This window comes from Mus caroli, unplaced genomic scaffold, assembly GCF_978045245.1.
Source record: "Mus caroli unplaced genomic scaffold, Mus_caroli_1 scaffold_18, whole genome shotgun sequence".
NCBI lineage: Eukaryota > Metazoa > Chordata > Mammalia > Rodentia > Muridae > Mus > Mus caroli.
In genome coordinates, this window is record NW_028227273.1 from 75,323,623 (window position 1) to 75,395,711 (window position 72,089).

The 72,089-nt window shown below is 37.6% G+C and overlaps 1 protein-coding gene across 2 annotated transcripts; it reads left to right on the forward strand.

The window, feature by feature from the left end:
• The first annotated feature begins 232 nt into the window (after positions 1-232).
• LOC110288884 (vomeronasal type-2 receptor 116-like) lies at positions 233-42,633 on the forward strand. Of its 2 annotated transcripts, none has more exons than XM_085832844.1 (6): positions 233-581; positions 19,123-19,417; positions 19,938-20,729; positions 21,430-21,645; positions 24,215-24,338; positions 39,199-42,633. In XM_085832844.1, the coding sequence occupies exons 1-6, from the start codon at positions 304-306 to the stop codon at positions 40,125-40,127; spliced, it is 2,634 nt and encodes an 877-aa protein (XP_085688970.1). In that variant the 5' UTR covers positions 233-303; the 3' UTR covers positions 40,128-42,633. The 2 variants fall into 2 exon arrangements, with proteins under 2 accessions (XP_085688970.1, XP_085688971.1); XM_085832845.1 differs by lacking the exon at positions 233-581 and adding an exon at positions 17,182-17,483.
• Positions 42,634-72,089: the final 29,456 nt, after the last annotated feature.

Below are 72,089 nucleotides of genomic sequence, written 5' to 3' on the forward strand. Positions count from 1 at the left end.
ATATTAAAAGTTTCTTGTGTCATATGCTTAGGCAATTCATCCCAAAAGAAGATCAATCCAGAGTTCTTGCTGTTTGTAGACTTTGATGAAGTCATAGTGCCTTTGGCTAGTGAAGAATATGAACAATTATCTTTCTCAACTTGTTTTCACATGAATAGCAGGCATCAGCAGCAGAGTCTAAAGGAAAGAATAGTTTCAAAATTCCCAATGACATTTTTAATCCCTTAGAGTGACTTGTGTGACAGACTGAGTTATGAACAAATTCAAAACATACATGGTCACAAAAACGTGATCCCAGCATATATGTACTGGACATTTTGTGATCTACATCAAGCTGACCCATGTATTACTAGGATGTTCTCCTGGATTTTTTGGGGGTGGCTTTTGCAGAATCACAAAGTTTGCTCTGACTTAATTCCTGTCAGGAGAAATATTAGTAAATGTTACTACAAAATTCCTGAACAATTTCACCATGAAGGAGATATGATGATTGGTGCATTTTTCCCTCTTCATACTTTTTACACCGAAAAGAAAAGGCCACATTCAGCTAAACCATATCAATACTTGGACAATTATGTACAGTAAGTAAATTTTCTTTTGAGTTCAGAATTCTTATGATTTAGAGGGTGTAGTCATTAAAGTTTATTTATTGTTTTTATTTACTTTGACAAATTTTTTATTAGAGCTTCTAAGATTTTTTCATCATTTTATTTCCCTTTTAGATTATTTTCCTCACTCAAGTGGAAACTCTGACTACTTTCACTTTAATTTCCTTGTTGGATTGTTAACCATAAACTTTTATTTGACATTCTTGTTATGCCACAATGTCTGAATAGTTTTCAGTGATAAGATTTCAAGGAAGAATGATTTAGTCTAAGCCTGACCTTGTTGTTTTTAACATTTTGGAAGTCCTGTTTGTGCCTGCGATATTAGATGATGTCACTTTTCTGTGCTCCTTAGATGTTCCATCTAGCTCTTGTTTGTTTGATATTTTAATTTTTATTCTCAGACAGCTTGCCTGTATTTACCTGTTTACTCCATTGGTTTTGAGTATTTATTCATATTCTTATATATGTGTCTACCAAGACATAGTGACTATGAGAGTTTTACCTTGGTGCTATTTAGTACTTTGAGATAAATAATCCAGGTTAATGGATAATGTCAGACAGAAATTTCTGACTTAAACAGAAATATTCATATATGTTTCTTAATAAAGTAAATAAGATGTTTTATCCAAACCAGACCTTCCTTTCCCAGAATACCTTCTTATATCGGTATGCATATAGGTAGTATGTTATAGAAATAGAACTATAACACTAATAATTCCCTGTGAGTACATGAAGAAATGTGTTAGAAATAAACAAGTGGAAAAGGACCAGAAGAAATTCATGAAAGATTTTAGAACCTTTAAAAATGATTTTGTCACAGTAATAATTAAAAACAAACAAAGAAGTTGTTAAGGTGAATTATGCTAAGTGAGACAATATTTTGTGCTTGGCAAAATCTTTTGAGGTAGTACAACATTAAATCAAAGACAGTGAGGGTGAAAAAGGTTTAGATATAAATTAAAACTTAATGGTTTATTTCTTTGACAAATTGATTGAGAATTTTTAAAATATATCATGCATGGGTATATAAAATTTGTTATGTTGATAAATGTTTTCATGCTCCTCCATTTTTTTGTTTGTTTGTTTTAGGGAACCATGTGTTGACACAAACTAAATTATAATATTTTCTCATAGGCACAGTAGATGGGATAACTTTGGTTGTTAGGTGGGGCCTGTTCTACTTCATTTTAATTCATGCTCCTTATAAAATCACTTTTATGGTGCCTTTTTCTCTTCAGGTACTAATGTGTATGGGTATGTGTTTCTCTTTATTTTGTTTGCAGGAAACTATTCACTGCAAAGATCCTACTTCCACATATGTGAGCAATTAATGTCTGGTTTAGTCATTATAAATACAGGGATTGATTTCTGTGAAAAAAAAAAAAACATTGAACTTGAATAATATCATGGAAACATAAGCTAAATTAATGGCAAAATGCAGTGTCTTTTATTATCACGTATTAAAAGCATTTGTTGTATAGTGTTCCTTATGAGTATGGAAAAATTTTTAACAGAAAAGTGGCTTGTTTTATAGTCATATTCATGGCACAGTCTTTTCAAAGTTATCATATTCAATATTTGCATGTGTATAAATACTTTTGACATAGAATACAGGTGAAGGTAACTGTTCAAAAAAATGTTCTCATCCTACAATGTGTGTGTTAAGATCAAGATCAGGGATCTGGGTCCAGCACTAGGATTCTGCAATGCCTAAGTCATATTATCAGCCAATATGTTCAATCCTTTGCTTGGCATATCTTGAATATTTTCAATTCCAACTGAGAATTTTCTCCAGAAATTATTGAGAGTGAATTATTTTCCTTCACATCAAGTAAAATTTGTGTTTGAACATGTGTATCAAAATTAATTTCATCAAATATATATATTCCTTTTTACTGTTTATGACTTGATAAAATTGATGTATCACAAAAAATCAATTTTAGGCAATGTTGTTTTGAATAAACTTTATTATTTTACTGGAGTTATGCAACATTATGAAAAGTTCTACATATTAAAAGACAAGCCAATTTTCTAGACTATTTCTCATGTGGATAATGGCTATTCTGGATTCTTTCTACCTTGTTTTCCCTCATGTATATTAGTAGTGAATATGTCTCCATTCCTAACTATACTGTGATTATGGGTTGGCTTTATAACTGATCTCACTCTTTCTTTGAATTTCAGCAATGCAATTTTTCAGTACAAAACTGACTGGATTTTGAATACAAACACAATTCCTTGGTTGCCTTAATTTTTTATTATTAGATATTTTCTTTATTTATATTTCACATCCCCTTTCCTGGTTTCCCCACCAAAAATCCCCTGTCCCCCACTCCCCCTGTTCACCAACCTGCTCACTCCCACTTCCTGGCTCTGACATTACCCTACACTGAGGCATAGAGGCACAGGACCAAGGGCCTCTCATCCCCTTGATGACCAACTAGGCCATCCTCTGCTTCATATGCACCTGGAGTCATGAGTCCCTCCATGTCTATTCTTTGGTTGGTGGTTTAGACCCTGAGAGCTCTGGGGGTACTGGTTAGTTCATATTATTGTTCCTCCTATGGGGCTGAAAGTCCCTTCACCTCTTTGGGTACTTTCTCTAGCTCCTTCATTGGGGACCCTGTGTTCAGTCCAACAGATGACTGTGAGCATCCACTTCTTATTTAAATTAACTACAAAAGTTTTTCCATTGGTGCCTCCCCTGTTGTAACCATTGGCCTTCATTCATCCCATTGGCACTTTTCACTGGCTCAATGTCTTTTCAATAATCTTTCTTTTTCTCTGTGTTTATTCAAAGGAAGACATAATCTGTAGAGGTATTTGATCAAATGTAAAATACTAACAATAGCTGCCCATTGCATATACTGTAGGCTATGTGGCATACATTTGTTTCACAAGTTCTCACTGTGTTAACAACTGATGGCCATTTTTGTCAACCCTGTAAGGACTATTTTACAGTTCATCTTCTAGAGGTGGATGTGTGCATCCAACTAAAACATAAAACATTCACATTCTGTAACTAATAAGACAGGTATCAACTGCTTTTATGTAAAATTTTCCTGAGGAAAATTTTATCCTTTCCTATGGAAAAATATTATACCTGGTTAAACTATTTCATAACATTCCTTAGTTTCCTGCAATTGTGTGTGTGTGTGTGTGTGTGTGTGTGTGTGTGTGTGTGTGTGTGTGCTGTTCAAGTGTAAGTCCTCCTGGGCAATTAATCAAAGTTGAGTTCTTGAAATTAAAATGAGAAAGAAAGTGCATAAGAATTTGTTTAGAGAGAATGTAAGGGGGAAATGATACAATCATTGTATAGTCTCAAGAAAAAAGTGATAAAAATTGTTTTCATTTTCAAAATATATTTATTATAATTAATGTTCTTTAAAATATAGGTGTGCAAAAGAGAGTGATCAAGTCTGTTTTATTGAAGTTGCCTCTGATCATTGTTTTGTGACTGTAGATTTTGAGTTCCATTTTTCTTTTAGTAGTGATTATTATTTAATTACTCACATGTGTGGAATTCTAAAAATATGTATCTTTAAATTTTATATGTATCTGTTTGAATATATAATATTTATACATGAAAAAATGTCATTGACCTTACTTCTCAAATTAAAATTAGTATTTATCAATTCTTTTTCTTTGGACAATATTACTTCATTTCTATTTTAATCTTTCTGCTTTCATTTAAAATTAATATATGAAAATTTTTTGTCATTTCTATTTGTGATATCAAAGATCTTTATTAACCATTCATGCAAAAAATGATATTAATATTAGAACACATGTATGTATTCCCAAAAGAACATTATATTTATTTTTATAGATACACTCAAGTATGTACATCAAGCAATTTTCCCATACAGAGGCTACTAGGTTATTGATCTTGCTTTTTATGTTTCAACACTTCTATTGCTTGCAATCATGTTGGTACTATTATGACAACCTTATTTCTTTTTTTTTTAATCTGTGTTTGTGTCTGTGTTTATGTGTGAATATATGAGCCTTTCATGTTTGTACACATTGAGTCCTGTACTTGTACTGGATCCTCAAGATTTGGATGTTTGTAAGGTGCCTAATATTATTTTCAGGAATCAAACTTGGATTCTCTAGAAAAATCAGACCCTTAATTGCTGAGCAAGTCCTCCTACACACCATAAAATATTTCCTTTAAAATCTTAATAATGATAATATATTTACACTTATTAGCAATTTAGTGAACTGATCATATTCTCAAATGCCTACAACTAATCCAGAATCCACCCTTTCTGCCCATATATTTCATCCCAAATTTTTGTTTTCTCATGAGCCATCAGAGAACAAGCTAATAACTAGCAGGTCATCTTCCGGAAATGACTTTACTTAAGATTATATCTATAACTAAGCTCCAAAAGGCAAGGCTCAGGAATAAATTATTTTAGGAGAGATTCCTGCTGTAAGTAAGCTTTTCATATATATATATATATATATATATATATATATATAATCATAAGGTATTGGCCCACAGCTTTGAGCAGATCTTTATAGATCCAGAGATCCAGGAAAATGTACTGTCTTATAGGGGTGCTATAGAGAAAAATAAATGACTTTTTAACTCTTTTTTTTTAATTAGATACTTTCATCATTTACACTTTCAATGTTATCCCCTTTCCTAGTTTCCTCTCCGAAAATCTCCTATCTTCCCCCTGCTTCCCCTGCTCCCCAACCCACCCACTCCTGCTTTCTGGCCCAGGAATTCCCAGGTTAGTTCATATTGTTGTTTCTCCTAGGGGGGCTGCAAACCCCTTCAGCTCCTTGGGGACTTTCTCTAGCTCCTTCATTGGGGACCTGTGCTTCATAAAGTGGATGACTGTGATCATCCACTTCTGTATTAGTAAGGCACTGGTAGAGCCTCTCAGGAGACAACTATATCAGTTCCCTGTCAGCAAGTTCTTGTTTGTATCTGCAATAGTATGTGGGTTTGCAGGTTGTTAATGGGATGGATACCCAGTTGGGGTAGTCTCTGGATGGTCATGCCTTCAGTCTCTACTCTAAATTTGTTTCTGTAAATACTTCCATAGGTATTTTGTTCCCCCTTCTGAGAAGGATTGAAGTGTCCACACTTTGGTCTTCTTTCTTCTTGGGTTTCATGTGTTTTGCAAATTGTATCATGGGTACTGAGCTTCTGGGCTAATATCCACTTATTAGTAAGTGCATATCACATGTATTCTTTTATGATTGGGTTACCACCCTTAAAATGATATCCTCCAGATCCATCCATTTGTCTAAGAATTTCAGGAATTCATTGTTTTTAATTGCTGAGTAGAATTAAACTGAGTAAATGTACACTTTCTGTATCCATTCCTCTGTTGAGGGATATCTGAATTCTTTCCAGCTTCTTGCTACTATAAACAAGGCTGCTATGAACATAGTAGAACATGCATCCTTAATACAAGTTGGAACATCTTCTGAGTATAGGCCCATGAGTGGTATTGCTGGATCTTTCAGTAGAACTATATCTAATTTTCTGAGGAACCACCAAAATGACTTCCAGAGTGGTTGTACCAGCTTGCAATCCCATCAGCAATGGAGGAGTGTTCCTATTTCTAAACAAACTCGCTAGCATCTGATGTTACCTGAGTTTATGATCTTAGCTATTCTGACTGGTGTGAGGTAGAATCACAGTGTTGTTTTGATTTGCATTTCCTTAATGATTAAGAATGTTAAACATTTTTTTAGGTGCTTCTCAGTATTCCTCAGTTAAGATTTCTTTGTTTAGCACTATACCCCATTTTTAATAGGGTTATTGGTTCTCTGGAGTCCAACTTGTTGATTTCTTTTTATATACATTGGATATTAACCACCTATCAGGTTCAGGATTGGTAAAGATCATTTCCCAATCTTTTGGTTACCTTTTTGTCTTATTGACATTTTCCTTTGCTTTACAGAAGCTTTGCAAATTTATGAGGTCCCATTTGTCAATTCTTGATCTTACACAACAAGCCATGGCTCTTCTGTTCAGGAATTTTTGCCTGTGCCCATATATTCGAGGCTCTTCCCTACTTTCTTAGTGTCTCTGGTTTTATGTGGAATTCCTTGTTCCACTTAGACTTGAGCATGTACAATAAGACAAGAATGAATCAATTCTTTTTTTTTTTTAACACGCTAACAACCAGTTGAGCCAGCACCAATTGTTGAAAATGCTGTCTTCTTTCCACTGAATGGTTTTAGCTCCTTTGTCAAAGATCAAGTCACCAGAGGTGTATGGATTCATTTCTGGTTCTTCGATTCTATTCCATTGACTTACCTGTCTGTCACTGTTCCATTATCATGCACTTTTTATCAAAATTTCTCTGTATTACATCTTGAGGTCAGGCATTGTGATTCCACCAAAGGTTCTTTTATTAATGAGAATAGTTTTTGCTATCCTAGGTTTTTGTTATTCTAAATGAATTTGCAAATTGTCCCTTCTAACTTTGTTAGGATTGAGTTGGAATTTTGATGGGGATTGCATTGAATCTGTGCATTGCTTTCTGCAAGATAGACTTTTTTACAATAATAATCCTACCAATCCATGAGCAGGGGAGATCTTTCCATCTTCTGAGATCTTTGATTTCTTTCTTCAGAGACTTGAAGTTCTTATGATACAGACATTTCACTTCCTTAGGTAGAGTCACACCAAGGTATTTTATAGTACTTTTGACTATTATAAAGGATGTTGCTTCCCTAATTTCTTTCTCAGCCTATTTATCCTTTGTATAGAGAAAGGCCAATGATTTGTTTGAGTTAATTTTATATCCAGCTACTTCACTGAAGTTTATTATCAGGTTTAGGAGTTCTCTTTTGGAGTTTTGGGGGGCACTTATATATACTATCAGGTCATCTGCAAATAGTGATATTTTGACTTCTTCTTTTGCAGTTTGTATTCCTTTGATCTCCTTTTGTTGTCTAATTGCTCTGGCTAGGAATTCAAGTACTATATTGATTAGGTAGGGAGTGAGTGGGCAGCCTTGTCTAGTCCCTGACTTTAGAGGAATTGCTTAACGTTTCTCTCCATTGAGGTTGATATTGGCTACTGGTTTGCTGTATATTGCCTTTACTATGTTTAGCTATGGGCTTTGAATTCCTAATCTTTCCAAGACTTTTATCATTAACAGGTTTTGGATTTTGTCAAATGATTTCTCAGCATCTAATGAGATGATAATTTTGTTTTTGAGTTTGTTTATAATGGATTATGTTGATGAATATCTGTATATTGAACCATTCCCTCATACCTGGGATGAAGCCTACTTGGTCATGATGGATGATCGTTTTGATGTGTCCTTGGATTCGGTTTGTGAGGACTTTATTGAGTATTTTTGCATCAATACTCATAAAGAAAATTGGTGTGAAGTTCTATTTCTTTGTTGGGTCGTTGTGTTGCTTAGGTATCAGAGTAATTGTGGCTTAATAGAATGAATTGTGTAGAGTACCTTCTGTTTTTACTTTTTGGAATAGTTTGAGGAGAATTTGAATTAGGTCCTCTTTAATGGTATGAAAAAACTCTGCACTAAACCCATCAGGTCCTGGGATTTTTTTTGGTTGGGAGACTATGAATGACTGATTCTAATTCTTTAGGGGAAATGGGGTTGTTTAGATTGTTAATCTGATCCTGATGTAACTTTGGTACCTGGTATCAGTCTAGAAAATTGTCCATTTTATCCACGTTTTCCAATTGTTGAATATAGGTTTTTGAAGTAGGATCTGATGACTTTTTGGATTTCCTCTGTTTCTGTTGTTATCTCTCCCTTTTCATTTATGATTTTGTTAATTAGGATGCTGTCCCTGTGCCCTCTAGTTCATCTGGCTAAGGGTTTATCTATCATGTTGTTTTTCTCAAAGAACCAGATCTTGGTTTGTTTGATTCTTTGTATAGTTCTTTTTGCTTCTATTTAGCTAATTTCAGCCCTGAGTTTGATTGTTTACTGCCATCTACCCTTCTTGAGCTAATTTGTTTGCTTTTCTTCTATGTGTGCTGCCAAGCTGCTCAGGTATGCTCTCTCCAGATTCTTTTTGGAGGCACTCATATCTATGAGTTTCCTCTTAGGACTGCTTTCATTGTGTCCCATAAGTTTGGATATGTTGTGGATTCATGTTCATTAAACTCTAAATAGTCTTTAATTTCCTTCTTTCTTTCTTCCTTGACTGAGTTTTCATTGAGTAGATTGTTGTTCAGCTTCCATGTTTATGTGGGTTTTCTATTACTTATGTTGTTATTGAAAATCAGCCTTAGTCACTGGTGATCTGAGAGGATGCATGGGATTATTTCAATATTTTTATATCTGTTGTGGCCTGTTTTGTGAGCTATTATTTGGTCAATTTTGGAGATGTTGCCATGAGGTGCTGAGAAAAAGGTACATTCTTTTGTTTTAAGATAAAATGTTCTATAGATATCAGTCAAATCCTTTTGTTCTATAACTTCAGTTAGTTTCAGTATATCTCTGTTTATTTTCTGTTTCCAGGATCTGTCCGTTGATGAGAGTGGAGTGTTTAGGTTTCCCACTATTATTGTGTGTGGTACAAGGTGTGCTTTGAGCTTTAGTAAAGTTTCTTTAATGAATATGGATGCCCTTGCACTTGGAGCATAGATGTTTAGAATTGAGAGTTCATCTTGGTAAATTTTATCTTTGATGAGTAGGAAGTGTCCCTCCTTATCTTTTTTGATAACTTTTGGTTGAAAGTCGATTTTATTCGATATTAGAATGGCTACTCCAGCTAGATTCTTGGGACCATTTGCTTGGAAAACTGTTTTCCTGCCTTTTACTCTGAAGTAGTGTCTATCTTTGTGACTCACCTAAGTCACCTAAGTCCTGTATGCAGCAAAATGTTGGGTCTTGTTTATATAACCAGTATGTTAGTCTATGTCTTTATATTGTGGAATTGAGTCCATTGATATTAAGAGATATTAAGGAAAAGTAATTTATTAAGAGATACTAAGGAAAAGTTGTTGTTGCTTCCTGTTATTTTTGTTGTTAGAGTTGGAATTTTGTTCATGTGGCTATCTTCTTTTGGGCTTGTTGAAAGATTATTTTCTTGATTTCTCTTGGGCATAGTTTCCCTCCTTGTGTTAGAGCTTTCCTTTTGTTATCCTTTAAAGGGCTGGATTTATGGAAAGATGTTGTATAGATTTGGTTTTCTCATGGAATACCTTGGTTTCTCTGTCTATGGTAATTGAGAGTTTTGCTGGGAAGTATGCTGGGCTGACATTTGTGCTACCTTAGGGTCTGTATGACATCTGCTCAAGATCTAAGGGCTTTCATAGTCTCTGGGGGAGAAGTCAGGTGTAATTCTGATAGGTCAGGCTGTATATATTATTTGACCTTTTTCCCTTACTGCTTTTAGTATTCTTTCTTTGTTTTATGCATTTGGTGATTTAATTATCATGTGACAGGAAGAATTTTTTTTCTGATCCAAACTATTTGGAGTTCTGTAGGCTTCTTTTATGTTGATGGGCATCTCTTTCTTTAGGTTGGGGAAGTTTTCTTCTATAATTTTGTTCAAGATATTTACTGGCCCTTTAAGTTGGAAATCTTCCTTCTTGTCTAGACTTATTATCCTTAGATTTGTTTTTGGGTTTTTGTTTGTTTGTTTGTTTTTATTTTGTCATGGTACAGGTTTTATTTTTTTTATTAGATATCTTCTTTATTCACATTTCAAATGCTATCCCGAAAGTTCCCTGTACCATCTCCCCGCCCTGCTCCCCTTCCCACCCACTTCCACTTCTTGGCCTTGGCATTCCCCTGTACTGGGGCATATAAAATTTGCAAGACCAAGGGGCCTCTCTTCCCAATGATGCCCAACTAGGCCATCTTCTGCTACATATGCAGCTAGAGACATTTCCTCTGGGGGTACTGGTTAGTTCATATTTTTGTTCTACCTATTGGGTTGCAGACCCCTTCATCTCCTTGGTTACTTTAGCTCCTACATTGGGGGCCCTGTGTTCCATTCAATAGATGACTGTGAGCATCCACTTCTGTATTTGCCAGCCACTGGCATAGCCTCACATGAGACAGCAATATCAGGGTCCTTTCCTCGAAATCTTGCTGGCATATGCAATAGTGTCTTCTTATTGTGTGCTGGAATTCCTAGATGTTTTGGATTAGTATCTTTTTGTATTTCACATTTTCTTTGATTGTTGTGTCAATGTTTTCTGTAGTATCTTCTGCATCTGAGATTCTCTTTTCTATCTCTTGCATTCTGTTGATGAACCTTGTATCTATGTTTCCTGACTTCTTCCCTAGGTTTTCTATTTCCAGAGTTTTCACCCTTTGTCATTTCTTTATTGTTTCTACTTCCATTTTTAGTTCCTGGATTGTTTCATTTAATTCTTTTTTTTTGGGGGGGGTGTGTTCTCCTGTATTTCTTTAAGGGAGTTATTTATGTCCTTCTTATAATCCTCCATCATCAACATTATAAGTGACTTTATATCCATATTTTGCTTTTCTGGTGTAATGGTGTATCCAGGACATGTTATATTGGGAGAGTTGGGTTCTGATGATGCCAAGTAATCTTGGTTTCTGTGGCTTCTTTTCTTTTCTCTTCTTTCTTCCTTTCTTTCTTCCTTTCTTTCTTTCTTTCTTTCTTTCTTTCTTTCTTTCTTTCTTTCTTTTTTGATTTTTCAAGACAGGGTTTCTCTGTGTAGCCATGGCTGTCCTGGAAATCCGCCTGCCTCTGCCTCCAGAGTGCTGGGATTAAAGGTGTGCGCCACCATGCCCAGCTGCGGCTTCTGTTCTTATGCTTGTCTCCTGCTATCTGATTACTCGGGAGGCAGAGGCAGGCGGATTTCTGAGTTCGAGGCCCGCCTGGTCTACAAAGTGAGTTCCAGGACAGCCAGGGCTATAAAGAGAAACCCTGTCTCGAAAAACCAAAAAAAAAAAAAAAAGTATTTGATTATCTCAAGTGATCCCTTCCCTCAATATATCTGATTGGACCCTGTACTTCCTGTAAAGCCAGTTGAGTCAGAACTTCTCAGAGTCCAGCTCTCTTTGTGATCCTGTGATTCTGGCATTCTCTGTTGCTGAGATTCTAGGTGTTTTAGAGTTCTTGGCAGTCAAGCTTGGAAAACCCTTAGATCCTAGTGTGATCAAGCTCCTGTGATCCTAGGATCCTGGACATGTTAGAGCATCTGAAAGTGGTACCTCCTCTGATGACTGTGAGGCTGTCAAAATGATTTTGAAACCAAAGTGGACCAGCTCCAACCAGAAGGAATCTAAGACACTGACTGGGTGGTGTTCCTGTGTCTGTCCTATAGCTGTCCCCCGGTGCCCCCCAGTTCTGTTGGAACAGATGTTGTGTTCCACTCACCAGTGGTCCTAACATTCTGGGCATGCTAGGGTGGCTGTGGCATGGAGAGTCCTCTGGAGACTGTGAGACTGTCCAAGTTCGGGCCCAAGGTGCCCCGGCACTGATGCTGACTGGAAGGAAGCAACTTTTTAATTCTTAATGATGAGCCTATAAGAATGCCTTACATTATATTTGTGTTCATTAATTTTTTTAATAGTGAGACTTCAACTATGTCTTTCTCCGTTAGTCAAAACTGCCATGAGAACTCTGAAAGTCTCCCATATATCACCAGTTAATTGCTTTTAGATAGTAATCAGATTTTCTAGTACTCAGAGCACATTCTAAGAGATTGTAAAACAATTAAACAAAGGTCATAAATAGGTAAGTATGATTTATTATAGGTGCTAGGACAGAAGATAAAATATTGACTAAATTTGTCTATGCAAAACTTCACTAGTAACTTAGTTTTGGTTTTTAACTTTCAATGAGCCTGAGGAGCTATAAGAGGTGATGAATATTTAGGCAGATAGTTACTCCTGATTGATATGCATGCAAACATTCTCTGTTATAAACCTCTATGTGAATTTATGATTTGATTTTATGTGTGAAATTGTGATGAACTTTTTACCATGTATTCATGTACCTTGACAGATGTATAAGTGCTGAGGACAAAGAGAAGAATCAGAGAAACTGAGCTGAGGAGAATTTTTTTGGAAAGAAGACTTCTTCCACAAAGAGGAGGAGATGGATTTTTTTTCAATTACCTGAATTAGGATCTTTCTGCTTTTCTGTATTTTCTTAGATAACTTTTATCACAAACTTTTTATAACTTAGAAATAAACTCTATACTTACATTTCAAAATGTCCCTTTTTCTTCCTGAGCCATCCATCCTGCATATTGAATGTTAGAGTATCCCAGTTCCTGCTGAGATAGATCAAAGTCATATTAGTTAATCCCTAGTTGCCAGGCTATAGATGTCAATCTCCCAAACCAGCAGCTTTTTATCCACAGAAAGACCATGAAAGTTCTTAGATCTTTTTTAAAAGTTATCAGCATTTCAGTACAGTTGGAAAGCTAGAATATCCAGAGACCTTCATGCTTTAAAGCCACACTAGACTCCTACTCTATATGCTGTCTCTACCTCTCTAGGGCAGAAGGCTCCCAGCATCTTAATTGGCACTTTTGGAACTTTGAAGAAGGTACATCAACATATATAGGAGTCTCAACTGGACCCTTTAAACTCCTTGACCAAGGAGTACATGGTTATGGAGGGTGAGAAATAGGACTTGATATTGGCTACTGCCATCAGCAGCACAGGCTGATAGTGGGTATAATCAGCACCTGGGTTACATCAGGAGCCATAGGCTCTGGCTTACACCATCAACTTTGGATCAGGAGTCATCAGCTCTATATTGTGTGCATTTTGTGTATCTCTTATGATGGGACACAGTGATTCTAATGACAGAGAGTTCTTTCCAGATGTTATTAAGCATACTCTTAAAGAAAAATGCATTAAGGTTAGCACTAGCCAGCTTACTGACTTTCTTCAGTTTATATAAATGTTCATTCCTTGGTTTCCAGAAAGGAGTACTTTAGATATGGGTGCATGAGAGAAAACAGTATTAGATATTAACCACTTGATTACAGAGATTGGAAGATTAGGCATACCCCTTACACTGTTAACTATTTGGACTGTGCTTAAGAAGGCATTGGCAGATGATAAAAAAGCCACATGTGCTCAGGAGACATTCGATTCAGCTTCTTGTGAGGGGAACCGATTACTACTGTCACAATCAGGCTCTAAGAACAATATTTATTCCTCTACATAAAAGTCTGAAAAAAGTAGCTCAGGAGATAGTAGTCATAAATCAAAAAAAAAAAAAAAAAAAAGGAAAAATCAATCTCAACATAAAACTGTCTCAGAAAGGAACCTAACAAAATATAATAAACTTAAGTAACCTTTAAATATAAGGAATTCAATAAGACTCCGTGAATAATATAAAAATAAACAAAAGAGGGCCTTGGATCTGCTGCTGGTATCCTCCAAGCTCTGCAACAGGGTAAATTGTTAGGCCTTTTCCCAGTGAGTATGGAGAATAACAAAGAGAATAAGAATCACTTACGAATAATGATCACTGACATTTAAATTGCTTATGATTCCTCATGACTATTTAAAATAGCCATAGCCCTTCTCACTAAAAATAGATTTTTACTGTGAATATATATATATATATATATATACACACACACACACACACACACACACACACACACATATATATATATATAAACTTGGCTCAAAAAGAGTTATCTAAGATGTCTGTAAAACAGAGGAGAATGAAAGAGTTAAAATATTAAATGTTTATGAAAATGGGGGAATAGTTTGAAAAAAACAACTCACTAAAAATGTCAAAGTAGGTTCTAGTAAAAATAGCCGCTGCAAGTCTAAAAGCATAGAGATGCTTGCCAGGTAGAAAGACAAATACCAAAAGGTTTGCTAATATAATTCAGAAAGCAGAAAAATATATTACACCCACTAGTCAATCTCTTCTAATGGCAATTAAAAAATCTGAAAATTTATTTGAAGCTTGTGCTGAGGTTGATACTTCTTATTTTCAATGTGTACCCATTACAACAACTTCACAAGGGCAGAACACTATCCAAAATCTTATTAATCAAGGACAGAAACAAAAGTAATAATGTAGGCTAGGCTAACAATATTGTTCAAGTACAAGTCTGGGCATATCAGCAGACAATGTTCCATTAAGGCAGGAGGTGCCATAAATATCCTTCTGGTCAAAAAGGGTACCACTGGCATAAACAGTGCCATACTACCTTTCACAAAAATGTAACTGCCTTCTCTGGTGCTTCTGTAATCCCTAAAAATACAAGAATCTTTTCAAACCAAGGAAACTGTGTGAGGAACCTACCTCAGACCCCTCAAACTATAGAGGTAATTCAATAGCCTCAGATAACCAATCCACTTGTCAATGGAGAACTACACAACAGCTGCTGCAGTCAACCCTTGTAACACAGGACTTAACCTCCACAAAAAATATTTATGCATAACTCCTTCTTAAGCAGATCACTGTAATTATTTTAAACTTTAAACAATTTTCTTCATACAAGAAAGCTTTGTGCAACAAATGGAGCTAATGACAATTGCTATTGACTTTTGTTTTTGTTTTTGTTTTTTGCTATTGACTTTTAAATACTAAACACCAACCCCCTTTTAAAAAATCTGTATCATTGTTTTATAGCTATTTTACAATTTTAGTCCCAATTTTCAGAATTACGAATCTTGCCCCAATTTAGAAATTACCCTATCTCTATTGGACATGTTCAAGTTCATTCTATTCTTTCTGGTCCTATTCATGAAGGTAAGGTTAAATGTAATTCATTGTCAAAAATGTGTTGCTTTTTTGAGGAATGTAATATAGCAAAATCTAAAAATATCATCAAATCACCTCTGCACTCAGAGAAACTGCTCCTGACAAAGTTAATACAATTTTCAATCAAGTTCACTTTGTGTTGCTTTAGTACCTTTGAGAGTGAGGCCATCCCAGAATATGACGTTTCTAGAAAAAAAATCACATTATTGAAGAAAACTGACTCTACTTCCACGAGTTTTCAGATAGCAATATTTTTGTTGTTTTAGTAGGAAAGGGTCCCATAGACTCCTGTGAGTGAAAACCTGAGTCATACTTAGTGGCCTTGTTAGTGTTAGTGTGTCCCTAAGCAAGGGTGATTTAGAATTCTAAGAAGCTCAATTTTACCCAGGGTCTTCAATTCTGCTGCTTGTGGATAAAAATGTATAACTCTTAGTTCCTTGTCCAAGGCCATGACTGCCTGCACCCTGCAATGCTTACCATCATGATGACATGGACAAGATCTCTGAAATTGTAAGTTTTCCTTCATCAGACTTGTTATAGTCATTGTGAGTTTTCACATCCACCAAACACAAAGAAGACAGAAGATGATATAAGAAAAAATATTATTGCTTTGAAGGGCAATGTTTTTTTATGTTCGGAGGAATATTGATCTTGGGACTTTATTTTTTAGGATATCCATGAAATCCTTTAAGTGCTGCTTAATAAGCCCACCAAGAAAGAATGTGTAAAATAAGTGTTGCTGATTGTAATTTGAGGTTGGCAATCCTGGAAAATTGAACACAGAGAAGATGAATATCAGTGTTTGCTAGAGATTGCACTTTAGAAAATTTAGAAATCTGCTGCATTTGGACCTAATTCAAAAAGTAACCTTGAAGCTAAAGTGTAGAGTTATAGATTTATACCATTTTCAAAGGAAATCTCAATACAGCCTCTTATTCATACTGGCATGTGGTCATTAGTATGAAAACATGTGAAGATATATAAAGAAAAATGAAAATCTGAGAAACAGAAATAAACAATGTACATATTGAGGAGAAAGGGGTACTAATATCTGGCATTGAGCTAATTCCTGTGTTCAAACGAGTACAGATATTAAAGGAAAGCTAGATGCTAACTGGAATAAAGAGAGTTAAGATCTCTGGGCAAAATTCTACCCAGCTATCCTTCCAATTTGTGAAAACAAGTTTAAACCTACCAGCCTTATCTACAGATTTAGTTTCAGAATACACAAATTTAGAAAGTAAAGGGAAGCAAAATGAATAGAACACTGGTAAAATTTAATTTTACATGTTTCAGACATATCATGGAACATATCTTGGCAGATTCAGCCATATAGTTCTGGCATTAAGAGTCAAGTATTGAAGAAAGGGCTTATATCATCTTTCTCTGTGACTAAGGACATCTGTTACAGCCAATATTATATCAGGGATGTCTGTGCAAGGAGACCTAGAGGAGCCATGATATCAAACTACAAAGGAGAAGCCTGGATTTCCTCAGGATGTTAAAGAAGCCAGACCTGTGGTATAACTTCCCAGGAGCACTGCTAACTAGGAATGAATAAAGCCCAAGAGAAAGAAGTGTTTTGATGTCAATAGAGATGAAAGGAATTGGAGATGACATTTTGAAATCTGTCTTGGAATTGCAGAGTATGGAGTTTGCTCAGCTTGTTTTTGATTTTGCTTTGGTTCAGTATTTTCTGACTATGTTCCTTTATCTCAAATTTGAAATGGTACTGTAGATTCTGTACCATTATATGTTGGAAGTATGTGATATGCATTTTTTGTATCTTTTAGCAGATTACCTTGCATGGTGGTATGAATTTCAGAAAAAAAAACATTGAAATTTAGACTTCAAACAAACTTGAGGCTATTTTAGAGTATAGGAAAATAAATTGGACCAAATGCACTTTGTAATATTTTATGGATACAATCATATCAAGGTCAAGAAACAGAATGTAGTGGTTGGTACAGAAATGGCCCCATAGACTACTCTGTTCAGATGTTTTGACCATACTGTGTGTCACAATTAGTATATGTGTCCTTGTTGGAGTAGGCATGGACTAATTAGAGAAAGTGTGTCATTCTGCTGGTGGTGCTACAAGTCTAAGAAGAACAACTCTAGCCAGTGTGTTTCAGTTTTTACCTTTGCTGCCTATGGATTAAGTTGTAAAATCCTGAGGTAAATTTTGAAGACCATTTCTATAGGTATACTTTCATGGTTCTCATCATGACAAAAATAGACTAAAACTCTGATATTGTAAGTTAGCCCCAGTTAAATGATTTCCTTTATGAGATTAGCCATGCTCATTGTGTCTCCTCACAACAATAAAACCCTAAGAAGAATTCCCTCTTAGATAGGGTTTGGACTTCAGGCTGAACATCATTTTCCTTCCTGTTTTGATTCACATGAACATTCCCAGTTCATTGCATGGTATTATTTAATGTGAGATTATAAATATAACTTCCTTCTTGTCTTGAAAATTCATTGTATTCCTGAGGTTTTTGTTAACCACTAGTTCTTAGTTTTTTTCCACTGCTTTTGACCTAAATTGTTAAGCAGTGGTGGAGAAGAAAAATATATACAATGAAACTGTAATGAAGTCTTCTTTCATGATCAACTCACTTTGACAAAGCAATTAGGTGCTAGATTTTTGTCAGAACGGATTTGGTACCTTCAGAGTAAAATATATATTTTTCCACAAAAGATATCATTAAGCAGATGAAGAGATGTTTTAGAGAGTAAAACAAGCCAAGTATGAGGATCTGTTTTCATACCTCCCAAAAGATTATGAGTACATGCCTGTAATCCAGTGATCATATATAGGAGAGAGAAATGGGAGAATTTCTATAGGTTTGCTGTGGATAGATCTAGGCATATGTGATAAGAAAATAAAGAAATCCTGCAGGTAGATATGCTGGTGCAAGACTTTATTCTCAGTAGTCTAGAAAAGAGACAGATGGGTATTTCTGACTTCAAGATCTGCCTTTTATACAGAACAATTCACAGTCAAGTCATAAACACTCTGTTATTGAGTAAACCAAGGAAGCAACTAAGCACCAAATGAATGAAATGCATGAATGCATAAATACATAAAATATAAATAAAATATTATATAAATAATCTGTATATCTAGAAATCACCCTGGGGTTTTCTTGACTTCAAATCATTCTTTCTGAACTTCATAGAACTGTACATACTAAATCATGCATGCACACAGTCACATATAAAATCACCATAAATAGACAATGATAAAAATTCAAAGGGAATGGTGCTGCCTTCATTTAATCTCATCTATTCATATACAGAGGCAGGTGTTTCTATCGTTGTTCTATGACACTAGCAATTCCATGCTGCCATACTCAAAAAATTACACCAGAGAAATAGCCACAATGGCCACATGCAAAGAAACTTCACAATATCATTTAATTAAGATACTGTATTTAGAATGACATTGGGCTAATAGTAAAATAGTGGGTTTTCATATGTGGAGATCTCAGAAAGCCAAAGATCTACATTCTAACAGATATGCTATTTCTGTTAAAATGATTCCTGACTTGTAAACAGAATGTGTAAAGAATCCACCTATGAAATATAGATAACATATGCTTGAGGATTCATAAATAATTAGTAGTAATGGTAAACGATTTTTCCTAAACCTAACATATTTACCTAATCTAGTTCATGTATTCATGGTGAAGAAATTAAATTACATGTTTTATATAATCAAGGTTGAAATATAAAGTTTATTGCACTAAATATGTAGATATTTTTGGTATATATGATCATCCACTTATGTGTTTCTATGTGATTTACACAGGTATAATTTTAAGAACTACCAGTATATTCTGGCTATGCTATTTGCCATTGAGGAGATCAATGGGAACCCCTATATTTTACCCAACATATCTCTTGGATTTGATTTCTACAATACCAAATACACTGAAAAGGACACTCTTGTGTTTACTTGTCTTTGGCTCACAGCCCATGTAGAGAGAAAGGTTTTACCTAATTACAATTGTAAAAAGAGAAACTTCACTGCTGCACTCACAGGAACATCATGGATAACATCTGCCCAAATTGGGACATTGCTTCAACTCTTTAAATTTCCACAGGTGAGAAAATTTGGACTGTGGGAACTGACAGTCCGTTCTCTTTGTTCATATTATAGGAATCTTTAAATTGAAAGTGTGATTGATCAATTATCCAAACATTGAAGTAAGACACAGACACATGGAGATCAATCTAGATATCTCTTGCTTATAAGAGAAAGGTTGGTGTAGTAAATAAAACTGAGCAAGTCCTTGAAACTTACAAGCTTAACAGAAATTTCTGCAAAAGACTGTAAATGTAATATTCCTTTAAAATGTTCTCATGTAGCCGGGCGTGGTGGTGCACGCCTTTAATCCCAGCACTCGGGAGGCAGAGGCAGGTGGATTTCTGAGTTCGAGGCCAGCCTGGTCTACAAAGTGAGTTCCAGGACAGCCAGGGCTATACAGAGAAACCCTGTCTCAAAAAAACCAAAAAAAAAAAAAAAAAAGTTCTCATGTTATCATTTATTGATTCAGGAATGATTTAATATTGATTCAGGCCTTTGATATTAATATTCTTCCTCTTCTTTTCAATTTGCTTCAGATTAGTTTTGGACCTTATGATACAATCTTGAGTGACCATGGCCAGTATTCTTCTCTCTACCAGATGGCCTCCAAAGACACATCTCTTACACTTGCCATTGTTTCTTTGATGGTTCATTTTAGGTGGTCATGGGTTGGTCTCATCCTCCCCGATAACCACAAAGGAAATAAAATTCTATCAGATTTTAGGGAGAAGATGGAGAGAAACAGAATCTGCGTAGCTTTTGTAAAAATGATTCCAGCCACATGGACTGCATATTTTATCAGATTCTGGGAAAATATGGAAGATACAAATGTAATAATTATTTATGGTGACATTGATTCTCTAGAAGGTCTAATGAGAAATATTGGGCAAAGGATATTGACATGGATTGTCTGGATCATGAACATTGAACATACTATTACTTATGATAATGATTATTTCATGTTAGACTCATTCCATGGAAGCCTAATTTTTAGGCAAAATTATAGAGAGAATTTTGAATTTACCAAATTTATTCAAACAGTTAATCCTAATAAATACCCAGAAGACATTTATCTTCCTAAGATGTGGAATTTCTTCTTCAAGTGCTCATTTTCTGACACTAGTTGTCATGTTTTGGACAAATGTCAAACCAATGCTTCTTTGGATCTATTACCTAGACACATATTTGATGTTGTCATGAGTGAAGAGAGCACAAATATTTACAATGGTGTATATGCTCTGGCTCACAGCCTCCATCAGATGAGACTTCAGCTACTTCAAATGCAACCATTTGAAAATGGAGAGGGAATGGTGTTCTTTCCATGGCAGGTAATAATTTTTCTACTGTATTTTATTGTCAGCACTCAGACATATGAAATTAGCAACAATACCAATTAAGTATTGTAAAATTTAGTTTATCTTGTCTACGATCAAAGGATTGTTTGTGTTTCGAAGCTTACCTAGAAGTCAAGATAGTTTCAAGTGTATGATGTTGTGATACCAGGAGTAAATATGCTTAGTCAAAATCAAGCTTATGTCATCAATATCTAGCTGTACAATCTTTTCATGTTAACAGTTGCAATTAAAAATTCATTGCTTTATATATTTAGTAATATAGATATTAAAATTGTGACACTTAAGTGAATCAATGATGGTTGGTTTATAGAGAATTGAAGACCTTTAACTAATTTCTAGACATCAGGATACTCACTTTATACACTGGAGTTCTGAATAGATTCTAAAACCCACTGGATCTTGCTAGGTTTCAGAAATGTTGATCTTTTCATAGAACAGTAGTAACTGATTGATTACTTGAACTTGTTTCAAAGATTTCACTTGAAGATCAATAATAATTTAGAAGCAGAATGGTATTCTGAACACTCAGGTTTTCACTTAGACATCAATAATTGAATCTTCATTAATGTTAATGTTCACAAAAGAAATTAAGAACAATAAGACACATTTCAAAACCTCCATTTTATTCTGTATCTTGGGCACAATGTAGTATAATATTATGTTTCTCTTTCAGCTTAACACTTTCCTGAAGGACATTGAAATGAGAGACAAAAGGAATTTAGAATGGAGACAGACAAAAGATTCAGGATATGACATTCTTAACATTTGGAATTTACCAAAGGGTCTTGGACTAAAAGTGAAAATAGGATCCTTTTCTGCAAATGCTCCCCAGGGTCAACAGTTGTCTTTATCTGAACAGATGATTCAATGGCCAGAAATATTTTCAGAGGTGGGTTATGTATTATCTATAAGTTTTGTACTATTACTAACACAATTATATTTTCTGATATAATGATTGAGTCAAGTTCCATTACACTTGGACTACCAGTATAAAATACAATAAAGCAGTACTAGTATACTGGCTTTTGATTTACTTGACTCAGATCAATGGAAGTATATAATGTTCAATAAGTCCCCCATTATTAATTTCTATGAGGATTAGGTTTCCTCCATTTGTTACAAATTATGGATGGGGCACATCGTAAGAGAAAATTTTCATCTCCAAATGACTCATGTGTTAATGTATTGGAGAAAAATCTGTCACTTGGCACTAATATAATTAAAAAATCAAATTTAGTTTTTATTGTATGTTCAAAAACCATGACCAAAAATGACTTTAGTCATTTTCTTATAGTCTTATAAGAAAGAATATATTTTATTTTATGGTTCTAGATTTATCAGATTCTCCCAAGGATAGAAGCATGACAACAGGTGTTCATACTGGAGACAGACAAAGGAAGCAGAAAGAAAATTTTTTATCCATATGAATTAACAGTAAATAAAATTAGAAATCCGGAATTGAAATAATAATTTAATTTTTCAATTCCCAACAATTTTGCCATAATTTTATCAGCAAGTCTGAATCCCCTACAATTTAAATAATTTCTCATACAATGTCACCAAAAAGGACATAAGTACTCAAATGCTTTAGCCTTTATGGAAATTTTTTTCTTTCAAATTACAGTATAATAACACCCTTAACATCCCTTAATTGTCCTTTGGTTCTCAATATATCCTATGGCATCCAGTGTTTAATAATAGCTTGAAAGAATGTACAGAACTATTTGAGGGTATATTTGAAAATGCATGATTTTCACAGGTAAGAGGTGCTGATGATATAATATCCTCTGAATGCAGGAAGCAATGAATACGGTTGCTCTCTTCTATCTTGTCTGCAATTATGACATTTGCAATAAATAATGACATTTAAAATTTACCTGGGCTGGGCTTGGTGGTGCACCCCTTTAATCCCAGCACTCGGGAGGCAGAGGCAGGCAGATTTCTGAGTTGGAGGCCAGCCTGGTCTACAAAGTGAGTTCCAGGACAGCCAGGGCCAGAAACCCTGTCTCAAAAAAACCAAAAACCCAAAAAACCAAAAAACAAAACAAAACAAAAAAACAAAAACAAAAACAAAACAAAACAAAAAAACCAACAAACAAACAAAAAACAAAAAAAAGCAAAAAAAATAATAAAATTTAACTGAACCTTTTCACCTTACCTGAATGTTTTACGGTATATTGCTTCCTACAAATATATGCTTATTTGCTTCCATGATAATTATAAATCCTCTCACGTTGACGTTCATGATTCATAATAATGGTGGATGTTGAGATGTTCAATACAGGTATCAGAAAGTAAAAAGATAATGTTAGACTAAATGGACTCCATGTTTCTAATCACTAATGTTTCACAAACTTGTCCTTAACTCATTGATTCCAATTTTTTTTAACACTATGATAATTCTCAGACTAAAATTTGAACACATTTGCCTTCTCAAGAACATGATCTTTCTTTTTTAAAAAAAAAAATTCTTTTTAAAATTTCTTATTGATTATTTTATTTATTTACATTTCAAATGTTATCCCCCTTCCCTGTTTCCCATCCACAACCCTCTTATCCCATACCCTACCTTGGCTTCTATGCTGCACTCTACCCTGTCCCACTCCTGCCTCATTGTCCTAGCTAGCATTCCCCTATTCTGGGCATCAACCCATCAGAGGACCAATGTCCTCCCCTCCCATTGAGGCCAAATATGGCCATCCTCTGCTACATATGCTGCTGGAGCCATGGATCACTCCATGTGCATTCTTTGGTTAGTGGTTTAGTCCCTGGGAGATCTGGGATTTCTAGTTGCTTAATAATTTTTTTTTTTTTTTACTATGGGGTTGCTAAACCCTTCGGCTCCTTCAGTCCTTCACATAACTACTCCACTGTGGTCCCTGTGCTCAGTCAGATGGTTGGCTGTAAGCATCATCATCTGTATTGGTAAGACACTGACAGATTCTTTCAGGAGACAGCTATATCTGGCTCATGTCAGCAAGCATTTCTTGGCATCCACAATAGTGTCTCTATGTGGTGACTGTATATGGGATAGATCCCCAGGTAAAGGAGTCTCTGGATGTCCTTTAGTCTCTGCTCCATTCTTTGTCCCTTCCTTTTCTTTAGATAGTATCAATTCAGGGTCAATATTTTTGAAATTGGTGATCGGCCCCATACCCCAAGCAGGGGCCATGCCCAACCCATGAATATGGTCTCTACAGCTTCTCTTTCCCATTTGTGCATATTTCAGCTAATGTATTTGTGATGGATCCTGGGAAACTCTTGCTTTTCTGACATCAGGGACTTTCTGGTGGCTACCCCCAGTTCCCCATAACCCATTACAAACAAAAAAATTGTTTAAATAACTCTTGGTGTTATAAACAGTGCTTCACCCTTCAGTTTTAAGAACTTAAAGAACTCTGTTTTTATGATTTTTCATAAAACCCTAAGCATTAAATAACATTATTCATTCTTCACAGATCCCTCAGTCTGTGTGCAGTGAGAGTTGTAGGCCTGGATTCAGAACAGTAACCCAGCAAGGCAAGGCCATCTGCTGCTACAAGTGCACTCCTTGTGCAGACAATGAGATTTCTAATGAGACAGGTAAATGCAGTTTTATGGAAAACTTTCTATTTCTCCACTGGATTCCACAATGTGCTAGCAAATGGAAAAGATTTGCCTAGAATTCTCATATAAACATTTTATTTTGTTTTTAAAGGAATTTAAATGTCATAGTTCATCACCATCCTCTTGAAACACAGCCATTACAAAATCATTCTTGATTTTTATCTTTAATCCCATGACAATATTATTAATGGAAGATAAAATATATTCCCCTGTACTTTTCAATGCTTTTCATTTCACAGTGCCTTTTAACATGTATTAATACAGTATCAAAGATAGCTTTTCGAAATGTATTTCATTGATTTTTAAGAAGCATATAAGACTCAGTTCTATTGCATGTTCATAGGGATTGTTAACAGCTCATTTCTCATTTTTAGTTGTTTGATAATTTCATACAATGTGTTTTCATCACATTCATCAATCTCACTCCTCCCAGATTTATTTCCCTCTTCCCTCACTCCCAATATATTTAATTAAACTATCTAATGCAGTTCATGATACTCATGTCTACTTACATGTGTGCATGTCACTTAGAGGTTGTCAACCAACCAGGTGTTGCACACTGAAACATAAGACAGATTCTCCTTCCAGTAAGTATAAATTGCTAATACCTCATTTACTAGAAAAGGGAGTGTCTTCATCACTACTTTCAATATCTATGCTGAAATTTGTCTGAGTTAAGTTGGACTGCATCTATCACATTTTGTCATGTGTTGTGAATTATGGGAACAATTTCTCAGTGTTCAGAAATCAGTATTATTTTGCAGTCTTAGCTACACTGAAGGTCTTACTAAATTTCTGGCTTCTCTTGTATTAGAGTTTTACAAAACATTTATTTTATTACTAGACCCATTAGTAAAGCTTAGAGGCTTTGGCCTTTTAGGGGGAGGTGTAGTGCTAGGGGCTAGCTTTAGGTTTAAAAAGTCCCTAAGACATCTGGTCTCTATTTTTTTTTTCCTGCTTCTGCCTTCAAATCAGGATTTAAGCATTTAACTTGTGTTCCAGTGTGATCTATCCTTGATTATTTTTATGCTTCCTACTACTATAGAAATGAATAAATACTCTAAATCTATAAGCACACACAACATTTAATGAATTCATCTATTTATTTACAATCCAGTCATGATCCACACTTTTTAGCTACCATCCCACAGTTCCTTATCCCATTACTTCACAAGCCCCTGTCTTGGCCCTTATGCTTCTTAAAGTTCTTAAACTCTGTGGGAGAGGTCATAGGTACTCTGATTTTTGGCTATTATCAACTTATTAGTTACTACCAACAATGTATGTCCTTTTGGGTTTGTGTTACCTCACTCAGGATGATATTTTATAGTTTTATTCATTTCCCTTCAAAAGCAATATTGCCCTTGATCTTAATAACCTAGTAATATTTTATTGTGTAAATATGCTACATATTCTGTATCCATTCTTCTGTTGTAGGATATTTGGGCTGCTTTCAGGTTTTGCTCTTACAAATGAGACCACTGTGAACATATTCTAGCATGTTTTCCTATGATATGATGGGGCATTTTTTGGGATATATGCCCAAAAGTTGTATAGCTGCATCTTCAAATAGGTCTATTTTCAATTTTCTGAGGAACTGCCAGAATGATTTTAAGAGTGGTTGTACCACTTTGCAACCCCAAAAGCAATAGAGGATTATTTCACTTTCGTTTCATCCTTGACAGCATGTGCTCTCATCTAAGTTTGGACCTCAGCCATTCTAATTGGTGTAAGGTGGAATCTCTAGGTCATTTTGATTTCCATTTCACTGATCACTAAGGACTTTAGTTTTTTTTAATTTTTAATATTTTTATTACGTATTTTCCTCAATTACATTTCCAATGCTTTTCCAAAAGTCCCGCATACCCCCACACACACTTCCCTACACACACATTCCCATTTTTTGGCCCTGGCGTTCCCCTGTACTGGGGCATATAAAGTTTGCATTTCCAATGGGCCTCTCTTTCCAGTGATGGCCAATAAGGCCATCTTTTGATACATTTGAAACTAGAGACAAGAGATCCAGGGTACTGGTTAGTTCATAATGTTGTTCCACTTATAGGGTTGCAGATCCCTTTAGCTCCTTGAGTATTTTCTCTAGCTCCTCCATTGGGAGCCCTGTGATCCATCCAATAGTTGTCTGTGAGCATCCACTTCTGTGTTTGCTAGGCCCCAGCATAGTCTCACAAGAGACAGCTATATCTGGGTCCTTTCAGAAAAATCTTGCTAGTGTATGCAATGGTGTCAGCATTAGGAAGCTGATAATGGGGTGGATCCCTGGATATGGCAGTCTCTAGATGGTCCATCCTTTCATCACAGCTCCAAACTTTATCTCTGTAACTCCTTCAATGGGTGTTTTGTTCCCACTTCAAAGAAGGGGCACAGTGTCCACACTTTGGTCTTCATTCTTCTTGAGATTCATGGGTTTAGCAAATTGTATCTTATATCTTGGGTATCCTAAGTTTTGGGCTAATATCCACTTATCAATGAGTACATAGTGTGTGAGTTCCTTTGTGATTGGGTTACCTCACTCAGGATAATGCCGTCCATGTCCATCCATTTGCCTAGAAATTTCATAATTCATTCTTATTAATAGCTGAATAGTACTCCATTGTGTAAATGTACCACATTTTCTGTATCCATACCTCTGTTGAGGGGCATCTGGGTTCTTTCCAGCTTCTGGCTATTATAAATAAGGTTGCTATGAAAATAGTGGAGCATGTGTCCTTCTTACCGGTTGGAACATTTTCTGGATATATGCCCAGGAGAGGTATTGCTGGATCCTCCAGTAGTATTATGTCTAATTTTCTAAGGAACCGCCAGACTGATTTCCAGAGTGGTTGTACAAGCTTGCAATCCCACCAACAATGGAGGAGTGTTCCTCTTTCTCCACATCCTCGCCAGCATCTGCTGTCACCTGAATTTTTGATCTTAGCCATTCTGAATGGTGTGAGGTGACATCGCAGGATTGTTTTGATTTGCATTTCCCTGATAATTAAGGATGTTGAACATTTTTTCAGGTGCTTCTCTGCCATTCGGTATTCCTCAGGTGAGAATTCTTTGTTCAGTTCTGAGCCCCATTTTTAATGGTGTTATTTGATTTTCTGGAGTCCACCTTCGTGAGTTCTTTATATATATTGGATATTAGTCCCCTGTCTGATTTAGGATAGGTAAAGATCCTTTCCCAATCTGTTGGTGGTCTTTTTCTCTTATTGACGGTGTCTTTTGCCTTGCAGAAGCTTTGTAGTTTCATGAGGTCCCATTTGTCAATTCTTGATCTTACAACACAAGCCATTGCTGTTCTATTCAGGAATTTTTCCCCTGTGCCCATATCTTCAAGGCTTTTTCCCATTTTTCCTCTATAAGTTTCAGTGTCTCTGGTATTATATGAAGTTCCTTGATCCACTTAGATTTGACCTTAGTACAAGGAGATTGGAATAGATGGATTCGCATTCTTCTACATGATAACAACCAGTTGTGCCAGCACCATTTGTTGAAAATGCTGTCTTTCTTCCACTGCATGGTTTTAGCTCCTTTTTCCAAGATCAAGTGACCATAGGTGTGTGGGTTCATTTCTGGGTCTTCAATTCTATTCCATTGGTCTACTTGTCTGTCACTATACCAGTACCATGCAGTTTTTATCACAATTGCTCTGTAGTAAAGCTTTAGGTCAGGCATGGTGATTCTACCAGAGGTTCTTTTATCCTTGAGAAGAGTTTTTGCTATCCTAGGTTTTATTGTTATTCCAGATGAATTTGGAGATAACTCTTTCTAATTGGTTGAAGAATTGAGTTCGAATTTTGATGGGGATTGCATTGAATCTGTAGATTGCTTTTGGCAAGATACCCATTTTTACAAAGTTGATCCTGCCAATCCATGAGCATGGGAGATCTTTCCATCTTCTGAGATCTTCTTTAATTTCTTTCTTCAGAGTCTTGAAATTTTTATCATACAGTTATTTCACTTCCTTAGGTAGAGTCACGCCAAGATATTTTGTACTATTTGTGACTATTGAGAAGGGTGTTGTTTCCCTAATTTCTTTCTCAGCCTGTTTATTCTTTGTGTAGAGAAAGGCCATTGACTTGTTTGAGTTAATTTCATATCCAGCTACTTCACCGAAGCTGTTTATCAGGTTTCGGCGTTCTTTGGTGGAATTTTTAGGGTCACTTATATCTTATATCATATCATCTGCAAAACGTGATATTTTGACTTCATCTTTTCCAATTTGCATCCCCTTGATCTCCTTTTGTTGTTGAATTGCTCTGGCTAGGACTGCAAGTACAATGTTGAATAGGTATGGAGAGAGTGGACAGCCTTGTCTAGTCCCTGATTTTAGTGGGATTGCTTCAAGCTTCTCACCATTTACTTTGATGTTGGCTACTGGTTTGCTGTAGATTACTTTTATCATGTTTAGGTATGGGACTTGAATTCCTGATCTTTCCAAGACTTTTATCATGAATGGGTGTTGGATCTTGTCAAATGCTTTATCTGCATCTAAGGAGATGATCATATGGTTATTGTTTTTTAGTTTGTTTATATAATGGATTACATTTATGGATTTCCGTATATTAAATCATCCCTGCATCCCTGGAATAAAACCTACTTGGTCAGGATAGATGATTGCTTTAATGTGTCCTTGGATTCAGTTAGCAAGAATTTTATTGAGTATTTTTGCATTGATATTCATAAGGGAAATTGGTCTGAAGTTCTGTATGTTTGTTGGATCTTTCTGTGGTTTAGGTATCAGAGTAATTGTGGCTTCATAGAATGAGTTGGGTAGAGTTCCTTCTACTTTTATTTTATGAAATAGTTTGTGCAGAACTGGAATTAGATCTTCTTTGAAGGTCTGGTAGAAGCCTGCACTAAACCCATCTTCTCCTGGGCTTTTTTTGGCTGGGAGACTATTAATGACTGCTTCTATTTCTTTAGGGGACATGGGACTTTTTAGATCGTTAGCTTGATCCTGATTTAACTTTGATACCTGGTATCTGTCTAGAAATTTGTCCATTTCGTCCAGTTTTTCCACTTTTGTTGAGTATAGCCTTTTGTAGAAGGATCTGATGGTGTTTTCGATTCTTCAGGGTCTGTTGTTATGTCTCCTTTTTCATTTCTGATTTTGTTAATTAGGATGTTGTCCCTGTGCCCTCTAGTGAGTCTAGCTAAGGATTTATCTACCTTGTTGATTTTCTCAAAGAACCAACTCCGCGTTTGGTTAATTCTTTGAATAGTTCTTCTTGTTTCCACTTTATTGATTTCACCCCTGAGTTTGATTATTTCCTGCTGTCTACTCCTCTTGGATGAATTTGCTTCCTTTTGTTCTAGAGCTTTTAGGTGTGTTGTCAAGCTGCTAGTGTGTGCTCTCTCCAGTTTCTTCCTGGAGGAATTCACAGCTATGAGTTTCCCTCTTAGAAATGCTTTCATTGTGTCCCATAGGTTTGGGTATGTTGTGGCTTCATTTTCATTAAACTCTAAAAAGTCTTTAATTTCTTTCTTTATTCCTTCCTTGACCAAGGTATCATTGAGAAGAGTGTTGTTCAGTTTCAACATGAATGTTGGCTTTCCATTATTTATGTTGTTATTGAAGATCAGCATTACTCCATGGTGGTCTGATAGAATGCATGGGACAATTTCAATATTTTTGTATCTGTTGAGGCCTGTTTTGTGACCAATTATATGGTCAATTTTGGAGAAGGTCCCGTGAGGTGCTGAAAAGAAGGTATATCCTTTTGTTTTAGGATAAAATGTTCTATAGATACCTGTTAAGTCCATTTGTTTCATAACTTCTGTTAGTTTCACTGAGTCTCTGTTTAATTTATGTTTCCACGATCTGTCCATTGATGAAAGTGGTGTGTTGAAGTCTCCCACTATTATTGTGTGAGGTGCAATGTGTGCTTTGAGCTTTACTAAAGTGTCTTTTATGTATGTGGCTGCCCTTGCATTTGTTGCATAGATATTCAGAATTGAGAGTTCCTCTTGGTGGATTTTACCTTTGATGAGTATGAAGTGTCCCTCCTTGTCGTTTTGATAACTTTGGGTTGGAAATCGATTTTATTTGATATTAGAATGGCTACTCCAGCTTTTTTCTTCAGATAATTTACTTGGAAAACTGATTTCCAGCCTTTCACTCTGAGGTAGTGTCTGTCTTTTTCCCTGAGATGGGTTTCCTGTAAGCAGCACAATATTGGGCCCTATTTGGTTAGGCAGTCTGTTAGTCTATTTCTTTTTATTTTGGAATTGATTCCATTGATATTAAGAGATATTATGGAAAAGTAATTGTTGCTTCCTGTTATTTTTGTTGTTAGAGTTAGCGTTCCGTTCTTGTGGCTGTCTTCTTTTTGGTTTGTTGAGGGATTACTTTCTTGCTTTTTCTAGGGCGTGATTTCCGTCCTTGTATTGGTTTTTTTCTGTTATTATCTTTGAAGGGCTGGAATTGTGGAAAGATAATGTGTGAATTTGGTTTTGTCGTGGAATACTTTGGTTTCTCCATCTATGGTAATTGAGAGTTTGGCCAGGTATATTAGCTTGGGTTGGCGTATGTGTTCTCTTAGTGTCTGTAAAACATCTGTACAGGCTCTTCTGGCTTTCATAGTCTCTGGTGAAAAGTCTGGTGTAATTCTTATAGGCCTGCCTTTATATGTTACTTGACCCATTTTCCCTTACTGCTTTCAATATTCTCTCTTTATATAGTGCATTTGTTGTTTTGATTATTATGTGTTGGGAGGAATTTCTTTTCTGGTCCAGTCTATTTGGAGTTCTGTAGGCTTCTTGTATGTTCATGGGCATCTCTTTCTTTAGGTTTGGGAAGTTTTCTTTTATACTTTTGTTGAAGATATTTGCTGGCACTTTAAGTTGAAAATCTTCATTCTCATCAACTCCTATTATCAGTTGGTTTGGTCTTCTCATTGTGTCCTGTATTTCCTGGATGTTTTGAGTTAGGATCCTTTTGTGTTTTGTATTTTCTTTCATTGTTGTGCTGATGTTCTCTATGGAATCTTCTGCTCCTGAGATTCTCTCTTCCATCTCTTGTATTCTGTTGCTGATGCTCACATCTATGGTTCCAGATTTCTTTCCTAGGGTATCTATCTCCAGCGTTGCCTCACTTTGGGTTTTCTTTATTGTGTCTACTTCCCTTTTTAGGTCTAGTATGGTTTTGTTCATTTCCATCACCTTTTTGGATGTGTTTTCCTGTTTTTCTTTAAGGACTTTTACCTGTTTAGTTGTGTTTTCCTGTTTTTCATTAAAGACTTGTAATTCTTTAGCAGTGTTCTCCTGTATTTCTTTAAGTGAGTTATTAAAGTCCTTCTTGATGTCCTCTACCATCATCATGAGATATGCTTTTAAATCTGGGTCTAGATTTTCGGTTGACTTGGGGTACCCAGGACTAGGTGGGGTGGGAGTGCTGCTTTCTGATGATGGTGAGTGGTCTTGATTTCTGTTAGTAGGATTTTTAAGTTTGCCTTTCGCCATCTGGTAATCTCTGGAGCTAGTTGTTATAGTTGTCTCTAGTTAGAGCTTGTTCCTCGGGTGATTATGTTAGCCTCTATCAGCAGACCTGGGGGACTAGATCTCTCCTTAATTTCAGTGGTCAGAGTACTCTCTGCTGGCAAGTTCTCATCTTGAAGGGAAGGTGCCCTGATATCTGTTGTTCGAACCTGCCTCCTGGCAGAAGTTGTGTTCCACTCACCAGAGGTCTTAAGATCCCGTGGAGCGTCCTGTTAGGACCTTGGGGGTGTCTGGAGACTCCCTGGACCAGGAACCCGGGTTCTGCAGTGGACCGGAAGGGACTTGTCCCCCTGATGAGGCCGTGTTATCTGCTTCCCTGGTTAATGCAGTCTCAGATCCCGCGCGATTGGATTGGAGCAGACACTGTGTTCCCCTCACCAGAGGTCTTAGGATCCCATGGGGGATTCTGTGTAGGGCCTTTCGGGTGTCCAGAGACTCCCTGGACCAGAAACCCCGGTTCTGCAGTGGACTGGAAGGGCAGGACTTTAGTTTTTAAATGCTTTTGAGCCATTAGAGATTCCTCTGTTGTGAATTCTTTGGTTCATGCTGAGTTCCTTGATCCACTTGGAATAAAGTTTTCTGAAAGGTGATAAACATAGATATATTTTCATATTTCTCAATACAAACTGTTACTTAAACCAGCACCATTTCTTGAATATGCTTTCTTTCTTTCTTTTTTTCTTTTCTTTTCTTTCTTTATTTTTTTTTGATTGTATGTTTTTGCTTCTTTGTCAAATAGTGTTCATGTATATGTGGGCTTATTTTTGGGTCTTCAGTTCTATTCCATTAATAGAGCTGTCTACATATGAACCAATAGAATGTGGATTTTAACACTATTGCTCTGTAGTTCAGAACAAGGTTAAGGATGGTAATTCCTCCTGAAGTTCTTTTCATTTTATGTATTGTTATTGCTATGGTGGGCTTTTTGCTTTTTCTATATGAAATTGAGAATTGCTCTTTCATTACATGTGAAGAATTGTGTTGGAATCTTGATGGAGATTACATTGACTCTGTTGATTGCTTTTGGGAGGATAGCCAAATTTACGATGTAAATCCTACAAATCTAAAAGCATGGGAGAGCTCTCCATTTTCTGAGGTCTTCTCAATTGCTTTCAGGGAAGACTTGAAGTTATAGTCATACAGATATTCCCCTTACTTTGTAAGAGTTACGTCAAGATATTTTATACTATTTCTGCCTACTGTGAAGGGTGTTGTTTTTTTAAATTTTTTCTCATCTTGCTTATCCATTGTATAGAGAAAGGTTAATAATTTATTTGAGTTAATTAATTGGCCAGCCACTTTAAGTTGTTTATTAGCTGGAGAAGGACTCATGTAGATTTTTTTGTAGTATCTTATGGAATCTAATATATCATCCACAAATTGTGATACCTTGACAATTTCTTTTCAAATATGTGTCCCCATGATCTACTATTGTCTTATTGCTCTATCTCGAAATCAAGTACTATATGGAATAGATATTGAGAGAATAGACATCTTGTCTGGTCCCTTAACTTAGGAGGATTCATTCAAGTACCTCTCCATTTAATTGGAGGTTGGCTGGTGGTTTGCTGTATATTGCTTTTATTATATTTAGGTAAGGGCCTTGAATTACTAACCTCTACATATTTTTAACATGAACGGGTGTTGTATATTTTTGAATACTTTTTCAGCTCTTTTTTTATTGTATATTTTCTTTATTTACATTTCAAATGTTATCCCCTTTCATGGTTTCCCTCCCTCCCAGAAACACCCTATCACATCCTTATGCCCCCTGCTTCTATGAGGGTGTTCCTTCACCCACCCACCCATACTCACCTCCTAACCCTTGATTTCCCTACACTAGGGCCTCTATGGAGCCTTCATATGACCAAAGACCTCTCCTTCCATTGATGCATGACAGGGCCATTCTCTGCTACAGATGTAGCTGGAGCCAGGTGTACTCCTTTGTTGATAGCTTAGTCCCTAGTAGTTCGAGGGGGGGCATTGTCTGGTGGATCATATTGTTGTTCTTCCTATGGGGTTACAAACCCCTTCAACTCCTTCAGTCCTTTATCTAACTCCTCTAATGTGGGACCCTACACTCACTCAAATAGTTTACTATGAACACAAACCTCTGTATTTATAAGGCTCTAGCAGGGCCTCTCAGGAGACAGCCATATCAGGCTTCTTTCAGCATGCCCTTCTTGGCATCCACAATAGTGTCTGGGTTTGGTAACTGTATATGGAATGAAACCCCATGTGGGACAGTGTCACTCTTTGCTCCACACTTTGTCTCTGTAACTCCTTCCAGGGCTAATTTCTTTCCTCTTCAAAGAAGGGATGAAGTATCCATACTTTGGTCTTCATTCTTCTTGAGTTTCATGTGGTTTTTGAAAAAATACTGTTCACAATAAAAACAAATAACATCAATTTCATGGAGCTCTAACCAAGTAAGTGAAAACTCTGCATGGCACAAAAATCAGGTCTCTGAAGAGAGAAACTGAGGAGGATATAAGAAGATGGAAACATCTTCCTTGGTTATAGATCAGTGGGATTAACATAGTGCAAAAGGCTATCTAACCAAAAGCAATGTCCAGATTCAATGCAATCACCATCAAAATTACAACACAATTATTCACAAATTTTCAAACAGCAATATGGATGCTTCTGATTGTTTTAAAGGGTCTACACTCTCATCTTTTAATAAAAACTTTCAATAGCAATAAATTTTACTATCAATATTTCACCCAAGTGAAATCATTACAACACACACACACACGAATATAAAAAGTGAATTTTTGAATGTATCCTGTGTATGTATAAAAAGTCATTCATGCACTAAGGGCAAATCTGGCCAGTGTCTGTTAAGTAACTATATTGTACAACATTATGCACCTCAAAGAAATGCTAAACAGTGTAATTTTGAAAATATTGCTGATAGAAGGTTGAACAGTAAGTTACTGCTCTCTTTTATATGTTAAAATATCAATTCATTATTATTAACGAAAGAAAATTGACACTTTGTTTATCAATTATATTTTAGGAAATATAGAAATATTGTGTAATCCACTGTCTTAGTGTTTTACTGCTGTTAGAAAACACCATAACAAAGACTACTCTTATATGACAACATTTAATTGAGCCTGGCTGACCAGTTCAGATGTTCAGCCAATTATCTTCAAAGTAGAAGCATGGAATTATTCAGTCAGGCATGATGTAGAGGAACAGAGAATTCTACATCTTCATCTGAAGGCTACTAGTAAGAGACTGGTTTCTTAACACATAAGACAAGGTTCTTAAAGCCCATGCCCACAAGAAGGCCACAACACCAAATAGTGCCTCTTCCTATACCAAGCATTTTCAAACTAGGTCTTTCTATTCCCTGGGTCCCATATGGTTGTTTAAAGATTTGAGACTATGCAGACAATACCTAAGCATAGCATTATGAAAGAGTACATTTTGTCTAAATTACAACATTCACATATTTTATAACAGTTTCAACAATGTTAAAAATCCAAGTTCTAAGTCCCTTCTGAAATTCATTCAAAGTCTTCAATGTAATTGCCAAAGCGAGACATGAACCAGTTGGGCAAATTCCAAATTATGGAACTCCATGTCTGATGCCAATGAGGTGTTCAGATGTCCACTACTTTTTCATCTTTGTTGACTGCAATAAACTTCTTTCTTCTGGGCTGGTTCCAATCCCTGCTACCAGCTTTCCTCAAGAGATTTCCCATGGCTCTAGAATCTTGAACATTTTGGGGTTTCCAATCAGCTTCATCATTATTGCTTCCACTTCCAATGCCTAGAATCTGTACAAGATCTTCTAGGATCCTCCAAAGGACTTGCATTATTTCTTCTGTAAAGCACTCAAGTTTCTGTTTGACTCAACTCTAATTTTGCATTTTAGTGATCATCCCATGCCAGTGGTATCTCCAGTACACTGGGATCTTGCACTGAAGCCAGACTTCACCAATAACCTCTCATAGTCTCTTCTCATGTTGCTATGTCTCTGCTTCTTTGCCTGATCCTTCTACTCCTGGGCCATCAACTATAACTAAGGCTTTACCTTCAAAAATGCCATTTCCTGGCTTCTCACAATGCCAAGTCACAGCTACACTCCATGAACCCTTCATACTTTCAAATCCACTACCACCTACATGATTCTAACATCAAGTTCATATGCAGCTCGATATACAACCTTGGATATCTCTGGAACAGAACATCTTTTACTCTTAGAAAACAATCCCAGATGATTTTCCCTCAGAGATTATGATCTCTTATTAATCATTGCTAATTTCTTATCTCCAGATTACCAGTGTCAATTGTTCTAGTAGTCTTCTTTGCTTATTAACTAATAAGCCAGAGCCACATGGTCAATGCTGCTGAGTTTGGCTACCTTGGGGGCTGTAATAGGTCCCCTCACCCCTTATTCTAGTACCAGCTTTTGTTTCACAACACTCTGAATACTTAAGCTTGGCTCTCCTTGGACTTGCTCCGTAAATTGACCTTGAACTCAAAAATCTGCATGGCTCTGTCTCCAGAAGGCTGAGATGTAAAATTAAGTACATCTGGATTTAAACTTTTCTCTACTTGGAACTTGCTCTGTCACAGGCTGGCCTCAAACTCAGGGATATGCTCTCCTTTGTCTCCTGGGATTAAAGGAGTGTATCACCCTGCCTTTGCCTAAGATTTTTATGGCCACTGTTTTCCATGATCCCTGTCAAAAGCCTGTGTCTCCCAGTCTCAAGATCTAGATCACAAGTTTGCCAACTATTTCTGGATTGTTGTTCATTCCATATTAAATCTCCAAAGTATTCCCTTTTCAAATCCAAATAGAAACTATAGTTTGGTTGGATGAAATCTTACACAGAGATCAACTACTCTCTTAACTCCTTTTCTCCTTGAAACTAGCATTTGGCTTAATTTTATTTCCTGATGCCCCTTTATTTTTATTTTAACCATATGTTACCTATTTTTCCTTTCTAAGCTTGCTATGCTTGTATGAAAATGTTCTTCATGCTCTTCATGAGACTTAAGCAGAGATCAAAGTTTCTGTTCAGCTTCTTGGGACTTCCTTTGTTAATTCAGTTAATATAAATCTCTTTATCTTAGCCTTTAGACAAGGGTAAAAGGAAATCACATAATTTACCAAACTATCACAAGAGTAGACCCATATAAGAATTCTTCTCAGAAACTTGTAGAGTCAGGATTCCCCAGTTCAAATCACACTCAGCAACAACGGTTTCCATATTACTACAAGGATGGCTCATTAAGCCCCATTTAAAATATTCTATTGCTTTCCAAATCCAAAATCTCAAAATCCACATTCTTCCAACCAAAAACGTGGTCAGGTCTACCACAGAAATGTCAGATCACAAGTTTGCCAACTATTTCTGGATTGTTGTTCATTCCATATTAAATCTCCAAAGTATTCCCTTTTCAAATCCAAATAGAAACTATAGTTTGGTTGGATGAAATCTTACACAGAGATCAACTACTCTCTTAACTCCTTTTCTCCTTGAAACTAACATTTGGCTTAATTTTATTTCCTGATGCCCCTTTCAGACTACAGGTTCTAACTTATGTCTTAGGTTTTTACTGCTATAAACAATCACCTCGACAAAGTTAAATTTTATAAGGACATTTATTTGGGACTGGCTTACAGTTTCAGAGGTTCAGCTTATTATCCTCAAGACAGGAGAATGACAGCATCCAGGTAGCCATGGCAGAAAAGGATCTGAGAGGTCTACATTTTCAGGTGAAAACTTCTATAAAGTGACTAACTTCCAGTTATCTAGGATGAGGGTCTCAAAGCCAACTTCCACAGTGTCATACTTCTTTAACAAGACCATACTTTAAAATAGTGCCACTTTCTGGGCCAAGCACATTCACACTACCATACCAACATACTGTAATTTTAAAAATTTGGAGCATCTACTTTATGTTAATAATAACATTTATAAAAAAATTAAAAGTAAAAGAGCATAGTATTATAATTGTTTCTTTTAAATCACTCACATTTTTATTAATTTATTTATATTTTTAACTCCATATTTTATTCCCCCATCCACCCTCCAACATTTCCACATCCCATACCTCCTCCCCACCCACATGTTGTTAGGTGGCTGTTCCCACCCCCAACCCAACCTGACCTCTAAACTCCCTGGGGACTCAAGTCTCTTGAGGGTTAGGCACATCATCTCTGAATAAACACAGACCCCCACAGTCCTCTACTCTATCTGTGTTGGGACTTCATATCAGCTGGTATATGCTGCCTACTTGGTGGTCGAATGTTTGAGAGAGCTCAGAGGTCTTATTTAATTGAGGCTGCTGGTCCTCCTACAGGTCTGCTCTTCTCCTCGGCTTATTTCAGCACTCCCTAATTCAACAGCAGGGGTAAATGCTTCTGTTTGGGTGCAAATACCTGCATCTGATACTTTCAGCTGCTTAGTGGGTCTTTTGGAGGGCAGTCATGACAGGACCATTTTTGTGAGTGCTCCATAGCCTCAGTAATAGTTTCGGGCATTGTGACCTCTCCTTGAGCAGGATCCCAATTTGGACCTTCTATTTCTTAGGCTCTTCTCCACTTCCATCCCTGTAATTATTTCTGACAGGAAAAAATTTTGGGTCAGAACTGTGACTATAGGACGGCAACCCCATTCCTCACTTGATGTCTCATATTCCTGCTGCAGGTGTGCTCTGTAAAATTCCTCTCCCTACTTTTGAGCATTTCCAAGAATATTCTATCTATATGAAACAATATGTTTGCTTTAAATGCTATGAAAACATATTATCTGCGTGATTTTTGAGCAGTATCTTATGTAATAGGATCTATTTCAAACCCCCCAGCAGAGAATAAACAGAATTTGAAAGCACAAGGGATGTTTGGGAGAAAAGTAAATTTAGGATTCACATATCTGAAGCGTAATCTGAAAAAAAAATGAAAACTTTCAAAACAAGGAAAAAATGAAAACTTTCCTAGTTTTACATACACTGGCTTTCCTGAATTTAATCAGTGACTACTAAAATGTAAAAGGTAGGTATAGAGAGCACAAGGAGGAGCTGTGAGTAAAAACTGATGGAAGGGAAAGTGTGTGATGGTAGTAATTAAAGAAAGGTTGCATTAAATCCTTTTATATGCCAACATAAATATGGAAAGAAATATATTAGGAAAAAGGTGCTGTTTATAAATCTAGAATTACACATACCAGTGTACTAATCACTTTCTTCCTGAGAAAAAAAAAAGTACAGTGACTTTTGTGATAGTCACTATAGTTAGAAATGATTCATAATAAAAAGAATCACCATAGACTGGACTCCTGATCTAATTTAAACCTATATTTCTGACCAGATGTAGACCAGTGTATGAAGTGTCCAGAGAGTCATTATGCAAACATAGAGAAGGACAACTGCTTTCCAAAATCTGTGAGTTTTCTGGCCTATGAAGACCCCTTGGGGATGGCACTAGGCAGCATAGCTTTGTGCTTATCTGCTTTCACTGCCTTTGTTATTGGCATCTTTGTGAAACACAGAGACACACCTATTGTCAAGGCCAATAATCGAGCTCTGAGTTACATTTTGCTCATCACACTCACCTTCTGTTTCTTATGTTCCTTGAACTTCATTGGTAAGCCAAACACAGTTGCCTGCATCCTTCAGCAGACCACCTTTGCAGTTGCTTTCACTGTGGCTCTTGCCACTGTGTTGGCCAAAGCTATTACTGTAGTCCTTGCCTTTAAGGTCAGTTTTCCAGGGAGAATGGTAAGGTGGTTAGTGATATCATGGGGTCCAAGATACATCATTCCTATCTGCACCCTGATCCAGCTTCTTATTTGTGGAATATGGATGACAACTTCTCCACCATTCATTGACCAAGATGCTCATACTGAACATGGACACATCATCCTTTTGTGCAACAAGGGTTCAGCTCTCGCCTTCCACTCTGTCTTGGGATATCTCTGTATCTTGGCCCTTGGGAGTTATACCATGGCCTTCTTGTCTAGAAATTTGCCTGATACATTCAATGAATCCAAATTTCTGTCATTCAGTATGCTGGTGTTCTTCTGTGTCTGGGTCACCTTTCTTCCTGTCTACCATAGCACTAAAGGGAAGGTCATGGTGGCTATGGAAGTATTCTCTATCTTGGCTTCCAGCACAGCACTCCTTGCCTTCATATTTGGTCCCAAGTGTTACATTATCTTGTTAAGACCAGAAAAGAATTCCTTTAATCATATAAAGAAGAAAACACATCCTAAACGAAAAAATTCTCCTAAAATATAGTTGATAAAAATAAATTTAGCTTTATGTTAACAACTTCTTAAAAGGGATCATTCATATATCATTCTAAAATATGTTATTCACTTATAGTACGAATGCAATTTTATCATGTTTTATTCCTTTATTCAACTATATTATAGTGTTATAGTATGAAAGCCATTTACTTCCCATGTTTGAAAACCACAATTGCTCTAGTGATTCAGCATCTCTGAGTCTAAGTCCTCATGCCTCCATTCCTGTATCATTTCAAATGTGTATATCCTTACTTGATAGAAAATCTTCCTTTTCATTTCTTGTTTTGATTTTATTGAACTTCATGAGTATTCTTCCTATAGCCTGAAATAGCAAAACATTTAGTTTGCAAAGTATATTGGCATATAATTTCTTAAGGTCCATTAATTAATCATACAAAATCTTAATTTCCATATAAGTAGTGTTTAAAATTATTATATATCTTATGTTCCACATACCAGGTTTGAACATGAACAACATGGTATATGTAAAGCTGTCAACACATTTCATTACTTTAAAATGATTTATTTGTTTATATTTAAAACTACACCCTGTCATAATTTAAATGAAAGGTTTAATAATGTAATAGCCTTCCAGTTCCTGGCATTATGTTTTGCATACTATCTTACTGCAAAGTTTCATTTAGAAATGTATTTTATTGCTCAAAGTGAAATATTATTCAAAGAAAACAATCCACTTAGAGGCCATATTCATCATTTGACAAAATGTATTACATGTCCAGCTCTTTGAAAGTTAGCTGACTACACTAACACGCTTTTAAATTCAGACATTTACACATATATTATGTAGTATTTACCTTTCTGGTGATTCAAATCATCTAAGAATTGCTGGTGTCACAACTAGTTCATGTTGAATTTTTGTATTGTTCTTTAATATAAAATGTTTATTTTATTTTTATTAATTTAATTTTCTCTCACCTCATTTTCTATATATTGGTATAAAATAGTAAATCAAAATCCAAAATCACTCAGAGCCTTCTATTTTATTACAACCCATTCATCCATGATTCATTACTATTTTGAAAACATAATGACATTATACTTAAAATAGTCTTCTTTATATCCACATTGTTATATGAAAAAACAAATATAAAATTGTTAGAATAATAGCATATGATTTTTCTCTTAGTCATGGTCTACCTTTCCTCTTAGCACTATATCCTTGGCTATACCCTTTCAAAACTTTCTTCATAACTTTCCCTTTTGGCTGATGACCAGCTCAACTAGAGGGAAACCATGTCTTAACTGGAAATCTATTTTAGTCTATCCAGTTGCAGATATTCCATGATCCTTAGAGTAAAACCTACTCCTCCCATATTACTAAGGTAACATTGGCACACCCATATATATATAACGGGAACAGTGAAAGTAAAAAAGCCAGCACAGCTGTTTGAGAAAGATCCAATTAAGCATACCTCCAAGTTAAGATTATGATCAACTGTTTTTCAATTTTTCCACCAAAATATTGAGGGAAGTTAGACTCAAACTAAGTAGCAAACAGTAAATTTTTATACACATGTACTATGATCAATATTTAGCTTTTAAAAATATGAAAATCTGATTAGTATATCAGTTCAAAGTTATATGAGTTGTCCAGCAGTTAAATAAATATTCTATATTTTTGTTATTTATGCATCTATTTGTTGTGAGAAAATAATGGATATAAAGCAATTAAGGGTACAGTATTATTTTTGTTTGATTGTTTTAGATAGATTTCAGTCTATCAAAGCAGAGAAAGAGCAATGGAAGGGTCAGGCTAGTGAGAATATTGACAACTCCTCAAATCATAGAGAGCTAGTGAGCAGATAAGTTGGCTATAAGTGAAATATACAAAATTGTCAATGCTTTGTGACTAATTGTTGCTGTTGCCTCAATATTCAAAGATATGAAAAATTCTACAGTATTCTAAACAGCAACATGCTGAACAAAAGGACGTAAGGGCAAAGCATATAGCATATATCAAGGCAAATACCCAACAAGCATACAAGATATAGTTTTTGCAGCTAGACAACCACACACATCTCAGTACTATAATATTTATTACCTCTCTCTTGGTCAATATCCATTCTTAAGTACAGCTTTTGTGGATTACTTTTCTCTTCAACACTTGTCCTATCCAGGCCTCATTGCAGGCCATTTGAGTTTGCTGTTTACTGCTTGATGGAATGGCTAAATGAAGTCTTAGTAGAAGCTTCTCTATATCCCTCAACAAGGATTCATTTCTGCATGTTGACTACTACCTTGTAGGTAATTCTGCACAATTTACTGGCATCTCAAATCAGTTTCTATTTCCGTACATTGCATTTGCAGTTTCTACTATGTGATAACCCATAAAAATATGTTCTTACTTTTTCCATAGCATGAACCCTTGATCATCGCTCAATGCATACTTTATCTCTCTCCAATAAAAAATATGATTTTACTTTCTTGAGTCATCTATGTGTCTCTATCACAAAGGGATTTTGCTATTTATTAACCCTGTGCCCAAATTAACTTTTCTTTTCTTTTCTTTTCTTTTCTTTTCTTTTCTTTTCTTTTCTTTTCTTTTCTTTTCTACTCTTCTCTTCTCTTCTCTTTTTTCTTTTCTTTTCTTTTCTTTTCTTTTCCTTTTTGGTTCTTTTATTTATTTCACTCTTCTTTCCTTTCTTTCTTACTTTTTTCATCCATCCTCTTTTACTATTTTATCTTCTTCCCTCCCTTCCTTCCTTCCTTCCTTCCTTCCTTCCTTCCTTTCTTTCTTTCTTTCTTTCTTTCTTTCTTTCTTTCTTTCTTTCTTTCTTTCTTTCTTTAGAAAACCAATGATTTTGGGGGGATTTTCTTCAGGTATATGGGTGAAGACTTACTTACAGGAGCACAAATATCAGCTTTCCACTGATATGCCTACTTTAGCAAGGTAAGACCTCATGAAAGTTTATATCATGGACCTTACTCTAAGACAATAACCAACACAACAATCTTATACTTCTCCTCTTTACCTGAAGGATCTTATTGTTTTTATGATGAAAAGTGTACTGGCTAGTTTTGTGTCAACTTGACACAGCTGGAGTTATCACAGAGAAAGGGCTTCAGTTAAGAAGCCTCCATGAGATCCAACTGTAAGGCATTTTCTCAATTAGTGACCAATGGTTAAAGGCCCCTTGTGGGTGGGACCATCTCTGGGCTGGTAGACTTGGTTCTGTAAGAGAGCAGGCTGAGCAAGCCAGGGGAAGCAAGCCAGTAAGGAACATCCCTCCATGGCTTCTGCATCAGCTCCTGCTTCCTGACCTGTTTGAGTTCCAAAGGAAGTTTAACTTCTTTTGGTGATGAACAGCAATGTGGAAGAGTAAGCTGAATAAACCCTTTCCTCCCCAACTTGTTTCTTGGTCAGATTTTTGTGCAGGAATAGAAACCCTGACTAAGACAAGAAGATAGATAAGTTTTGATATTTTTATTATGTTTAGACATTTTCAGAGGTTTGTGAGTTGTTTCCCTCTGAGTCTTAAGGAATTACTATGTGTAATTGAATGTTTCAAGGTAGAAATTACTGAGTCATGAAGAACATCTCCAGAATGAATATGATTTACTTTGGAAGGCTATGTCTACCCCATATCCAGTGTTCTCTGTGTTGTGTAAATATTCTTTACTATTTTGAAACTACAGAATCTGTCATCTGAAGGAGTGAAACTTGTATTTAATACTCCATAATGTGTATCTGGGGATAACGATTAGCTATAAGAATAATGTGTTTCTCTTAAAATATAGGATTTAAGATGGTTTAGAATTCTGTTGCCAAAGTATTTACAGATATGGTAAATTATTTTACATTTCTTTAGTTGTTTCATGTGGGAAGCCATTCCGGACTCCCTGGCCAGCCGGACGGAAATCTATGCCAAGCAGTAAACAAGCCCATATTTGGTGGATGGCTCACCCTTAATCCCTGATTGGCTGAGCAAGCCTGCCTGGTGAGGTGATATGACCTGTGGTGATTGGTTGAGGCGTGGTTGTGGCTTGAGTGGATAAAAACACTTGTACCCTGAGGCGTGGAGGATTTGAAGAGAGAAGCTGCCTGAGTAAACTGCTTTACGAAGAACCGGTGGTTGCGTTTTCCTTGCTGGTCGAATTGGACGCAACAGTTTCAATCACCATTTGAAACTTAGGAGCCAGTTGCCTTGTGAGGAAGATAAGCTATTTCATGTTTCCTCTGCTGTTGAATTCCCTTTTTTAAAACTTCTTATTGATTCATCCTACCTTTAAAATCAGGCACCTTCTTTCCACTCATATCCCTGTCCAATTGTACTACTTTCTCCCTTGCAGCATTTCTCTCTTATATATATATATATATATTAGATATATATTAGATATATATATATTAATATATATATATTAGATATATATTAGATATATATATTAGATATATATATATATATATATATATATATATATAAACATGTAATGGTTTGTTAACATGTCCCACTCCATGCCATATTGCCCACATTTCTTTACTTACACATGTTCATTGTATTGATGCATTTATTTAGTCTGAGTCCTACAGCTTGTAATACACTATCCATATGGGCTATTTATCAGGTCTGCTCTGCAATATCATGTTCTTTCTTGGTGTCTTTGATATCCTGCATCTTTGGATCTGTAAGTCTTGGCCTTTCATATACTCAAGCAGATCATAAAGCAAGTGTGTTGGAAGACCAACTCAATGTTTCATATCTGACTGGGTAGTTGCTGAGTCACATCCATATTCACCAGAGAGAGCTCTCCAGCTATGTCCTGGCTAAATACCTAATGCTGCAGCCAGCAAGAGGCATAGCCAACATTCCTGCTCTCATGTCCTAAGTCTTATTTGTTCCACAATATGCAGAGCCATGACCAACTCTATCTTGCTCACAAGGATAAATAGTGGCTCTTCCAAGTGTTGTAGCCTGGGAGAGAAAGGGACAGTTCTCTTTCTCTCATTATCTCTGGCCAACCGTCTTGCCTGACATAGTCGACGGGAAGGAAGGAAGGAGCTTATAGGCATGTTTCCATGGCCCATACCAATGCATAGTAAACAAATTAATGGGCCAAAGTTCATATAATCACACCAACAGAGTCTACTCCACTCAAGGTTAGTTTAATATACAACATTGGTTTAATATATTATAAAGAAAAAAAAACCACATTATCATCTCCTTAGATGCAGAAAAAGCATTTGACAAAATTCTGCACTGTTTCATTTCAAAAGTATTGGAGATATCAGGAATTCAAGGTCCATTCCTAAACTTAATAAAAGCAATTTGCTGCAAACCAACAGTCAGTATCAAATTAAATGGAGACATACTTGAAGCAATCATACTGAAATCAGGAACAGGACAAGGATGCCAACTCTCCCCATATCTATCCAATATAGTACTCAAAGTGTTAGGTAGTACAATAAGACAACAAAAAGAGATCAAGGTGATACAAATTGGTAAAGAAGAAATAAAGTTATCACTATTTACAAACAATATGATAGCATACATAAGCAACCTCAAAAATTCTACCAGAAAACTTCTCCAGCTGATAAACAACTTTAGCAAAGTGGCTGGTTATAAAATTAACTCCAATAAATCAGTAGCCTTCATTTATAAAAATGATAAACAGGCTGAGAAAGAAATTAGGGAAACAACTCCCTTCACAACACCCACAAATATTAAAAATATCTTGAGGGAACTCTTACCAAACAAGTGAAAGACCTGTATGATAATAACTTAATGTCTTTCAAAAAAGAAATTGATTATCTCAGAAAATACAGAGATCTCCCATGCTCATGGATTGACAAAATTAATAATAATTAATTTAAGATGTATGATTAACTATGTCTCTACTAATTGCTTATAGCAAAACTGTTAAATTATTTAGATAAGTAACAACAAATTTTTGTTGGCCCCAAGAAATTTCTTTCTCAAGATCAGTGATTTAGACAAAACCCCCAGTCCATCAGAAGCTTGAAGAAGTTGCCTTCTTGCTAAAAATGGGAGTAATACTCCTTATCTCTATAAAGAGGAACCCATATCCCTCCCACTAATTCAGGACTGGTATCTGTTGCCATGTGAATGTTAATGCTGGTTCCTAGGACTTCTCCATGATTTCCTGTAAGACGATTTTATCAAATTAGAATTACTCTTTTCCCTTTAACCCATGGAGTGGTTATTTTGGTTTCTTCATTGTGTCTATTCTCATGGTCAGTTACATGGCCTGTCTCCATACAAACTGTCCCTGATTAAACATTTTTTTTTATAATAAATGAGCTTTCATTTAAAATTCTTATTTTAAATTTATAGACACATAAAATCTACTATTGTAAACTGTTACTAATAATTAAGAAATTCATGTTTTAAATCAGTAACTTTATAAATGATGAAATCCTTTAATGCATTCAGAACGTCCATTATAGTCATGCTCAGAGTTAATGCAGTCAGTTACATAAATAAGCCTATCATTGACTGCAGAGGCCCTCTGTGCTCCGCAAGCGCAAGCAAGTTGAGAGATGCAAATGGCGAGTGCAGAGGATGCCTGAGGGGGCCTGTGCCGGCTGCACCTAGCTCCCTAAAGCGGCCACAATGCCTGCCACAGATGGGGAGGGGCCTAGTAGAGCAGCTGCCCCTCATCAGGCTCCCCCACCGAGTGCAGGGTGCATGCCCATGTGTCCGCTGTGCCCTGCCCAGCCACTCCTCACCACAGCTACCACCGCTGCTGCAGCCACTGCTACTTTACTTCCTCCTCATTGCCTGAGCTCCCAGGAGCCCACACCAGGAGGTCCCTGGCCACTTCTCGTTAATTATGTTCCTCTCCCCTACATCCCACCTGCCCATCTTCAGGCTTTGACCAGAGTGCCTCTTGTTAACAGAAAAAGTGCTTTCACTTTAGCAAGAGAGGCATCAGCCCACTTGAGGCTTCTTCTGTCCCAGGTAAGGAGCACCTGAGAGTCTGTCAGGCTGCTCTGATGGGAGTCTCCTCTCTGTGGGACTAGAAAGTGCCCCCATAAATCTGACCAAGGTAACAGGAAGTTACAGAAGTTAGGGGAAAGTTAACTTAAGCCAATAAGAAAGTGCAGAGGAGGAAAAATGAAGGAAGGATAGAGGTCTGCAAAGAAGAGCTAAGAGCAAAACTTCAGCAGGCTCAGGAGAAATAAATGACAGTGGCAAATAAAGAGTTTAACAGTGAGGAGAAGTAAAAATAGAGATGAAGGAGATTAAAGAAGTCTGAGATGAGAGAGATACTCTGAATGAGAAATATTTAAAAGAAGAACAAGTAAATAAGAGATAGGCAAGAAGAAGAGTTTTAAAAAAAACATGAGGCTGACAAAGACAGAGACCAGAGTCAGAATCAGAGATGTGCTGTGAGACAGAAAGATAAACCAGGGTAGAGGCGAACTATGAGAGAAGATAAGTGACAGGATATAGATATGATGATTAGATAACTTCCAAAGGAAGCAAAGAAAAGAAGGAGAAACAAAGATATATATATATATATATATATATATATATATATATATATATATATATATATAGAGAGAGAGAGAGAGAGAGAGAGAGAGAGAGATAACATTATATGAGATCCCCATTACAGTTAGGAAACAGCAACAAAGACTAGAACCTAGCAAAGTGGCACATGCTAATGATGCTAGCACTTGGGAATGATCTGTAAGAAACAGGAAGCCAGGAAATCAAAAAGAGTCAGGAAAACTAGAAAACTTAGATAGTACCTGGCAACAATATCTGGCAACAAAAGAAAACTTTTGGCTAGAGATCAATGTGTTTACTATAAAGAAAATGGACACTGGGTGAGAGACTGCCCCAACAAAAAGAAGAGGAGCCCCCCTCATGACCAAACCCTTCACCTGTTCATGGCTAAAAGTAAAGAGATAATCAAAGGGGTGCTAACACAGAAGCTGAGTCCTAAGAAGAGGCCGGTGACCTACCTGTCAAAGCAGCTAGAAAAGAGACTGTGTTTCATATTCTCCCCCCGACCAGTGCAAAACAAGTTAGAAAAATTTCTGTGCACTGCGGGCTTTGGCAGAGTGTGGATTCCAGGTTTTGCTGAATTAAAGAAATACAGCCCTTCGTATAGAAAAATAAAGAACAACAGGCCTTAGATGCCATTAAGATTGCCCTAATGTTGTCCTCAGCTTTGGGCCTCCTAGATGTGACTTAGAGCAAAGGTATTTCCAAAGAGGTTCTTACTCAGAGTTTGGGGCCCTGGAAAAGACCTGTGGCATACTTGTAAGAAATTAGACCTGGTGGCTGTAGGATGGCCTGCTTGTCTGCACATAGTGGCTTCTGGTCAAAGATACAGATACATTGACTCTGAGACAAAACTTGGCACATGCCCTAGAAAGTGTGGTTCACCCCCCCTGACCGATGGCTGACTAACACTCTTGAAAACATTTTCCAACCATTCCCCTGACCGATAGACACATTATCAGAGCTTTTTTGTTGACTGAACGAGTGACCTTCGCTACCCTACTGCCTGAGACTTCACCTACTCATCACTGTGCTGACATTCTGGCAGAAGAAATTGATACTCAAAATGATCTGAAGGATCAGATCAGCCTTGGCCTGAGAGTTTGAACTGGTACACGAGTGGCAGTAGCCTCGCGGTTGAAGGTAAGCGAAAGGTGGGGACAACAGTACAATGGTAGACAAAAAGCTAAACTTGTGGCTTTGGTACACGTTCTATAAATGGCAAAAGAGAAGTCTACACTGACAGCAGGTGTATTTTTGCCACTGTATGGAGCAATATACAGACAAAGAGGGATGTTGACATCTGCAGAGAAAGATCTAAGATTCTGTGGCTAAAAGAAATCAGATGGCAGATCTAACTGCCAAACAGGCATCCCAAAGAGCAATGATCCTAACAGTCTAAAGACTATCAAGTTACAGACAAATTAAGACTGGTAAAAGAAACCCTATATAGAATAGTAGAAACTGAAGAAAGAAAATTAGTCCTCCTATGAGAAGACAGACCTGACATTTACTGGGAAATAGACTTTACTGAGAAAATTATGTGTATCAATACCTTCTGGTTTTTGTGAACATTCTCAAGATAGATAAAAGCTTTTCCCTGTAAAAATGAGACTGCTCAGATAGTCATCAAGATGATTATTAAAGAAGATTTTTCCAAGGTTCGAAGTGCCAAAAGCAATAGTGTCTGATAATGGCCCTGCCTTTGTTGCCCAGGTAAGTCAGGGTGTGGCCAAATATTTAGAGGTCAAATGAAAATTACATTGTGTGTACAGACCTCAGAGCTCAGGAGAGATAGAAAGAATAAATAGAACTCTAAAAGAGGCCTTGACAAAATTAATCATAGAGACTGGCACAGACTTGGTGTTCCTTCCCCTTGCCCTACTTAAAACTGAAAATACTCCCTCTTGATTCAGCCTTACTCTTTTTGAGATGCTTTATGGGGCTCCCATGCCCATCATTGTCTTAAATGATGTGTTTAAACCTATGTTGTTATAATAATGATCTGTATGCTAAGTTAAAAGGCTTGCAGGTGGTGCAGAAAAAAGTCTGGTCACAACTGGATACAACAAACGAGCTGAGTACCCCAAAGACATCTCACCAGTTCCAGCCAGAGGTCTGATCTACATGCACCTGCATCATGCTGAGTCCGTCAAGCCTCACTAGAAGGGTCCCTGCCTAGTCCTGTTTACTATCCCTTCTTATTCTGTTTTTGTTCTTATAGAAAAAGAGTACGATTTCTATTCTCCACATAGAGAAATAGACTTCTAAAATTCTAGGCTTAGAATCATTTAGTACAAGAAGAGGGGAATGAAGGAAAATGAGATTTTGTAACTTGTGATTCATGTGAAAGAGTTGTCTATGAGCCCGCAGCTTGGGGCCAAAAAAAGCAGAACAGACAGGGCTGTTGTTAAAGTGTGGACACTTTACCCTTCTTAGAATTGCAAACAAAACACCCATGGAAGGAGTTACAGAGACAAAGTTTGGAGCTGTGATGAAAGGATAGACCATCTAGAGACTGCCATATCCAGGGATCCATCCCATAATCAGCTTCCAAACGCTGACACCATTGCATACACTAGCAAGATTTTGCTGAAAGAACCCAGATATAGCTCTCTCTTGTGAGTCTATGCAGGGGACTAGCAAACACAGAAGTGGATGCTCACAGTCAGCTATTGGATGGATCACAGGGCCCCCAATGGAGGAGCTAGAGAAAGTACCCAAGCTGCTAAAGTGATCTGCAACCCTATAGGTGGAACAACATTATGAACTAACCAGTATCCCGGAGCTCTTGACTCTAGCTGCATATGTATCAAAAGATAGCCTAGTTGGCCATCACTGGAAAGAGAGGCCCATTGGACTTGCAAACTTTATATGCCCCAGTACAGAGGAATGCCAGGGCCAAAAAGTGGGAGTGGGTGGGTAGGGGAGTGGGGAGGAGGGTATGGGGGAATTTTGGGATAGCATTGGAAATGTAAATGAGGAAAATACCTAGTAAAAATATTTTTAAAAAAAGACATTCCTAAGAACAGCTTGACTCTAAAGATGAAAAAATTGCAAGGACACAAGCAGGGCTATCTTGTCTGAGTCAACACCACCTGGTCGGAACCTCCCCTCTGTCTACTGTCCCTTGATGCCTGGTAAAGTCATACATCAACTGGTTGCTATGTGAACAAAGATAAGCCCCCAGCCCACAGGAACAAAGTCCTGATGCCCTTTTTCTGACATGTAATCTTTCTGTTAATGTTTGAATAAGCCAATAGTGTGTCGCTATGGTGAATTCCACACCCCTAAGCCCCATACCCCATAAAAAAACCCTAGCCTCCGAGCCTCATGGTCGAATCCACTGTCTCCTGTGTGAGATACGTTTCGACCCAGAGCTCCGCCATTAAACTACCTTGGTGCATGCCAAATCGGGAGTTGAGTGAGGGTTTCCCCACTAGGTTCTTTCACTATCAAGTAAATCTTTGTCATTCTATTTAACACAGATGATGCTTGCTCAGGTGAAATTTATCCCTCTCAGGACTTTGATGGTTTGATAGATTGTATAAGTCCAGAGATTAATATTAATCAGTGAAGATCTGGTAATTTAATTGGTGTCAAATGCCTCAAATCTAAAGTTTCACTTAGTTGCCTTCTAAGAATAAAGTTTAAATTCACTTTTCATTGTGCTCATTTGACACTCTATAGAACATTGGACTTTACAATATAGGATAAAGTGTAGAATTACTTTGTTGAAAGGGGTTAAATACAAATGAATAGGACATTCTTATAATATTTCTTACCTTGATAGTTCTCATAAGTTTTCTTAATTTATAAAATTTACAGATAATAGAGATAAGGCCTCTCTCTTGGACTAACGGAGAAAATGTTTAGATAAGCTACACCAGTGCATACTGTATAAACTATCTTGGAAGTTGTTTCCCATATGTAACTGTAAGCCGCCCGTGGCTTACATGATCTGGGTACTCCTGAAAGGCAGGCTGGGGCTGAAAGAGACTAGACAGCAAGAAAAGAATGAGGCCAAGACAGATTCTGATCAAAGCAATCGAGTTTACTAAGAGACTGTGCTTTTAAAGGGGGAGGTCCATCCCCTGCCAATCCATTCTTGGTGCCTGGAGCCAGCCTGTAGGCAACGTGCAGAATAGGATGTGTCTCCAGATTGTCTCAAGGGTCTCTCAGCAGGTAGCAGAGTCTTGGAGAAGAGCAGTGGTAGTTGATTTAACAATATAGCCATATAAATTGGAAGGCTACACCCCAGGTGATCTCATATTCAGTGGCAGCAAAGTCTGAATCAGCCTGCTTCAAGGCTGAGGGAGGCTACACCCATAATTCATACTTCTTAGTTGCTGCCAAAAGCTCTATAATGTGTTAATTTTGAATGGTTATACCTGTAATGCTTTCTTTTCTTTTCTTTTCTTTTTTTTTTTTCCTTTTTCACTTAGTTGGCCTCCTCTGGTTGTAATTTGTAGTGATCAGCCTAAATTGTTTTTCATATTAAAAGTGGTTTTTTTTTTATTAATTTTGCTTCATATAGTAAGTCAATTCATCCCAAGAGATGAACCATAAGCTCTGAATACATGTAGTCATTGCTGAAGTCATCCTGACTTTGGCTAGTGAGAAATATGAACAACCATAATTCTGATCTAGTTTTTCACTTGAATTGAGGGCCTCAGCAGCAGAGTCAAAGGGAAGGGATAGATACAAAAGTCACAATGGCAATCACCATCCATTGGATTGATTAGTGTGACTGACTCACTCATCCGGAAATTCAAAGCATATATGGTCACAAAACAAGAACTGAGCATATATGTACTGGACACTGAGTGTTCTGCATTAATAAATCCCAGGTACTAATAGGATATTTTCTTGGATTTTAATCCTGGCTCTTGCATATTCTTAAATTTGTCTCTGTTTTTTTCACTGTTAGTATCACTAGATGTCATTACATAATCACTGAAGAATTTTACCATTAAGGAGTTATTATGATTGGTGCATATTTCCCTCTTTATATTTTCTACACTGAGAAGAAAATGCCACATCCAACTCTACCATTTCAATATTTGGAAAATTAATACAGTAAGTAAAATTATTTATTTTTTTAAGTTCAGAATTCGGACTTAGTGGCTATAGTAATTAAATTTTAATTATCCTTTATTTTTTATTTTGACAAATTCACTCAGAATTTCTCAAATCTTTTAATCAATTTTATTGTCCTTCTGGATTATTTTCCTCACTCAGGGGAAATGAAATGGTAACTTTGACTGTATTCATTTTAGTTTCCTCATTTTATTGATAATCATGACCTCCTATTTGCCATTTTTTTATGCCACAATGTCTGAATTGTTTTCAATGTTATGAGTTCAAGGACTGATAATTTATTCTAAGCCTTTCCTTGTTGTTCACAGCATTGTGGATGCCATTATTGTCCCTGTGATATTAGTTGATGTCACTAAATGCTCCTAGCTTTGAGTGTTTTTGTGATGGTTGAGGGTAGTGGCCCCATATGTTACATTCAGCTGATTCTAGAGTTAACAGTGTCACAATTAGAAGTTGTGAATACTTCTGTGGTCTACAGATATTTTCTCTCACTTGTTTTGTTATAAGTGTTTGTTTAATAATTTAATTATTATCATCAGATATTTTTCCTGGGTTTACATGATTACTCCAATGGTTTGCAGTATTTATTCTTGTCTTTATATATGTATCTACCAAGACATAGTGAATATAAAAGTTTCATCTTGGTCCTGTTTCTTACTTTGCATTAAATTATCCAGGTTAATGGAGAGTTTCAAACAGGTATTGCTGAGTTGTACAGAAATATACATGTATTTTTCTTAGTAAATTAATAAGATGGTTTTATACCTACCATACCTTCCTATCCCAAGGAGACTTAGATCTGTATGGATACAGGAAGTATGGCATGGAAATAGAACGATAACACTTATAAATCCTTGTGAATACATGAAGAAATGTGTTGGAAATCAACAAGTGGAAAATGAACAAAAGAAAAATATGAAATTTTCTAGAATATGTAAGTGATTTTGTCAAAATTAAAAAAAAAATGAACAAAGAAGGTGTGAAATTGATTTGTGCTCCATGAGACAGTATTCTGTGTGTGGCAAAATCTTACTTATGTATTAATGGTTATAATCAAAGAGAGTTGAGGATACAAAATTGTTGATATATTAGTTCAAAATTAAATGATTATGATTTTGACAGATTTATTTTGAATTTTAAAACATATCAAAATGCATATAAAAATTTATTTAGATAAAATATTTTTTGGTATTTCTTATTTTTTAGGGAATCATTTTTTGTATCAAAGAAAATTACAATATTTTCTCACATGCATATTAGATAGAGCTACTTTGGATGGTGGGTAGGGCCACTTCTATTTCATTATAATTAATGATCCTTATAAACCAACTTTTCTGGTACTTTTTCCTCTCAAAAATTCAGATAACAATGTGTATGGGTATGTATTTCTCTTTATTTTGTGCAACAACCAGCTGTTCCCTGTAAAGATTGTATTTCCTTTTATGTGAGCAATTAATATATGGTTTATTAATTATAAATAAAAAGATGGATTCATATGAAAAACATTGACCTTGCATAAAATCAGAAAAACAAAAGCTAAATTAATGGCAAAATTCAGTCACTTTTATAATAATGTATTAAGAGTATTTGTTATATGCAGTGTTACTTATATACATGGAATAATGGCTTGTTTCATTGTCACATTCATGGTACTGTCTTTCAAACTTTTTATCAAATTCATTATCTTCATGTGTGTCCATAATTTTTATGTAGCCCACATTTTCTAGGGAAGGTAAAACTGTTCAAACAAATGTTATCATCCTCTAATGTGTGTGCTAATATCGAGATCAGGTCCACAGGTCCAGCACTAGGCTCCTGCAAGGTATAAGTGATATTATTGGCCAATGTATTCCCTCCTTTGGTTGACTTATCTTATTTGTTCCCAACTCAAACTGAAATTTTTCTCTAGGGCTTTATGAGATTAAATTATTTTCCTTCACATCAAGTAAAATATAGGTTTATACAAAATTAATTTCATGAAATGTGCATTAATTTTTCCTGTTCTTAGCTTGATACACTTGTTGTATCACAGTAATTGTTTCTAGACAATTTTATTTTTAATGGACTTTATTGTTTTACTGGAGTTGTATACCATTGTGAGCAATTTTACATATTAAAAGAAGCCAAATTTCTACAACATTTCTCGTGTACATAAAGCCATTCTGATCCTTCCTACAATATCTTCCTTCATGTATATTGGCTGTGAATGTGGCTCCACTCTTTGTTTTTTAATAGTATAGAATAAAGTTTGTTTAGGGTGTGGGGAGGGTAGTAGAGGCAGGGAAAGGCAGAGAGAGTAGAGAAATAGAGGCCATGGAGAAAGAGGGGGGAAGGGAATGGGGAGCGGGCGGGAACAGGAAGGGAAGAACAAAAGTGTGGCTCCAATCTTAACTGTACTGTGATTATGAATTGGCTTTATAATTGATCTCACTATTTCTTTGATTTTCAGCAAAGTAGTTCTTCAGTACAAAATCAATGACAGGATCTTGAATGCAAACACAGTTCCCTCATGGCCTCTTTTTATTTGCATATTATTTCTGGGAATCAAATTTGGTTTCTTTGGAAAACAACACCCTTAATTTCTGAAAATGTTCTGTTACCCACCATAAATTTTTTCCTTGAAAATTCTTTTTTTTTAATTTTTATTAGATATTTTCTTTACTTACACTAAAAAGTTGTTCCCTTTCCTGATATCAGATCAGAAAACCCCATATCCAATACCGGCACTCCCTAGTCACCAACCCACCCACTCTCACTTTCCTGTCCTGGCATGCCCCTATATTTGGGTATCGAGCTTTCACAGAATCAAGGGCCTCTCCTCCCACTGATGTTCAACGAGGCCATCATCTACTACATATGGGGCTGAAGCCATAGGTCAGTCCATGTGTATTCTTTGGTTGGTGGTTTAGTCTCAGGGAGTTCTGGGGGCACTGGTTTGTTCACATAATTTTGCTCCTATGGGGCTACAAACCCCTTTAACTCCTTTGGTCCTTTCTCTAGCTCCTCTATTGAGGAACCTGTGCTCAGTCTAATTGTTAGCTATGCACAACCACCTCTTTAATTCTCAGGCACTAGCAGAGCCTCTCAGGAGAAAGCTATATCAGGTTCCTGTAAGCAAGAACTTGTTGACATCCACAATAGTTTCTGGTTTTGGAAACTATATACGGGATAGATCTCAAGGTGGAACAGTCTCTGGATGGCTGTTCCTTCAGGCTCTGCTCCACACATTGTCTCTAGCTCCTCCTATGGGTGTTTTGTTCTCCCTACCTAGAAGGTCTGAAGTATCCACACTTTAGTCTTTCTTCTTGAAATTCATATGGTCTGTGAATTGTATGTTGAATATTCTGAACTTTTGGGCTAAGATCCACTTATCAGTGAGTACATACCATGTGTCTTATTTTGTGATTGGGTTACCTCACTCAGGATGATATTTTCTAGTTCCATACATTTGCCTATAAATTTCATGAACTCGTTTTTAATAGATGAGTAGTAGTATCTTCTGTAAATATACTACATTTTCTGTATCCATACTTATGTTGAGGGACATCTAAGTTGTTTTCAGTTTCTGGCTATTATAAATAAGGTGACTATGAACATAATGGAGCATGTGCCCTTATTATATGTTGAAGCATCTTCTGGCTATATGCCCAGGAGTGATATGGCTGGATCATCTGGTAGTACTATGTACAATTTTCTGAGAAAACTCCAGACTGATTTCCATGTGGTTTTACCATCTTGCAAAACCACCAATAATGGTGGATGATTCCTCTTCCTCCATATTCTTGCATGCATTTACTGTCACCTGAGTTTTTGATATTAGCCATTCTGACTGGTATGAGTTAGAATCTCAGAGTTGTTTTGATTTTCATTTCCTTGATGACTAAGGATTTTGAACATTTCTTTAGGTCCTTGTCCTTCATTTGGTATTTATCAGGTGAGATTTCTTTGTCTAGCTCTTTACTCCATTTTCTAATAGTGTTATTCAGTTCTCTAAAGTCTAACTTCTTGAGTTCTTTGTATATATTAAATATTAGCCTTCTACTGAATGGAGGGTTGGTAAAGAACTTTTCCCAATTTGTTGGTTGCCATTTTGTTCTATTTACAGTGTCCTTTGCCTTACAGAAGCTGTCAAATATTATGAGGCAACACGTGTCAATCCTTGCTCTTAGAGCATATACCACTGGTATTCTGTTCAGAAAAATTCCCCTTTTACCCATGTGCTTGAGGCTTTTCCCCACTTTCTATTCTATTAGTTTCAGTGTATCTGGTACTATGTGGAGTTCCTTGATCCACTTGGACTCAAGCTTTCTTCAAGGAGATAAGAATGGATTGATTTCCATTCATCTACATTCTGACTCCCACTTCAACCAGCAAAATTTGTTGAAAATGCTGACTTTTTTCCACTGGATGGTTTTAGCTACATTGTCAAAGATCAAGTGAATATAGGTGTGTGGGTTCATTTATGGGAATTCATTTCTATTCCATTAATCTACCTTCCTGATTCTGTACAATTACTGTGAAAATTTTATCACTAATCTCTGTAATACAGTTTGAGATGAGGGACGGTGTTTCCTCCAGAAGTTCCTTTACAGTTGAGAATACTTTTTAATATCCTGGATTTTGTTATTCCAGATGATTTTGCAACTTGTTCTTTATAACTCTATGAAGAATTGTTGAAATTTTGATGGGGATTTAATTGAGTCTGTAGATTGCTTTCGACAATTGGCTATTTTTACCATATTAGTCCTGCTGATCCATGAGCATAGGAGATCTTTCCATCTTCTGAGTTATTCTTTAATTTCTTTCATCAGGGACTTAACGTTCTTGTCCTACAGATCTTTCACTTCCTTGGTGAGAGTCACACAAAAGAATTATATATTATTTGTGACTATTGTGAAGGGTGTCAGTTCCCTAATTTCTGTCCCAGCCTATTTATCCTTATAGTAGAAGAAGGCCACTGATTTGAGTTAATTTTATATCCTGGTGAAATTTTTGGTGTCACTTTTTTCATGAAGGCAAGTTGGTTTTATTCAAATGCTTTCTCATCATCTAATGAAATGATCCTGTGTTTTTTTCATACATTGAGTTTGTTTATATAATGGATTACATTGATAAATTTCCATATATTGAACTATCACTGCAATGAAGCCTACTTGATCATGAAGCCTACTTGATCATGATGGAAGATACTTTTTATGTGTTTTTTGATTTAGTTTGTGAGAAGTTCATTGAATATTTTTTCATCAATATTCATAAGGGAAATTGGGCTGAAGTTCTCTCTCTTTGTGTCTTTCTTGGGTCTTTGTGTGGTTTAGATATAAAAATAATTGTGGCTTCCTAGAACAAAATGGGTAGTGTTCCTTCTTTTTCTATTTTGTGAAATAGTTTGAAGAGTATTAGTATTAGGTCTTCTTCAAAGGTCTGATAGAACTCTGCACTGAACCCATCTGTTCCTGGCTATTTTTGGTTTGGAATACTATTAATGAATGTTTTATTACTTTAAGGGTTATGGTACTGCTTAGATGGTTTATCTGAACCCGATTTAAATTTGGTACCTGGTATCTATCTAGAAAATTTTCCATTTCATCCAGATTATCCAGTTTTGATGAGTATAGGCTTTTGTAGTAGAATCTGGTGATTTTTTGCATTTCCTTGGCTTCTTTTGTTATATCTCCCTTTTTATTTCTGATTTTGTTAATTTGGATACTATCCCTGTATCCTCTGGTTAGTCTGGATAAGTATTTATCTATCTTGTTGATTTTCTCAAAGAAAGTTTTTGTTTGGTTGATATTTTGTATCCTTCTCTTTGTTGATATTTGGTAGAATTCAGCCTTGATGTTGATAATTTCCTACCTCTACTGCTTTTGATTGTATTTGTGTCTTTTTGTTCTAGAAATATCAGAAATGTTATCAAGCTGTTACTGTATGATCTTTCCAGTTTCTTTTTGGAGGCACTCACAGCTATGAGTTTTCCTATTAGTACTGCTATCATTTTATGCCATAAGACTGAGTATGCTGTGGCTTCATTTTCATTAAATTCTAAAAGTCTTTAATTTCTTTCTTTACTTCTTCCATAACCAACTTATCATTTAGTAGAGTGTTATTCAGATTCCATTTGTATGTGTACTTTCTGTTGTTTTTGTTGTTATTGAAGACCAGTTTTAGGTTATTTTTACATGATAGGATGCATTAGATTAATTCAATCTTCTTGTATCTTTTGAGGCCAGTTTTGTGATACATTATTTGGTCAATTTTGGAGAAGGTACCATGAGGTGCTGAGAAGAAGTTATATTATTTTGTTTTAGGATAAAATATTCTATAGGTATTTGTTAAATCTATTTAGTTCATAACTTCCATTAGATTTATTGTGTCTCTGTTTAGTTTCTGTTTCCATTATCTGTCCATTATAGATTATGGGGTGTTAAAGTCTTCCGTTATTATTGTGGGAAGTGCAAGGAGTTCTTTGAGCTTTAAAGTTTATTTTATGAATATGTTTGGCCTTGCATTTGGAGCATAGATGTTCAGATTTGAGAGTTCATTTTGGAAATTTTTCCTATGATGAGTATGAAGTGCCCTTTCTTATGTTTTTTGATAGCTTTAGTTTGAAAATTAATTGTATTTGATATTAGAATGACTACTCCAACTTGTGTCTTGGGACCATTTGCTTGGAAAACTGTTTTCCAGACTTTTACTCTGAGATAGTATTTGTCTTTGTCACTGGAGTGCATTTCCTGTATACAGGAAAAGGTTGGGTCCTATTTTTGTAACTAGTCTTTTAGTCTATGTCTATTTAGTGGGGAATTGAGTCTATTGGTATGAAGATATTAAGGAAAGGTGATTGTGGCTTCCTTACTTTTGTTATAAGAAGTGGAATTACCTTTATGTGGCTATCTTACTTTTGGTTTGTTAAAAGAATATTATTGCCTTCCTTTTTCTAGGGAGTTTGCTTTCTTGTGTAGGAATTTTCCATTTATTATTCTTTGAAGAGCTGTATTTATAGAAACATATTGTATAAATTTGTTTTTCTCATGGAATATCCTGGTTTCACCATGTATGTGAATCAAGAGCTTTGCTGGGAATAGTAGCCTGGGCTGGCTTTTTTTTTTTTTTTTTCTCTTAGGATCTATATGGCATCTGCCCAGGATATTCTGGCTTTTATAGACTCTGCCAAGAAGTCTGGTATAATTCTGAAAGGTCTGCCTTTATATGTTACTTGATCTATTTCCCTTACTGCTTTTAATATTATTTCTTTGTTTTGTGCATTTGGTGTTTTGATTATTTTGTGATGGGAGGAATTTTCTTTCTGGTTCAATGTATTTAGAGTTCTGTGGTATTGTATGTTCATAGGCATCTCTTTCTTTAAGTTAGGGAAGTTTTTCTTGTTTTTTTTTTTTCTATAATTTTGTTTAAGATGTTTACTGGCCCTTTAAGTTTGGAATCTTTGCTCTCTTCTATACCTATTATCCTTAGATTTGGTGTTCTCATTTTGTCCTGGATTTCCTGAATGTTTTAGGTTAGGATCTTTCCACAATTCACATTTTCTTTGACTCTTTTGTCAATGTTTTCTTATGGTATCTTCTGCAGCTGACATTCTCTCTTCTATCTTTTGCATTCTGTTGGTGATGATTGCATCTATGACTTGTGATATATTTTGATGGTTTTCTATCTCCAGAGTGTTCTCACTGTGTGATTTCTTTATTGTTTCTATTTTCATTTTTAGATCCCGGATGCTTTTGTTCAATTCTTTCACCTATTTGGTTGTACTTTTCTGCAATTCTTTAAGGTATTTTTGTGTTTCCTCTTTAAGGGATTCTACCTGCTCACTTGGTTTTTTTTTTCCCTGTATTTACTTAAGGGAGTTATGTATCCCCTTCTTAATGTCCTCTATCAGCATCATGAGATGTGATATTTAAATCTGATTCTTGCTTTTCCAGTGTGTTGGAGGATCCAGGACTTACTGTGGTGGGAGAAGTGGGTTTTGATTATGTCAAATAGCCTTGGTTTCTGTTGCTTAGGTACTTGTGCTTGCTTCTCATCATCTGATCATCTCTGGTGTGAGTTTGTCTTGCTGTCTCTGACTAAAGCTTGTCCACCATGCAGGCTTGTACAACTGGGACAACACTCCTGGTGAGAATAGCTCTCTCTTGGTATGGATGGCTGTGGAACAGCCTTATCTCCAGAGTGCAGATGAGACCGAAAGGAACCTATCCCTACTGTTCCACTGTTCCATTGTCCTGTGTGTTTCTGGAAGATCCTGCTTTGGACAGTTTTTGGGAAGAATGTGGCAATCTCACCACTGAGCTTAGGAGTGAGAGCACTCCTGGGACACCAGCTCTCTGCTGGTAGGATTTGTGTACAAGTGTTGTGGAACAACTTCAGCTTCCAGGTGCAGATGGAGAACAGAAGGCTTGAAATTTTAATAATAACATATTTACACTTATAAACAATTCAGTACATTAATCTCATTCTCCAAAGTCCCCTGCCAGTTCAGTACCCAATCTCTCTGCCAATATCTCTCAACGCCAAATTTAAATTTTATCAGGAGCCATTATAGGAAAAGCAAAAGGCAAACATACGAATCTTACCAGCAGAAACCAAGACTAACTTGGCATCATCAGAACCCAGTATTCCCACCACAGCGAGTCCTGGATACCCCAACACACTAGAAAAGCAAGACTCAGATTTGAAATCATATCTCATGATGCAGTTAGAGGATTTTAAGAAGGATATTAATAAATCACTTAAAGAAATACAAGAGAACACAGCTAAACAGATAGAAGTCCTTAAAGAGGAAACACAAAAATCCCTTAAAGAATTACAAGAAAAAAAACCAACCAAATAGGTGAAGGAATTAAACAAAACCATCCAGGATCTATAAATGGAACTAGAAACAATAAAGAATACACAAGGAGAGACAACTCTAGAGATAGAAACCCTAGGAAAGAAATCAGGAGCCATAGATGTGAGCATCACCAACAGAATTCAAGAGATGGAGAGAGAATCTTTGGTGCAGAAGATTCCATAGAAAACATGGGCACAACAATAAAAAATCCAAAATGCAAAAATAACCTAACTCAAAACATCCATGAAATCCAGGACACAATGAGAAGACCAAACCTAAGGATAATAGGTATACAAGAGAATGAAGATTCTTAACTTAAACGGCCAGTAAATATCTTCAACAAAATTATAGAAGAAAACTTCCCTAACCTAAAGAAAGAGATGCCCATGAACATACAAGAAGCCTACAGAACTCCAAGTAGACTGGACCAGAAAAGAAGTTCCTCTCAACACATAATAATCAAAACAACAAATGTACTAAATAATGATAGAATATTAAAAGCAGTAAAGGGAAAAAGTCAAGTAACATATAAAAAAGACCTAGTAGAATTACACCAGACTTCTCACCAGAGACTATGAAGGCCTGAAGATCCTGGAAAGATGTTATACAGACTCTAAGAGAACACAAATGCCTGCCCAGGCTAATATACACAGCAAAACTTTCAATTACCAAAGATAGAGAAACCAAAGTATTCCTTGCCAAAACCAATTGACACAATATATTCCCACAAGTCCAGCCTTTCAAAGGATAATAAAGGGAAAACTCCAACACAAGGAGAGAAACTATGCCCTAGGGGAAAAAGAAGCTAGAAAGTAATCTTTAAACAAACCTAACAGAGGAGAGGAACTGCAACTAATAGAAAAGAACATGGGAAAGAACCTGGAAGAGCCGGGCGTGGTGGCGCACGCCTTTAATCCCAGCACTCGGGAGGCAGAGGCAGGTGGATTTCTGAGTTCGAGGCCAGTCTGGTCTACAGAGTGAGTTCCAGGACAGCCAGGGCTATACAGATAAACCCTGTCTTGAAAAACCAAAAGAACCTGGAGCACAGGAGAAAAATTCCTGAACAGAACACAAATAGCCTATGCTCTAACATCAAAATTTGACAAATGGGATCTCATAAAATTGCAAAGTTTCTGAAAGACAAAGTACACTGTCAATAGGACAAAATGACAAGTAACAATTTGGGAAAAGATCTTTATAAATCCTACATCCAACGGAGGGCTAATGTCCAATATATACAAAGAAATCAAGAAGTTAGACTCCAGAGAATCAAGTCACCCTATTAAAGAATAGGGTACAGCCTTGCCATGGTGGCACATACCTTCAGTCCCAGCATTTGGGAGCCAGAGCTAGGCAGATTTCTGAGTTAGAGGTGAGCCTGCTCTACAGAGTTAGTTCCAGCATAGCCAGATCTATACAGAGAAACCCTGTCTTGAAAAAAATAGGGTACAGAGCTACACAGAGCATTCTCAACTGAGGAACTTTGAATGGCCAAGAAGCACCTAAAAAAGAGTTCAACATCCATAGTTATCAAGAAAATGCAAATTAAAACAACCCTGAGATTCTACCAAACTCCAGTCAGAATGGCTAAGATCCAAAACTTAGGGGATAGCAGATGCAGGAGATTTGCATCCTTCTACATACTAACCATCAGTTGAACCAACACCATTTGTTGCAAATGCTACCTTTTTTCCACTTGATGATTTTATCTCCTTTGTCAAATATCAAGTGGCCATATGTATGTGGATTCATTTCTATGTCTTCAATTATATTCCATTGGTCTATCTGCCTGTCTGTGTACCAAAACCATGCAGTTTTTATCACCATTGCTCTATAATACAGCTTGAGGTCAGGGATGTTGATACCCACAGAGGTCCTAAATGAAGGAGCTAGAGAAAGGATCAAAGGAGCTGAATGGGTTCACAGCCCATAGGAGGAACAACAAAATCAGTCAACCAGTACCCCCTCTAGGCTCCCAGTGACTAAACCATCAAACAAATCATACACATGGAGGGACCCATGGCTCCAGCTGTATATGTAGAAGAGGGTCACTTTGTTAGTCATTAATGGGAGTAGAGGTCTTTGGTCCTCCTGTCAAAGCTCTATGCCCCAGTATAGGGGAATGTCAGGGTCAGTAAGCAGGAGTGGGTGGGTTGGGAATCAGGAGAAGGGGAGAGGGGATATGGGTTTTTTGGTGGGGAATCCAGGAAATGGGATAACATTTGAAATGTAAGTAATGAAAATATCTAACAAAAAAAGCAAAAAAAAGAAAAAAAGAAAGAAAGAAAGAAAGAAAGAAAGAAAGAAAGAAAGAAAAGAAAAGAAAAAAGAAATAAGGAAAAGAAAAGAAAAGAAGAAAAAAGAAAAAGAAAAAGAAAAAAATGAAAAATAAAATTACAAAATGCAAAGCCTCTCCTAAACTTTAATCTCAAATGTAATCTTTTGCACAATAAAAATAAAAACATAGATCACATACTTCCAACATATTGAAAGAGTTAATTACTGGACACCTGAACTCTCCATGAACTCTTCAGCTCAGAGTTCTCTTACCCCTCCCATCCAGAGACTGTTCCCGGAGCACTCCTGAACTTTTTACCCCAAGGTACCCCCTCCCAATTGGAAACTGCTCCAAGAACATTTTTTAGATAAAGGGGTCTCCTGGAAAAAACCTAGTCCTACCCCTCCTAACTGAAGACTATGCCAAGAACATTTTTGAGATAGGGGCCTCCTGGTACTGTCCCAGAATGTTCCAATAGATCGAGTACATTGCCAAAATATAGGACACGACCCCTTGGTTATGTAAAGCCCCTTGGCAGAACACCTTGGTGACGTAAAACTTGTACTTTTTACCTGGCTATTTCCTATAAAAGCTTGTGAAAAGTTTGGGCTAATTGCCGAATCTCCTCTGCGAGTTTCGACCCCAGATATCTGGTATATGTGCTTTTTATGTTCTTTCTTGTCATTGCTGTATTAAATCTTGCTCCCTATACATCTTAAGTTCGGTCTCAGTGTCTTCTTGGGTGCGCGGCTGACCCGAGGCTTGAGTAAGTGCCTCCCTTTGGGAGTTTTGGAGTCTTTCATTTGGTGCGTTGGCCGGGAATCAGCGCGTCTACCCAGAAGTCCTGGACCCACTCAGAAGTAAGATTTACTGTTCTGCTTTGGTCTGGTGTCTGTGTTCTGTTGATTTCTGAGAGGCCAGGAAGGCCATTCTGTATGAGCGATCGCTGTTCTGGTTTTGCGTGACGCTCTGTGCTCAGTAGGAGCACCAGAGATCGCACTCCGGGAGGGAATGCGAAGTGAGTAAGGGGCAGACGTGCCCCAGGTGCTCACCGTCCGATCTGCCCCTGGGAGACGTCCCAGGTGAGATAGGGGAGGACCAAGGACGCTTGGTGGACCCCACTGGAGACCGGGATGGTCTCAATCTGTCGGCCTTGGAGAGGCCATCTGATTCTGTAAGTTGCCTGTAGTGTCTCAAGTCTTGTGTCTGCTTTTGTCGTGTCTGCTATTAATCTAGAAATGGGACAATCTGCTGGGTGTGTAGGTGTGGAACTGCTGCATTTGTGTATTCTGAGATTGTGGGTTTATTCTGGCAGTGGCTGTGAGAGGACGACTGTCTATGGCCTCAAGGTCCGCACCCCAAAAGAGATGTTCCAAGGGAGACCCTGGAAGGAGTGCCCAGGGTACAGAACAGTCAAAAAGACCTGGCTGTTGCCTGGCAGAGTGAAAGAGAGAGAGAGTTCTCTCTGCCAGAGCGGGAGTGGATGTGGAATCCCACCCCTATCAGGAAAAGGAGTCAATGTAGAATCCGACCCCGTCAGAAAAAAGTGTTTGGCTGGTTGTGTAAGTCCAGGCGTGGACGAGTGTGCTTGTTTGTGGCCACATGACAAGACTGTGTGTGTGTGTGTGTGTGTGTGTTAACCCTTTGTCGACTGTAGACTTGGACTGACGTCAGGACAGAATTTGTCAGCAATGGTTTTAAAAAAGAAAAAAAGAGAAAAAAGAACCATCAGGCCGGTCTTGCCCACCGCGCTCTCGGCGAGGCAGTGCCAGCGGCTCGCAGCGGGCGGGCAGCGCCGGCCAGCCTGGCTGCGGGGCCATCGTGGGGCAAGACCAGCTGCCACCGGCCGACAGGGGCAGCACACGGTCCGCACTCGGCTGGGGAGCCCCAGGCTGCTCAAAAGAGCTCTGAAATGCAGAGCTGGGCTAAAGATTTCCGGCTTTGGTGGCGCAGTTAGGGCTTTGATAGCAGCAGTGGTGCTGAGGTTCTGGCTTCTGCAGGCACGGCAGAAGCAGAGGCTGTCTGTGCCCCGAGTTGTGAAATGCTGATAGTGAGTGCAGCGGCCTGCTGGCCCCCGCCTGCCGGTCCCGGAGTGGCCGTGAAGCCTGCCACAGCTGGGGAGAGGCCAACTGTGGCCGCCGTCCCTCCTTTGGCTTCCCCCTGGAGTCTGCCCGCACTCCCTTGTGTCTGCGCGCCCGCCGCGGGGCGCACAGAGAAGTTCCCCCGCCCTGCTGCGCGGGTGCCTTGCGTTTCCAAAGCTCGGGAGGCCGCCGTTGCCTCCGGCCAAGAGAGCTCCGTGGATGCCTGGGGCTCAAGCCATGCCGGAAAACAAGTAGTTAAATTGATCCTCATTTGGCTCCTCCCGGGGTCTGCGCACAGGTGCCCGCCCACACTCCCTCCCTTGTGTCCGACGCCCGCGCCGCCGCCGCTGCTGCCCCCACCGCAGCCGCTGCCGCCCCGACCGGCGGCAGGGCCGTTTCGCAGGAAGAGGCTGCTGTCTGCGCTCCGCCAGGCCCGCCGCCGCCTCCGGGCCATGCGGGAGGACAGTACAGAGAGTAACAAGTGGTTAAGTTCCCCCTCCCTGCCAGTGTTTGTTTGCCACTCCCAAGAGTTTACGCTGCATTCCGGCGCGCAGCGGAGACTCGGCGCTGGGCTCTTCACGTCAAAGGATCTGTTTTCAGCCTTTGCCTGCCTCTTGGGTGGGAGAAAGGCTCATTCTCCTGCCCCCTGTATCCTGTCTCTTGTTAACAGAGAAAAAAATTGTGTTCATTTTGAAATATCAGTGGTCTGATGTGAAAACTGCACTCCCTTCTCTGCCCCATGTGTTTTCTCTTCTCAGGCACTGCCCTGAGCTGTGTGAGTTTGTTCTAAGCTCCGGTGAGGGAAACATACAAGGTAAGGAGCACCTACGGGTCTAGTTGCCAGGCTCTGATGAGGTCTCGTCTCTGTGGGACTAATACCCCGACAATCTGACCTAACAGTAGAAAGAGGTAAACTATGAAAAAGTTAAGTGACAGAATATAGATGTAATAATTAGATCCATTACAGTTAAGAAACAGGAGCAAAGAGAGATAAATGACAAAGATTAAAACTTAGCACAGTGACACTTGCTAATAATACTAGCACTTAGAGATGATCTGTAAGAAATAAGGAGTTAGAAAATTTTTAAAAGAAGATAAGAAAAATAAAATGCTGGTCACAAGAGTTAGGGAAGCAAGAAAACTTAGTACCTGGCAACAAAAAAGAAAGCTTTTGGCCAAGGATCAGAGTGTTTGCTGTTGAAAAAGAAGAACACTGGGTGAGAGACTGTCCTAACAAAAAGAAGAGGAGCCCCCCTCATGACCAAACCCTTTACCTGTTCGTGGCTAAAAATAAAGAGATAGCAGAAGGGGTGCTAACACAGAAACTGAGTCCTTAGGGGAGACTGGTGGTCTACCTGTTAAAAGCAGCTAAAAAGAGACTGACTGTGTTTTCATATTCCTCCACTAACCAATGCAAAGCAAGTCTAAAAGGTTCCTGGACACTGCAGGCCTTTGCAGACTGTGGATTCCAGGTTTTGCTGAATTAAAAAGATGAACAGCCCTTCGTATAAGAAATAAAGAACAACCTTGGATGGCCTTAGATGCTATTGAGACTGCCCTAATGTTGTCCCCAACTTTGGGACTCCTAAATGTGACTGAGAACAAAAATATTGCTAAAGAGGTTCTTACTCAGAAATTGGGACCCTAAAAGACCAGTGGCACTTGAAAAATTAGACCTGGTGACTGAGGGATGGCCTGCTTGTCTGCACATAGTGGCTTCTGGTCAGAGACACATGATTCAATTGTTTCCCTGGCTGATGGACACATTATTAGAGCTTTTTTTGACAGAACAAGTGACTTTTGCTTCCCCTGCTAACCTGCTGAGTCTTCACCTACTCATCGAAGGAACTTTGGCTCAGAAGGCTGAACTCCTGGCGCTAACCCAAGCCCTGCGGTTGGCTGAAGGCAGAGACATCAAAGACAAAGAAAAAATTCTGGCCCTCCTAGAAGCTCCTGAATGAACTGGGTGAGTTGGGATATCGGGTATCGGCTAAGAAAGCTCAGCTATGTTGTACCAAGGTGCCGACGACGGAAAGCGGTGGCTCACCGAAGCCAAGGAAAAGGCTGTGATGCTGATCACAACCCCCACCACCCCGCGCCAAGTACGTGAGTTTCTGGGAACGGTGGGCTTTTACAGATTCTGGACTAAAGAAAAAGTCCCATTCACCTGGACTGAGGAACACCAAAAAGCCTTTGACAGCATAAAGGCAGCCTTGCTTGCAGCCCCCGCTCTGGCTTTGCCAGATCTGACTAAGCCTTTTACCCTACACGGATGGCAGTAGCCTCATGGTTAAAGGTAAGCGGAAGGCGGGGACAGCAGTGCAGCAGTGGACAAAAAGCAGGTGATCTAGGCCAGCAGCTTCCCTAAAGAGACTTCAGCCCAAAAAGCTGAACTTGTGGTTTTGATACAAGCTTTATAAATGACACTGACAGCGGGTATGCTTTTGCCACTGTATGGAACAATATGCAGACAAAGAAAGCTGTTGACATCTGCAGAAAAAGACGTTCTCAATATGGATAAATGATACTGCTCACATAGTCATCAAGAATACTATTAAAGAAAATTTTTTTTCCAAGGTTCAGAGTGCCAAAAGCAGTAGTTGCCCAGGTAAGTCAGGGTGTGGCCAAGCATTTAGAGGTCAAATAAAAATTACATTGTGTGTATAGACCTCAGAGCTCAGGATAGATAAAAATTAGTTTAAAACTCTAAGACAGACCTTGACAAAATTAATCGTGGAGACTGGCATGGACTTGGTGTTCCTTCCCTATGTCCTATCTCTTGATTCAGTTTTACTCTGTTTAAGATCCTTTATGAAACTCCTATGCCCATCATAGTCTCAAATGATGTGTTTAAACCTATGTTGTTAATAATGCTCTGTATGCTAAGTTAAAAGGGCTTGCAGGTGATACAGAAAAAAGTCTGGTCACAACTGGTTACAGTGAACGAGCTGGATATCCCAAGGACATCTCACCAGTTCCAGCCAGAGATCTGATCTACGTGCACCTGCGTCATGCCCAGACCCTAACTAAATTAGTTATTGAGACTGGCGGTAAAGACTGGGTGACCCTCCTTCCCTTTGTGCTTCTCAGAGTCCGAAACACACCTGGACGTTTTACTTCTTTGACTGAGTCTAGCAGGATATTGGATCCCTGTGTTGACTCTTTCTCACCCTCTGCTCTGTTTACCCATTTAAAGGCCTTGGAGGTTGTCAGAACACAGATCTGGGACCAGATCAAAGAAGCTCATGCACCTGAGACTACAGCAGTTCGGTCCTTGTCAGATGACATCGCACCGGCACTCTTGAGCCTCGGTGGAAAGGACCATATCTGATACTGTTAACAACTCCACGCCTCCCACGTCAAGAAGGCTCCTAGCCAGGGTAGAGGCAACCATGAAGACAACTGGACGGTGGCAACTACTGACAATCCTCTTAAACTTCGTTTGTGTCGTGGGGGCCACCCTAAGCCTAGGGAACGACAACCCTCTTGCCCCGATTCAACAGTCATGGGAAGTGCTTAATGGGGAGGGAAACATTGTATGGGCAATCACTGCAGCACATCCCCCTTGGACTTGGTGGCCTGATCTCACACCTGACATTTGTAAGTTAGTAGCAGGATCTCCCAATTGGGACCTCCCTGACCATACTGATCTTAGTAACCCACCCCCTGAACAGCGGTGTGTTTCAGGTGGAATAGGGAACATGTATGGGTGTTCAGGGCAGTTCTACCGAGCTAATCTTAGAGCTGCACAGTTTTATGTTTGCCCTGGTCAGGGTCAAAACAAAGAGCTTCAACAAAAATGTGGGGGGGCATCAGATTACTTCTGTGGCAAATGGACATGTGAAACGACAGGGGATGCCTACTGGAAGCCTTCCTCTGACTGGGATCTAATCACGGTAAAACGAGGTAGTGGTTATGATAAGCCATATCAAAGAGAAAGAGATCCCCATAAATATCCAAACTATGGCAACCTCCATCCAAATGAGGCCGCCATAGGAGCTTATGGGTGTGCTACTGAAAACAGCCCCCCAGGACCATACAAAGGTAAATACTGCAACCCCCTACTTATAAAATTCACTGAAAAAGGAAAACAAAATCGTTTAAGTTGGCTTAAAGGAAATAAGTGGGGTTGGCGTGTATCCAGTCCACCGAGAGACCCTGGGTTCATTTTTACAATCAGGCTAACAGTGAGACCTTCCCTATCGACCTTAGTTTCCCCACCGCCCCTAGATACAAAAAGCCGTCTGGTCAGTCTAGTTCAAGGAGCTTTTTTAGTGTTGAATAGGACTAATCCTAATATGACTCAATCATGTTGGTTATGCTATGACTCTAGGCCCCCTTATTATGAAGGAATTGCTCAGATCAGGACTTATAATACTACTTCAGATCATTCTCAATGCCTTTGGGGAGAAAACAGAAAGCTGACTCTGGAAGCAGTTTCAGGAAGTGGACTCTGTTTAGGCCAGGCACCTCAGGATAAACGGCACCTTTGTAATCAGACCCAAAACATTCAGCCTGGCAAAAGTGGTCAGTATCTGGTGCCTCCCATAGACACAGTATGGGCTTGCAATACCGGTCTCACTCCTTGTGTATCTCTATCTGTTTTTAATAGTTCCAAAGACTTCTGCATTTTAGTTCAGCTTATTCCTAGACTCCTGTATCATAATGATAGCTCCTTTTTAGATAAGTTTGATCATCGGGTCCGTTGGAGAAGAGAGCCCATTACCTTAACCCTGGCAGTACTTTTGGGATTGAGAGTAGCAGCAGGAGTAGGTACAGGGACCGCTGCCTTAATTCAGACCCCCCAATACTATGAAGAATTACGTACAGCTATGGACATTGATATTAGAACTATAGAACAGTCTATAACTAAATTAGAAGAATCTTTAACTTCCCTGTCTGAAGTAGTGCTGCAAAATAGGAGGGGATTAGACTTATTGTTCCTTAAAGAAGGAGGACTTTGTGCTGCCCTAAAAGAAGAATGTTGTTTTTATGTTGATCATTCAGGAGTAATCAAAGACTCTATGGCCAGACTTAGAGAACGCCTAGATATGCGTAAAAGAGAGAGAGAAAGCCAACAAGGATGGTTCGAAAGCTGGTTTAATAAGTCCCCTTGGCTTACCACTCTCCTCTCCTCCATAGCAGGACCCTTAATTATACTTATGCTTTTGCTCACTCTCGGCCCCTGCATTCTTAATAAGTTAGTGGCTTTTGTCAGAGAAAGAATAAATGCAGTGCAGGTTATGATATTAAGGCAACAATATCGGGTCTTTCAGGAAGCCGGTACCCAGCTCTAAGATTAGAGCTTGTCCCTAAAAGAAGGGGGGAATGAAAGAGTTAATTACTGGACACCTGAACTCTCCATGAACTCTTCAGCTCAGAGTTCTCTTACCCCTCCCATCCAGAGACTGTTCCCGGAGCACTCCTGAACTTTTTACCCCAAGGTACCCCCTCCCAATTGGAAACTGCTCCAAGAACATTTTTTAGATAAAGGGGTCTCCTGGAAAAAACCTAGTCCTACCCCTCCTAACTGAAGACTATGCCAAGAACATTTTTGAGATAGGGGCCTCCTGGTACTGTCCCAGAATGTTCCAATAGATCGAGTACATTGCCAAAATATAGGACACGACCCCTTGGTTATGTAAAGCCCCTTGGCAGAACACCTTGGTGACGTAAAACTTGTACTTTTTACCTGGCTATTTCCTATAAAAGCTTGTGAAAAGTTTGGGCTAATTGCCGAATCTCCTCTGCGAGTTTCGACCCCAGATATCTGGTATATGTGCTTTTTATGTTCTTTCTTGTCATTGCTGTATTAAATCTTGCTCCCTATACATCTTAAGTTCGGTCTCAGTGTCTTCTTGGGTGCGCGGCTGACCCGAGGCTTGAGTAAGTGCCTCCCTTTGGGAGTTTTGGAGTCTTTCAATATAAAGGTAGAGATTTCACAATACCAATTCATATTTGAGAAAAAGAACACAGTCAAAAAATACTGGACCAAACCAAGATTAAAAACACACTGAGTAAACTCCCAACTCTGCAATTCCATGTCTGATTTCAAAATATTATTCATATCTCTAATTCCTTACATATATATTGACTTCAAAACACATCTAGCTCTTGGATTTTGTCCTTTCCCTATTAGCAGTACTGCTGGAGAGTT

Bases quoted from the DNA above. Each gene is read 5' to 3' on its own strand.
- LOC110288884 (XM_085832844.1), top strand. From the start codon at position 304: ATGTACTGGACATTTTGTGATCTACATCAAGCTGACCCATGTATTACT. The intron at 582-19,122 runs GTAAGTAAATTT...TGATTTACACAG, and splicing joins TACTTGGACAATTATGTACA to GTATAATTTTAAGAACTACC. The intron at 24,339-39,198 runs GTAAATGCAGTT...ATTTCTGACCAG, and splicing joins TGAGATTTCTAATGAGACAG to ATGTAGACCAGTGTATGAAG.